The sequence below is a fragment of the Hippopotamus amphibius genome, chromosome 1 (genome assembly GCF_030028045.1).
Source record: "Hippopotamus amphibius kiboko isolate mHipAmp2 chromosome 1, mHipAmp2.hap2, whole genome shotgun sequence".
Lineage (NCBI taxonomy): Eukaryota > Metazoa > Chordata > Mammalia > Artiodactyla > Hippopotamidae > Hippopotamus > Hippopotamus amphibius.
This window is the reverse complement of record NC_080186.1, coordinates 104,826,711-104,898,799: the sequence shown is the minus strand read 5'-3', so window position 1 is coordinate 104,898,799 and position 72,089 is coordinate 104,826,711. Positions and strand designations below refer to the sequence as shown.

At 43.1% G+C, this 72,089-nt stretch overlaps 1 protein-coding gene across 4 annotated transcripts; it reads left to right on the top strand.

The window, feature by feature from the left end:
• The first annotated feature begins 41,705 nt into the window (after window positions 1-41,705).
• On the top strand, window positions 41,706-71,248 carry ZNF697 (zinc finger protein 697). Of its 4 annotated transcripts, none has more exons than XM_057720758.1 (3): window positions 41,706-41,855; window positions 64,609-64,889; window positions 69,820-71,248. In XM_057720758.1, the coding sequence occupies exons 2-3, from the start codon at window positions 64,646-64,648 to the stop codon at window positions 71,229-71,231; spliced, it is 1,656 nt and encodes a 551-aa protein (XP_057576741.1). In that variant the 5' UTR covers window positions 41,706-41,855; window positions 64,609-64,645; the 3' UTR covers window positions 71,232-71,248. The 4 variants fall into 4 exon arrangements, with proteins under 4 accessions (XP_057576741.1, XP_057576745.1, XP_057576742.1 ...); XM_057720759.1 differs by lacking the exon at window positions 41,706-41,855 and adding an exon at window positions 61,761-61,900; XM_057720761.1 differs by lacking the exon at window positions 41,706-41,855 and adding an exon at window positions 63,861-63,939.
• The last annotated feature ends 841 nt before the right edge of the window (window positions 71,249-72,089 follow it).

The following is a 72,089-nucleotide window of genomic DNA, read 5'->3' as shown; positions in this document are numbered from 1 at the left end:
TTTATATAAAAACCAAACAAACATAAACCCTATGTAGTCCTAGTTAAGCCTAAAGTGAGACAGGATGGATAGGACCAGAGAACTCTCCTCACTTTTCCCCTTTCCTCAAGTATCTATTTCCTGGAGTGATTAGCTGATTAAGGGTGCCTGAGGCCAGAGATGAAAGAGACAGGAAATGAAGGGCAAGATGCTGACCACACACACTGTATAACTGAGTAATTACAACATATCAGGCATTTGTAGGGTCCTAGCTTTTGTGGATTTCACTTCTAGTGGAAATGACAAGCATTAATCAAATAATCACACAAATTTGGTGGGGACATAAACATTCAGTCCATAGTACCCTCCAAAACCTTAGCATCCCCCCCGAAAAACCTGGGCTCCAATGTGAGGTTTCTTCAACATATACTTCAAGCCCAAGAGTCCATACTTCTACAGCTCCATGCACAGCAGATTTCAGAATCAAATACACATGGATAAGATGAGTTACAAATTCAAAGTCTCAATTTATGCAGTTAAGGTTGACTGCACTGCAAGGCATTAATCTTTCTTTATTCCAGGCCCTTCTAACTTTATTATTCTTCCAGAGAGCAAGCTCCCCATTTCTTGCTTCAATAGCATGGAAAAATTAGCCCTAGACTAGCATTGTTTTGGTCTTGCCTAACAAAGCTTAAAAGAAATACCTGAAAAGAGCAACCCGTTCCCAATTAACTTAACCACATCCCAGAACAACTTAAGAAAGTATACAGAAATACAATAATAGCCAGCATGCAAGAAGGGAAAATTTGCAATGTATAGCATTCAATAAAAATCACCAGGCAAAGAAACAGGAACATGTTACTCATAATGAGGAGAAAAATCAGTCAATGGCAACAACCCAGAACTTGACACAGATGATAGAATTAACAGGCAAGGACATAAAGAGAAGTATGATAACCATATTCCTTATATTCAAAAAACTAAAGGAAACACTGAACATGTGAAGTATAGACATGGATAATATAAATGAGAGTCAAATCAAATTTCTACAGTGTTTGAGATGGAAAGCCTCAGGATGGAAATAACTGCAGATTAGACATTATAGAAGAAAAGATTGGTAAATTTGAAGACATATCAATATAAACTGCCCCAAATGAAATACTACATAGAATAACATGACTGGGAAAAAATTAACAGTGAGTAGTTGGAAAACCTCAGGTGGCCTAATATAAATGTTACTGGAGTCCCCAAAGGGAAGGGGAGGGATCAGGAGGAGAAAAAAAATTTTGAAGTAACAATGGCCAAAAATTTTTCCAACTTTTATGAAACTATAAATCAACACGTTCAGACACTCATTGAACCTCAAGCATAAAATATATGAAGAATATTACACCAACTCTCACAAAATTAAGTTAAAAAAATGACAAAGAGAAAATCTTAAAATCAGGCAGAAAGGGAAAAAGACATGATGTTACATACAGAGGAACAGAGGTAAGAATTATGGCAGATTTTTTCGTTAATGCAAGCCAGGAGAAAGTAAAACAACATCTTTGAAGTACTGAAAGGGGGAGAAAAATCTACCCACCTAGAATTCTAAGGCCAGCAAAAACATCTTTCAGAAAGGAAGACAACATTTTCAGACATACAAAAGTTGAAAAATTAATCATCAGCAGACTTTCCCTATAAGAAGTATAAAAGGAAGTCCTTCAGGCAGAAGGAAAATGACACCATCTGGATCCACACAAAGAAAACGCTAATTATGTGGGTAAATACAATGATGCAGCATAACTTGCCCAAAGTCAGGGAGTGGCAGAGCAGGGACCTGAGTGCAGGTCTTTTGACATCGAGATCAATCTATACCCACCACACCATGATGCTGCGCACGATACCGTGCCATTTATTTAATTAACAAACACTGCGTAAACACCTATTCTGTATAAAGTGCTATGCAAGATTGGCAATGTGGAGAAATCCAAGAGGAAATAAAATACATGCTCTCCTCCCAAAGGACTTTCCATTCTACCTGGGGAATCAGACATGGAAAGGGAGGGTCTAAGTTTAGGGAAAGGCATGGAAAGTTCTGAGAATGACCCGAGAATGGAGCTCCATCATCAAAATTGTAAATCAGAGCACTTGTATCTTCGGTCCTCTTTTAATGGTCCACTTTAATAGATGATTTAAAATCAAGGCCACTTCACCCATTAGGCGTTACAGGCTCAGGGCTTAGGAAATATGATGGTCCTCAAACAGTTCTTGTTGATAGTTCAAACTGAGTCTGACATTACAAGACTTAAATGAAAGCATAACCCCTATTCTTTTGTTTGACAGGCATTTATTAAGGGCTTTGTTATGAGCTGTAGTAGATGTTGAGGATACAAAAACTGTATCATAAGGCACTATGTTGGGATTATCAGTATCATTTCGTACCAGGAAAATAGAATGGATCATGTGTTTGGTGGTTAGCTCCGAGGAGGACTACATCACTGGAGGCTAGCATTTCTGGAAGGCTTCATGGAATTGCTGTGCTGGCCTTTAAGAAGGAATAGGATAGCATAGGACAGGCAGTGAAGATGGGTGAGCCTTTCCAGAGGGTTCTAAGCACAGGCATGGAAGCAGCAATGGGCATAGGAGAGTGGTGGGGGAGAAGGGGGAGGAACCTGGCCTGGCTATAGCAGGCATTATTGTTGAAGAAGAAAAGAGATTAGTTTGGAAAGGTAGGTTATAGAAAAACTTTTTATATCATGCAGAGTTTTAAATTTAGAGATTAACACAGGACTCAGGCTGTTAATAGAGGGGAGAAAAAATGACAAGCTAACTGTAAATTCTAGAATCAAGCCCATGATTACATCTTCATTAGCAACTTGCTCAACTATCTGTATAACCAGTTACTAGGCAATGTATAGTATGAGGGTGAGTCAAAACTTATCCACACTCAGGTTATATTAAAACTTCTGTTGGCAGCACTGTCTTAGCACTTTCCCTTCAAGGCTACTGTCTCCCCAGTCACTGCTGTGCAGGTGTGAATGTGTCACATCAGTTCATTTGTAACTGCGGTGTGAGCAAAAATGGATGCCCCACTTGTGATTTGCATGAAAGAAGAGCAGTGTGCAGTGATTCGCTTTTTGTGGTCTGAGGGTGTATCTGGTGCCGTTATTTATCAAAGGCTTTGTGCGCAGTATGGAGAAAGTGTTTTGTCGCGAAGAAGTGTGTGTGAATGGATTGAGAAGTTCAAGGAAGGTATCACAAGTATTAGCCATCAAGAAGGAGCCAGAGCCCATCCAGGTCCACGTCTGATAACAACATTGAGGGTACATGTGAAATGATTCTGTTGAATAGATGAGTGACAGTGGATTATGTAGCAAACAATCCACATAGAGCATCCTCCCTATAGTCTTGATCTTGCTCCATCAGACTTTCACCTGTTTGGTCCCCTGAAAGCAGCCCTATGAGGATGAAGATTCACTTCTGATGAAGTGAAGACAGTGGTGCATTCGTGTCTCACAGCTCAGCCTAAAACATTTTTTAACAAGGGAATGCAGGCATATGTGTATAAAAACAGATGATTGAACTTGGTGTACCCCCCCCCAAAAAAAATAAATAAATTAATTAATTTTAAAAAAAAAAGCTTGTTGACAGATGAACAAAGTGTATTGAAAAGCAAGGAGATTATGTCAAAAAATGATGTATTTGTCTTTTCTAAAAGTTAATTAAAATAAATTCTGCAGCCAGAGTGTGGATAATTTTTGACTCACCTTTGTATATACAGATAAACAGTATGTTTCTGTGTTCCCCAGAAGGCAAACTCTTGGGAAATTAGACAGGCAGATACAGTATAAATTGGCACTCCAATAATCAGAAGCTGTCCCAGTGACCCATATTGAGTTAAAGACCTGAGCTAATAGATATTCAGTTTGGTCGTATAGTGGCTATAGGATCTTTGATAAATCACTTCTTTGTGTAGCTTATTGTCCTCGTGTGAAAAACAGAGTTGTTGTGAACATATCCTGGAAAAAAACCGTTGTGTAAATGCTTTGAAAATACACATCCTAAACAACTGTTACCTGTTATTACTGTTCAGTGATGAGAAATAAGAGCCACTATTGTTTTGGATAAGTTTGATTAAAAAAAGGCAAATGTGGTCAAAGATGAGCATTATTTTCTGATTTTCTGTTATTCTAGAGCCATTTCCCTAAACCTGTTTTTCTTGAAGCCATTTTACATATTGATCGTTTTTTTTACTCCTATGTCTCTTATTGCTTTGCCCATCTGTGCAAGGTTATAGAAAGTACCTCAGTCACAAGTCAAACAAAAAGGAGTTGACGCATATGATGTGAAAATTGATTTATTCATTTATGTATTTGTTTATTCACATTTATGGTTCAATTAAAATATGCCAGGAACTGTGTAAATGAAAAAGGTGCTACATCCTTAAGCAGCTCACAGTGTGTGGGCCACACAGTCAGGTAAATCAGCAACACTATCACCGAGCAGTGTGGAAAGTGCTGATGAGGGTGTTCTCACATACTCTGAGAGATCAAATGGGTTGTCTGAGCTGTGGGGCTGGCCTGAGGAAGCGCCCAATACCAGGGACACTAAGCTGAACAATGAAAGATTGCTGGAGCAATCTGTCCAGTAAATAAGTTACACCTTGTGCAGAGGGAAACTGTAAGTAGGTCAGTAATATCAGAGTGTGGGATGTGAGGGTGTAGTGATGAGTAATGACACAAGAGAACGAACATTGGCCAAGTCAGGAAGAGCCGTGCAATCAAAGAGTGTGTATGTTATCAACAAAGAGATAGGGCAGCACTGAAGGGATAGAGAGTGTGTTCAGGTGGGGTTTTATCTGGAACATACATACATGCACATATATATATATGTGTGTGTGTATATATATATGCATCTTTGAATACATTTGCCTTTTTTTTAATCAAACGTATCCAAAACAATAGTGGCTCTTATTTCTCATCACTGAACAGTAATAACAAGTAACAGTTGTTTAGGATGTGCATTTTCAAAGCATTTACACAACCATTTTTTCCAGGACACGTTCACAACAACTTTGTTTTTCACATGAGGACAGTGAGCTACACAGGGAAATGATATATCAAAGATCCTATAGCCACTATGGATGAGAGATTCTAGGTGTGGAGGTGTTGACAGCATTCAGTTACATTGGTTTGGCCAAAAATTTCATTTGGGTTTTTCATAAGATGTCACAGAAAAACCCGAATGAAATTTTTGGCCAAGCCAGTAAAATACTGTGGAGCCTTTGATCCTAATTGTATTGTCTGGTCTTTTTACTCTCTTCTTGGACCTCCTACTGAATGTCTTTGGACCTTTCCAATGTCTATCATCTTTGTAACATGAGAGTAGAGTGAAGAAAAAGATAAATTAAACGTGAACATTTTACGTTACTAAGCCTGTGAACGAGTGAAGTAGCTTTACCACCGGAATCCAAATGACTTATGTGGTGGGGGTGGATAAAATAGGATGATGTATATGAAAGCAGTTTGTGAGCAACAGTGACCGCCAAATACTAGCTATTATTATTATTATATGTATTTTGTGTCTACATGCTTTGGATAGAGAGATGATAACATAGGCAGCATTTCCAATCCGTTTGGACAATCAAAGGGCTATTACAGGTAAACCTGGCAAAACCGTGTAGTGAGGCAGGAAATTCACTGAAAGATCAGAAACATAGTTCTGTGAACTGCTCTGGCATGAAATGCTGTGCATAGTGATGAGTTTGGTGCAGAAACATAGCAGAGAGCAAAGGAACAGCCCGTAAACTGGAATCTTACCCAAACCCTTGAGGGTCAACAGACATCTACAAATAATTATCCAGAGAGTGGAAAAACTGGCTTGTTGAAGTTTGGGGATATTAATAATGCTCTGTTTCTCCAGTGATTGTTTCCCTCAGGGGAACTGGGAGTGCTTGGCAAGCATCCTCATTATTCACAACTTTGTTCCTGCTGTGGCTGGCAAGATCGGGACTCATCATTCAACATACCATGGTTGGTACAGCAGTAGCAATGAAAGGCCCAAGGAGTTTTCCTCAGGCCACCCCAGGAAGTTAGGTCCATTCAATAATTAAGAAACACTTACAGAAAGTCTGTATTTGCCCGGCACATTATAAGTGCTCAATAAACCGTCTCACATTCTAGCATACAGTAAGTACTGCATAACTACTTATTGTGGAAGGGATCTAGAATCAGACTTACCATGCTCCTGAGCCAGCACTTCTGCTACCATGTGTGCCTTCTAAGTCTACCACAGCAGATACTGCTAGCTAACCATCAATTCTATTCTTCTCTGGGGCACACTACATTATGGGCACATACATACACCACATTTCCAGCCTTCTTAGAGCTAGCTCTTATCACATGATTGAATTCTAGGAACAGACTGTAAACAGACTTGATGAAAACCAGTTCCAGTCCTGGCCCTTACAACCTCCTTCAGAGTTTCTGCTTCCCATAATGAGAGTAAGATGCTACAGGACCAATCCCCCCAACAGAAGCAACGATCAAATCTGAACATAATGCAAACAGCAGCTGTCTACTTGCATTGGAAAGTACTAGATAATGAGTAGTATACTCTTTGCTTGTATCCAGAATATATAAAGAACTCTTACAACTCAATAATAGGAAGACAACCTGATTTTTTTAATGAGCAAAAGATTTGAACAGATACTTCACAAAATAAAATATGCAAATAGCCAATAAGCACATGAAAAGATGCTCAACATCACTAGTCGTTAGGACCACACAAGTGAAAACCCAGATTCTATTACATACATGCTAGAATGGCTGAAATTAAGAACAGTGAGAGCTCCAAGTATCAATGAGGACTGGATCAACTAGAACACTCAGACATTACTGGTGAGAATGCAAGATGGTACAGTCATTTTAGTAAACAGTATAAAATTAATCATATACATACCATATGGCCCAATCAAACTCCTAGGTATTTACACAAGAGAAATTACACAAGAGAAATGAAAATATATGTACACACACAAGACATATATGCAAATCATAGCAGAAATATTCATAATAAGTAAAACCTGGAACTCATTCAAATGTCCATCAACTGGTGAATGGATCAACAAATTGTGGTATATCCATACAATGAAGTACTCCTCAGCAATAGAAAGAAATGAACTACTAATACAATCATCAACATGAATTACACTAAGCAAAGAACAACGAACACGTGACACAAAAAAACACATATTGTATTTCATTTAGTACGTGGAATTCAAGAACAGGCAGAACTTACCTATACTGACGGAAAGTTGCTTGGGGCTAAGGGTTGGGAGAAGGGATAAGATATGAAAAGCCATCAGGAACTTTTCAAGATGTTGGAAATGTGTATATTGTTATTGTCACAGTGGACATACAACTGTACACAATTACCAAAAGTTCATCCAACTATACCATTAAAATGGATGAATTTTATTTTATGAAACCCTTACTTGAACTTCTCTTTCCTATTCATCTGTAGGCTGACGGTGGTACCAGAGAGGTCTTGGAAGCCCTGCACTGACAATGGGAGAGCCCCCATCACCCTGGCCCCCTAGTGAATGTGTGGGACAGAACACTCATCAACGTTGCTGACCAAGAACCTCCACACTGGATGGTTATATGAGTGAGAAATAAATGGTTACAGTGTTAGGTCCCTGAAATTTGGGGAGTTACAGAAACTGCAATTTCCTTAAGTAATCTATCCCCAAAGTAAAACACACAGTCAAGACCACTTAAATTGTTCCTGCTTAATTCACAATATTTAAATTAGAGGAAAATTAATGATAATCTAAATGTCCAAAATAAGGAAAAAAATAGGTAATTATGATATATTCATCTTATGTAATATTTATCATATAACCAATTACATAAAAATTATGAGAACTATATAGTAATCTGGATACACACTCAAATTGAGAAATGAAAAAGGTAAAGCTCAAAATTGTGTCGAGGCTGTTGTATGAGGAGGCCCAGACTCCTTAACTTGTGTTGGCCCAAGGCTTTAAACATATTTAAGCCTGTCTGAGGAGACCCACCTGGCATATGTTTGTACATGGGACTGAGGAAGCTATTAAGTAAAACTCTGTCGTAAGGAGAAGAGAAGCAAGTCATGGAAGCTCAGCCCAGTATAGAATAAGCAAAAGAGAAAAGGTGATGATTAGAAAACAATCTGTCATTTAGTTTGCCGTCCTTCAAACTCCAGACTCACAGGTGCTCAAGGAAGAATGGACTGCAAGAAAAAGCTTGTAAAATCCACAAGTGCAGGGACTTCCCTGATAGTGCAATGGTTAAGAATCCGCCTGCCAATACAAGGGGCACCGGTTCGATCCCTGCTCCAGGAAGATCCCACATGCCGTGGAACAACTAAGCCCATGTGCCATAATTACTGAGCCTGAGTGCTGCAATTACTGAAGCCCACACACCTAGAGCCTGTAACAAGAGAAGCCACTGCAGTGAGGAGCCCACACACCACAATGAAGAGCAGCCCCTGCTCACCGCAACTAGAGAAAGCCTGTATGCAGCAACAAAGACCCAAAGCAACCAATAAATAAATAAATAAATTTATTAAAAACAAAAAAACCACAAGTGCAGTTTCACTAAAATCTCCACGTTTGTATTGCTCTCTAGCCTGTGTCCCTGATTCTATCGCTGTGGGTTTGTTGATGGAGTAGAAGCAAGCTAACCAAGGAGCTGAACTGGCCCTCACTGGCTGTGGAAGAAGGATGGAAGAGGGAGGAAGTGGGGCAGTTTCTGAGGTTTCAATGGCAGCATCAGCAACAGGAGAACTTTCTAAAGGGAGACACTAAAAAGCAGGGGGAAATTGGAGATGGCACACCACAGCTGGGAGGATTAGTTCCCAAAGACTCAAGAACAAGGCAGGAGGGGACTTCCTAGATGGCGCAGTGGTAAAGAATCCGCCTGCCAAGGCAGGGGACACGGGTTCGAGCCCTGCCCTGGGAAGATTCCACGTGCCACGGAGCAACTAAGCCTGTGTGCCACAACTATTGAGCCTATGTTCTAAATCCCATGAGCCACAACTACTGAGCCCATGTGCCACAACTATTGAAGCCCACACACCTAGGGCCCATGCTCCACAACAAGAGAAGCCACCACAATGAGGAGACTGTACACCACAACGAAGAGTAGCCCCCGCTCTCAGCAACTAGAGAAAGCCCGTGTGCAGCAACGAAGACCCAACACAGCCAATAAATAAATAAATTAAATAAATAAATAAATGTATAAAAAAAAGAACAAGTCAGGAGGGATTTGAGGACTGGAATTTCCACAGAATGAGTTGGGGTAGAACCAGAGAAATATTATCTGATTATTGTTAGAGTGACCTGATGTTCACACCCAGGTTGGTCTCACGTGTAGACATACAATTTGTCGGTGTGGGCTTCTGTTTACATGTCTGTGTGTTTTTCATTCTTTGTAAAAAGAATAGGCAAACGAATAAAGTATGAAACGGAACATATAAATTAAAACATAGTAAAACAGTAGTTTTATACATAATTTTTACTTTTGTTTTGATTCTGTTCCTGTTATTGTTTTAATAGAAACTGATAATTACATATGTAAATATAACTATTTGTATAAAATTATATTTTCATATATATGTCTCGGGTCTATATTGAATCCTGTTTCTTTGAAAGACCAACAGACAAGGTCATTCACTAGCTTTAACACGTGGTGCTTGATTGGAATTAGTTTCATTAATTTGATAGCATAATAGGCTTCTTAATAAATGAAAACAGAAGTTTGAAAAAGACCGCACCCTGGGGAAAAGATCACAACGCAGAGGCTTGATCCAGTTCAGATGCACAAGACACAACATGCTGCAGAGGTGTGTAACAGAGAGAAGCATGGGCGACAGCTGTATCTGAGTGGAGTGGGATGGGGGGGGTGGGGGAGGGTGGGGGTGGGGTTGCTCTAGAAGATATTTTAACTAAAGAGAAGCACTTTGCTCTTTTCGCTAAAGAGAAGCTCACTGTCCTGAAACTTCAAAGAAAGAGCACCTGACCTGTGGGTCATACTGAGCTAGGAATATCAATTGACCTCATTTCAAAACTAGCCATGCATCGATGTGGACAGAGGTCAGAACCACAATGGGTCAGAAGAGTGGAAAGAAGCCTAGAGCTCCTCTAGTTGGTGAGTCACTCACTGTTGGCCACAAACACACGTGCTTTTTGGCCCGTTGAGTGTTTCAAAAGTTATTTGAGCCAATATTGGAAAATTAAGTGATTTCACATACTAATCAAGATTTCCATTCCTTTTGAAAACTCCGAAAACATTGCAATACTGATCTTGGGTACCCACTGGTCACACTCAGAACCGGTCCCCTTTAGAAGGGAAGTGCTTGCCAGTTCCCCGGGGGCCCACTCGGGAGGCTGGGAATTGTATTATTGGGGCACTGAGTGTGGCAGAGCTGAAACGGCAGGGACTAGTTAAATCACACACCAGAGCACCTGTGTACCTCGTGGAGGCTCACCCCAGAGAGGGCCTGGGTCCGTCACCATCAAACATTGCCTAGGCTCCAGGGGAATCATATTGGCTCCCTGTGTGTCCCCCGGGAGTCTGTTTGGGATTGCAGGAAGATCTTTGGCCTGGAGTTGGTTTTACTCCTTAGTTGCAGGCGTTGCACTCACCCTTCACAACCAGGACAGCTTATTCCTGGCTCCTTCTCCCAACACCAGATCAGGTGGGACGTCCATATCCATTCCCAGCTTATAATGGATCAATATGTACTCTTTCAACAAACAATTTCTGGTGGCTTATAATCTGTCAATTGCACAAGGTGCTGAGGCACTGACCGCTAGCCATAGCCCTACCCAGAGGGCCTTAAAATGTAGACAGTGATATACTGTGACTGAAATGTGCACGAGGTAGGTGAGGACATTTCTGACTTGGTGATAGAAATCTGCCCACCAGAGGACGCTCAAGAGATGCCAGTTTAACAAAACTACCAGGGGCGGGGAGAGAAGCAAAGTTTACCCCTTGGAAGGCAAATAGCACCATGACTTCCATTTCACATGTACTTTGATGTTCTATCATGCCTCTAACTGTTACATTTCGCAACTCCCAGGACTCAGGATATGACGTTTGGACAGGGAGGAACTCCAGCTGCCGCACCACCCCCTGCCCTGCCAACCCCAATCTCCTGAAGGCAGAGCACTTCCAAGTGAGACCAGGAAAGAACAAGCCATCCTTGAGGTGTGCTCAGGGGAGGAAATTCCTCCCTGGATGGAGGCCTGATGCTCACCTGAGTTCACTCCCCGGCTCGGTGGAGTCCTTTGGGAACAAGCCACGCCTCTCCTCGCTGGGCTTGCCCTCTCCCTATCTGCTCATCGGCTGGCGAATTTGATTCAATACATTGATTTTTTTTAAATGTGTCATCTCTTCCAACTATGTACAGCTTTTCAAAATGTCTTTTCGGATTATAATACGCTTATCAAAAGAAATGCAAACACAGGGCTTCCTAGGTGGCGCAGTGGTTAAGAATCCGCCTGCCAGTGCAGAGGTCATGGGTTCGATCCCAGCTCCAGGAAGATCCCACATGCCGCGGAGCAACTAAGCCCGTGTGCCCAAAAAAAAAAAAAAAAAAAAAAAAAAAAGAAATGCAAACAGAGAAATTAATGACTTAGAAAGGGTGTAATTCCTCCATAATTCAACTCTTGGAAATACCCACTGATAAAAGTTTGGCATATATTCGTCTAGAACAGGGTTTCTTAACCTCGACACTAGTGGTATTTGGGGCCAGAAAATTCTTTGTTTGGAAAACTGCCCTGGGCAGTATACAGTGTTTAGCCTCAGTAGTAACCCCACCACCATCACTCTGTCGTGACAACCAAAAATGTACCGAGTGCCAAGCAGTTTCATACTACACATGCTTTTCTGCAACTTGCTTTTTTCTTTTTTCTAACTTAATAACCCATCTTGGCTATCTTTTCCATTTCAGAACATCTGGATCTATTACATCTTTTATTGTATCATGATTTATTGAAACTGATATCTTCTGTTAATGATCTTTTGGATCGTCTTTAATTTTCTTCCTATTAAAAATGTAGCTGGGTGAAAAATACTAGTTAAAACCAAAACTGTCTGTAGCCACTTTTTTTTTTTTTTTTCTTTTTTGGCTGCGCAGCTTGTGGGATCTATCTTAGTTCCCCAACCAGGGATTGAACTCATGCCCCCTGCAGTGGAAGCACAGAGTCCTAACCACTAGCCCACCAGGGAAGTCCCCACTTCTGCCTTTTAAGGAAAGAGGAAAGTTATATTTCATATCAAAGGGAAAGCAAACATCTATACTGTTTCCCTTTTCCTTATAAGAAAGAGAGGAAGTCTGAAATAGAAAAATCTCTACCTATTTTCTGTGTTGCTAGAGCTTGAGGCCAAACTAATGGGCCTTTGAGTAGTCCGGCCGGTTACTGAAGCTTTAGATAGGCTGGGGACTGGAGAAGTTATAGAAAGAAAAACTGCTCTGAATAACAAAGGGAGGCATTTCCCGTGTACCTAAGTAGCCCAAGGGGGAGGCAAGCCCTGGAAACACAGCCTGATAAGACGTGAGCAAAGTCCAGAGGTGAAGAGAGGAGGCCAACTGACCATCAGGACAGGAGTCCATGGGGAAATACAGCCAGTGAGAAATTCCTCGTGGGAGAATGTCCAAAGGACTTTTATGTCTGAGCATATCTAACATTAATTTTTGAATGAGTCCATTTGTGTGGCTGTAAAAACCCCTTTTGTCATCTCAAATCTGTAAAAGTTGCTACACATCCAAATGCCTCAGGAGGTGTTTTGTTGCTGTGCTATGTCTTGTTTTAAGAAGATGGAAAATCAGAGAAAGGGGACTGAATGCCATGTGTAGGTTTGTTCAGATAAAAAGATGAGACTAGCTGTGAGGCGTGAGACCCAAGGGGGTCAAGGATTCAGACAGAGCCAGAACTCTGAGTGAGACAGAAGTAACTACAAGAAAATAAAACAGCCAGAACTCACCAAAATCATGGAGAGGGCAGTGAAAAACCTGCAGGGTTAGATTCTCATGTCAATTTCACTTAAATCTCAAGGCATACAGTGACTGCTGGCAACTGACTTACACAACCAGGATTCCAATGACATCCTTGTACAGACACCTTTAAGTTTTTGTGCGACATTTTTTTGCTTATCCCACAAACATTTATTGAATTCCTACCATTCTCTGGAGGGAGCGTTAAGCAATAGTCAATGGTCTTAGATCCCTAAAGGTGAAGTTTGCCTTCTCTTAGTTAAATTGCTGGGTCAAAGGACATGACAATTTCAAAATTCTGAAAGATATTTCAAAATGTTCTTTCCCATCCAGAAATGCGACTCTTCCAGGCTTTGCTTATATTTGCTAATGGCTTAATATGTGTCCTCATACTTAAATCTTATCTCTCAAAAGTGTATACCAATGTGAATCTCTAAATCTATTTTCCCCCCAAATATCTGACTGGTTTTTTGGAGGCACAATTTATTCAGTAGTTCTACCTTCCACCATTGAGTTGTGATGTTTCCCTTGCGGTATTTTATCTTCTGTGTGATAGGTCACAATACTAAGCTTCCTGTCCACTCTGCCAATGCACAAGCTACAAACGCTTGCGTAGCAGTTGAGGGGCACGCTTTAGTAGCATGTTTGAAAAGTGAATAAAAATCCATATAAAACAAATAGCTGTTTCTGAGCTATTCCTTCTGTTTCATTGATTTGCCTATCTTTTCTTATGTCAGAACCACAATTTTGTTTTCATTATTATAGCTTCATGAATACTTTAATGTCTGGGGAGGCAAGTACTCTGTCTTCTGTTTTAAAAATTCTTAGTGATACTTAGCTGTATATTCTTTCAGTTGAAGCTAAGAAGAATTTTATTAAATTCAAAAAACCCGCAAGTATTATGCTAAAACTATCACCCAGCTGGGGAAGTTTAAAATCTTTACAATAGTCAGTCTTTCCATCCTGGTATGTCTCTTCAGATGCAGGAAGGGTCTGCAATTGTACCCTATATAACAAGTTAACCTGCAACAGTTTTATGGATGTTGGCAGGAGACACGTGATACCCAGGTCAGAGACAAAGGGCTTTATTTTGCACAGCATTCACGGTCACCAGAGTATCAACATTTATCATCCGTTTCCTGATCCCTGGTTCCCATTGGGCAATGTGAAGAAGGCCAGGTACCACCTGCATATGCAGAGAGTTGCATTACAGAAGAACCTTGAGCTTAAGGAAATCACATTTTTACAAAGGACCTTTTTCCTGAAGGAAGATAGTATCTCTATTACACTGGACAGTAAATAACCCTGTCCTTTGCTCTGGATGGAGATGCTGTCTCTAGCTTCCAAGGCTATTCACTATAAACAGCCTGGAAAGGATAGTCAGGAACAAGGGCTGCCAGTGCTACCGCTCACAAGTTGTGCAGAAATGGGAGAGACCTTGAGAAATTGTCTCCCAACACTCTCAGCCTATGATAGTCCAATAATGATAATAAAAATAACTATAACAATGAGAGCAATGATAATGAAGAATGAGGCTTGGTTCCTTCTAGCTTTGCTTCATACCAACTTTGTGACCCGGGGCAAGTTAATTTGCTTCCCTAAGCCCCAGTTCCCTTTCCAGAAAATGGGGATAAGGATAGTATATACCTCATAAGTGTTGTTGTGAAGTTTCATTTATTAATGGCTAAAGGGACTTCTCTGGTGGTGCCGTGGTTAAGAATCCACCTGCCAGTGCAGGGGACACGGGTTCCAGCTCTGGTCTGGCAAGACCTCACATGCCACAGAACAACTAAGCCCGTGCACCACAACTACTGAGCCTGCGCTCTAGAGCTCGTAAGCCACAACTATCGAGCCAGTGTGCCGCAACTACTGAAGCCCGCGTGCCTCGAGCCCATGTTCCACAACAAGAGAAGCCTCCACAATGAGGAGCCCGCGCACCACAATGAAGAGTAGCCCTGCTTGCCACATCTAGAGAAAGCCCATGCGCAGCAATGAATACCCAAAGCAGCCAATAAATAAATAAATAAATAAATAAATAAATAAATATTAATGACTAAAGGGTTTTTAAAAGACTAAATTAGTTTGTGAGTGAAATGCATTCTGCGCAGTGTCTACCACAAACCGTGTGCTCATGTAATTATCATTACTGTTATCAAAGGAAGATACTGAATTATATTGACCTTGGGTTTGGCCATTGTATTTCCTGTTCTTATTAATTTTTTCAGTTTATCTCTTTGAGTTGTCTACTGGATATTATCATTTGTAAAATAGGAATTATTTGTGTTCTTTCTAAAAGCTGCTCTTTTTCTTTTTGTGATGTATCTTAATGTATATTAACCGGAACCTTTAAAATGATAACAATATTAGAGATAGTAGATATACTAGAGATAGTAGATATACAGTGAGATGACTTTCAATGATTCACTATTAAATACTGTTTCTCTTGCTCTGAAGTATATGTTCTTTATCTTTTTTTTTATTTTTTATTCATTTTTATTTTTTTTGTTTTTTAAGCTCTTTATTGGAATATAATTGCTTTACACTTTTGTACCAGTTTTTGAGGTACACCAAAGTGAATCAGCTGTATTTATACATATACCCCCATATCCCCTCCCTCCCGTGACTCCCTCCCACCGATTCTTTATCATTTTTAAGGAAGCGTTCTTGTATGAGTGATTTTTTTTAACAGACTTAAGTTTTTCAAAGAAGTTTCAGATTCACAGCAGAATTGAGCAGAAAGTACAGAGAGTTCCCATACACCTCTTACCCCTACCCATGTATGTACCGCCTCCCCCACCCTCCACCCCATATCAACACCCCACACCAGAGTGCTGGATGTGTTATTGACACAATGGCTGGACCAACATTGATACATCATTATCACCCAGAGTCCATAGTTTACAATAGGTTCACTCTTTCTTTTTTTAATGTTTTTTTATTGTGGTAAAAGTCACATAATATAAAACATACTATTTTCACCATATGTAACTGTACAGTTCATTAACACTAAGTACATTCACATTGTTGTGCAACTCTCACCATCATCCATCTCCCCAATTTTTCATCTTCCTAAACTGAAACTCTGTCTTCTTTCCTCCTTTAAATACTAAGTCCCCATTCCCCCCTGCCCCTCCCCCCACCGCAACACCCCCCCCCCCCATCTACCATGTACTTTCTGACTCTATGAATTTGATTATTCTAGGTACCTCGTATAAGTGAAATCAAACGGTATTTGTCTGCACCCAAGAATATGAATGACTAGTTTTTTAAAGGCTTTATCAGGAATAGATATTTTATCAATTGCCACTTTAGTATCAACTGAATTGGTATGGTTTTCTTTTTTGACCTACTGTTGACATTAATAGACTTTTTAATAGTGCATTGTCCTTGCATCCTTGATATAAAACTGCCCTTTCATCATGATTTTCTGATTAATGTTACTGTCACATTTGATTACTCGGTATTTTTGGTCAAGATTTTCATATGCGTGTTCATAAATGGGTTGAACTGTAATTTTCTATTGTGATCTGTCTTGTGAGACCATGCAAAAGCCTTCCAAACACTCTGAGCCATTCTCTCCTCAATTTAATCCTCTTTATATTTAATAAAATCTGTTTTTGACAATTAGTTTGCCCCTTTCAGTTTGCAAAGAATATGCTCTCTCAGCTTTTCTCATGATTCTAACAAACATTTTAAAAAAGAATTAATACAAATTATTTGCAAATTCTTCCAAAAAATAAAAGAGGAGGGAGTACTTTCCAACTTATTCTCTGAAGTTTGTATTACCCTGGTCCTCAAAGCAAAGACAACATTAAAAACAAACAAACAAAAAAACACAGACCAATATCCTTTATGAGTATAGACACAAAATTCCTCAACAAAATATTAACAAGCAGAATCCAGCAACATGTGAAAAGAATTATACACCATGACCAAGTGGCATTTATCCCTAGAATGCACAATTGATTTAACATGTAAAAATTAATTAATACAATACACTACATGAATAGACCAAAATACAAAAACCAGATGATCATTTTAATAGATGCAGAAAGATTTCATAGAATCCAATACCCTTTCATGATGAAAATACTCAACAAGTAGGAATAGTAGGGAACTTCCTCAGCCTGATAAAGAGGGTCTATGAAAGACCCACAGGTAACATCATACTTAATGGTGAAGACTGAATGATCTCTCCCTAAGATCAGCAGTACTGCAGTGCTAACCAGGGAAATTTGGCAAAAAATGAATAAAATGCATCCATAATGAAAAGGAAGAAGTAAAACTATTTCTATTTGAAGATGACATGATCTTGCATAAAGAAAATACTAAGGACTGTACTAAAAAAAAACTATTAGCATTAATAAGCAAGTTGCAGGATTTAAGACATATACAAATTAATTATCTTTCAATACACTTTATGAAAGATCTGCAAAAAATAGGAAAACAGTTCTATTTACAACAGCACCAAAATGAATAAGATTATAAAATAAAACCAGGAATCAATTTAGCAAAAGAAATGTAAATTTTGTTCTCTGAAAACTACAAAATATTGTTGAAAGAACTTAAGACCTAATAAATGGAAAGATTTCCCATGTTCATGAATAAGAGGACTTGATATTGTTAAGATGGCAATTGATAAGCCTCCCTACATTGATAAGCCAGTTCAACACAATACTTAAAAATCCCAGCTGGCTTTGAGCAAAACTTGACAAATGAATCCCCAAATTCATATGCAAATGCAAGGCACCCAGAATAGCCAAAACAATATTGAAAAAGAAGAAAAAACTTGAAAGATTCATGCTTCCTGATTTCAAAACTTAGGAAAAGACACAGTAATCAAGATAATTCAATGGAGAAAGAATAGTCTTTTCAAGAAAATGATGCTGGGGCAACTGGATATCTACCTGTAAAAGAATGAAATTGGACCCTTCCTCACCTCATTCATAAAATTAACTAAAAAATGGACCATGGATCTAAATTTAAGAACAAAAATTATAAAACTCTTAGAAAAAAAAATGAGGATAAGTTTGTGACCTTGGTTTAGGCAGAGACTTCTTAAATATGATACTCAAAGCACAAGCAACAAAAGAAGAAAATAGATTATACTTCTTCAAATTAAACACTTTTGTACATCAAGAACACCATGAAGAAAACAAAAAGGCAGTTTACGTAATGTAAGATACTATTTGCAAATCATAAAGCTTATTAGAGATTGTATCCAAAATATTAAAAAAAACACTCATAACTCAACAATAAAAACAACCCATTTTTTTTTAAGAGTGAAGGATTTGAATAAACATTCCTCCCAGGAAGACATACAAATGGCCAATAAGTACATAAAAATACACTTAACATCATTAATCATTAGGGAAATGCAAATCAAAACCACAAGAAGATACTACTTCACACCCACTAGAACGGGTAGTAAAAAAGAAAGGTTAATATCAAGTATTGGTCAGGATATGGAGAAATTGGAACTTTCATACATTGCTGATGAGAATGTAAAATGGTACAGCTGCTTTGGAAAAGAGTTTGTCAGTTCCTCTAAAAGTAAACAGAGTTAACATATGACCCAGAAATTCCACTCCTGGGTATATAGCTAAGAGAAATAAAAACATATGTCCACAACAAAAACTTGTACACACATGCTCATAGCACCATAATTCATAGTAACCCAGAAATGAAACAACCCAAATGTTCATCAACTGGTCAATGGATAAATAGGGTATGGTATAGCCATACAATGAATATAATTTGGCCACAAGAAGGAATGAAATACAGACACATGCTACAATGTGGATGTACCTTGAAACACTATGCTACGTGAAAGAAATCAGTCACAAAATATCACATATTATATGATTCCATTTATATGAAATGCCCAGAATAGGCAAATCTACAGAGACAAGAAGTAGATTGGTGGTGGCCTAGGACTGGGGGGAAGGGAGGGGAGGGGTAAAGGGCGGAATGGGAATTGACTGCTAATGGGTACGGGTTTCCTTTCAAAGTGATGAAGTGTTATAAAATTGGTTATGGTAATGGTTACACACCTTTGTGGATATACTAAAAAAACACTGAATTGCACACTTTAAAGGGGTGAATTTTATGATGTATGAATTATATCTCCACAACCCTCCTTAAAAAAAGATTCCAACATTCATCTTTTTCTTTTGTCCTATTTTGGAATATAGATTTATAAAATTGTCTCAACTATTTTAAGCTTGTTGCTGTGAACAATATATATTCACAAATATAATTCGTGTGCTGTATGGTTACTGACTTGATGTTAATCTGGATTATTTTTAGAATTCAGTCTCCAGGCTCAAAATTGTGCTGGCATCAATTTGTCATTGATGGCAACTTCAAGATAGACTCTATATACATCTCTATTATCTCAATGCGTATCACAGTGCTAGACATACAGTAAGTGATTGATTTAAGTAAGTAAGGGGCTGACTTTACATTTATGGTCACTGTATGTGGGATTGAAGAAAGGGATGGGAGAGAAACAAGATGGCAAAGTGAAAAGACAAAGATAATTGTGAATTAAAAAACAAAGTGTGCTGCCCTTCCCCTACACATACCTGCACACCGAAGCAACTCATATGCACAGAGATAATTCGTTCTGCTCTCAACTTTTTCTTTAATCTTCCCTTACTCTCCTGAAAAGAGACAGCTGGTATCTCCTGCAAGATGCTAAGCTCTAAGTTAGGCTTCTGTAACACCCATCCCTAAAATCTTAATATTTAAAAACGATACAGATTCACGTTTTTTGTATGCCACATGTCCATCAAAGGGTGGCTGTGGCTCAGCTCACACTGGATGCAGGTCGATGGGGGACCAGAGCAGCCTGGAAGGGTCTACAACCTTCACATGTGTATTTCCACCAACAGAGTGGTGTGGTGAGAAGCAGAGGTGGTGGATCTGCCCCAGGTGCTGAAACGAAGTCCTGCGAGAGAGAACACGTACGCAGGCCTGTGACTGGTGCTAATCCAGATAAATGACTGGCATCATGAGGGCACAGCAAAAAGTCCAGGGTGTCTCCAGAGGAGGAGAAGAGAGTTCCCAGGAGCCTAAGAGCAGGCACTGGTCAGGGATTCATATAAGTTGCTGGCACTAGCAAGGTGTATAACTTAACATAGGAATGCACGTCCTGTTTCCAAGCACCTACCCCTACACCCTAGGTTAAGTGTAACATTGTCCCAGTGGACCCTCAGCAGTGCGGAAGGCAGCTTCGAATGCTTCCAGATTTTCCTGCCTGATCAAGATTCCACCCTGTAAATTACCCTATAATAAATTGATCCATTGGTTATCTGGAGCTACTGCCTCGTTTTTTGGTCTCAAGACGCATTCTCAGTCCGGTGGGCACTTTTGTTCCCTCCATTCTCCAACAGGAGGTCTGACAGCAGGAAGCATCATCTTGCCACCCCCAGCACCAGGTAGGTACTTAACAAATGTTTTGAGAGAATAAACAGTCCCTGCCCTCCAGCGGCTTACAGTCTGGTTGGGGAACCAGGCTAATCTGTGAAACTAAGAGCTGTTAAGAGGCAGTCCTTTGGAGAAAAACTGGGTAATGTGTCCCTGGTTCCTTCCTTGCAGCCAAACCCAAAGCTTCCTACAAGGCTTTTTGATACCTAAGTGATTTGGAGGAAAATGCTAATAACAATGTGATTCTTAAGAGTTTTCAGGCGACCTCTTTCCTGTTTCATTTCATGTGCTCCCTCCTTACCATGGTCATGCTTGGTTTCTTAACTGTGCTTGTTACCAGCACTGGAAAAACAAAGCCCGTTTTGCACAAATGCATAAATCTGGTTTCAGTTTAAAAACAAAAAAACATTATTTTTCGGCCCCATTCCCTCTCAATCTTTTCAATGTTCTAATATACCAGCCCAAGTATGCTAATACTTTGGAGACAGCTAAGTCAATGATTAACGTACAGGCAAAAATAGTTCTGCAGAATTCAAGCTCTTCAGGCCAAAGGAGATAACAGAGAAAAACAATCATGCACATTTTATATATTGATCGATCTCTAGAGCAGAAATGCATGAGATCCTCATGCCATACTGGACTTGTTTCATTGTCTGAGATTTGGTCCTCACAGATTCTTTCCACTGAAATTAACACAGCTGCCCCTAGAAAAACACTCCATGAGAAAACCTTCCCTCTCATGATCAATTATAAGAAAAGCCTTGCAGTTCCCCTACTAAACACTGGCAGCAGGTCTCTGGAAATAATCTTCTCTGTTCTGCGATGTGTAGATTCAATGAAAGGTCCGTATGTTTATGGTGTAGTAGTTAGACATCTTAAAAGGCAGGGTACACTGGAGTAGAAAGGATATAACACTGAGTCTTATTGTAGATGTCTTATTAAGGACTGGCTCAGGAGGGAAAGGAAAATTTCTTATGTGGCCATCCTTCCATCTGCTTTTTTAAACAATTTACTTTGTTTTATTTTAATTTTGCTTTTGCATTTAGATGTAAAAGATCCTGAAGCCTCAAAAACAAAGAAATGTTTTTTCTACAAGCCAAATCTTTTACAGACATATTCAATTTCCTTAGAAAGAGAAAATCAGTTGGATCTTTATATTGAGGATGTCATCTGGCCAAATTCAAGAAAAACTTTAAACTGGGAGGCTCACTTCAGGGAATCTGCCAGATCTGAAAATAAAACTAAAAGCTTTATGTATATGTTGTACTGGCCAGAAAGGCCAAAATGAAAGAAAAAAATGGTGTTCCAGAGGGGAAAAAAGCAACTGGAACTCTCAAACATTGTTTGGAGAGTCTAAATAGCATGACCAATTGCCAGTATCTTCAAAAACTGAGCATACATGTGCCCTATGACCCAGCAAGCCACACTTAGGCATACACCCAGCAGAAACACATCATATGTTTACCAAAACATGTGTAGTAGAAAGTCCATGGCAGCACTCTCCAGAAGATCCCCAAATAACACAAATGCCCAACAACAGTAGAATGGATAAACAGTGGTATATTCATAATGGAATCCTCTACAGCAAAGACAACAAATAAACCACAACCTCACTAAGAACACGGATGAACCTCATGAACACAATGTTGAGTGAACGAAGGCAGACAAGAGTTGTGTGTGTTTCCATTTATACAAAGTCCAAGAACCGGCAAAACGAAGTACAGTGTTACAAGCCAGGATAGCGGTTACCCTTGGGAGCGGGTGGTTACTAAGAGGGGGCGAAGGGTGGGCCTCTGGGGTGGTATTAACCTTCTGTTTCTTAATCTGGATTTGGGGTACACAGGTGTGTTCTCTTCGGAAAAGTTCATTCAGCTGTACATCTGATTAGTGATTACTGTGTTTTTCTGTAAGAACTTGTACTTCAATGAAAAGTTTACTTTAGAAAGAAGTCTAGGGCTTCCTAGGTGGCGTAGTGGTTAAGAATCCGCCTGCCAATGCAGGGGACAAGGGTTCAATCCCTGCTCCAGGAAGATCCCTCATTCCATGGAGCAACTAAGCCCGTGCGCCACAACTATTGAGCCTGCGCTCTAGAGCTCATGAGCCACAACTACTGAGCCCATGTGCTGCAACTACTGAAGCCCATGCACCTAGAGCCTGTGCTCCGCAACAAGAGAAGCCATGGCAATGAGGAGCCCGCACACCACAATGAAGAGTAGCCTCCACTCACCGCAACAAAAAGAAAGCCTGTGCACAGCAAAAAAGACCCAACACAGCCAATAAAGTAAATAAATAAATAAATAAATAAATAAATAAATAAATAAATAAATAAATAAATTTATTTAAAAAAAAAAAGAAGTTTAATGATGCAAGCAACCTAAATGTCCACTGACAGAGGAGTGGATAAAGAAGATGTGGAACATGTATATATACATATACATATACAATGGAATATTACTCAGCCATAAAAAAGAACAAAATAATTTCATTTGCAGCAACATGGATGGACCTAGAGATTGTCATACAGAGTGAAGTAAGTCAGACAGAGAAAGACAAATATATGATATTGGTTATACATGGAATCTCAAAAAATTGTACAAATGAACCTATTTACAAAACTGAAATAGTCACAGATGTAGAAAACAAATTTATAGTTACCGGGGGGAAAAGGGGGAAGGGATAAACTGGGAGATTGGGATTGACATAAATACAGTACTATATATAAGATAGATAACTAATAAGGACCTACCATATAGCACAGGGAACTCTTCTCAATACTCTGTATGACCTATATAGGAAAAGAATCTGAAAAAGAGTGGTTACATGTATATGTATAACTGAATCACTTCACTATACACCTGAAACTAACACAACATTGTAAATCAACTATACTCCCCAAAAAAATTTTTTTAAAGAAGTTTAATGTAATTATAGTCTGTATGCCCTGAACTTTACTAGGCAGTTTTATATAATTATAGCCCAGAGTCATGTTTATAATAATCATCATTTTAATCTCGATTCTACATGCCCACAACTGCTGACTAGCAGGAAAGCTTTTGTTTTTTCACTTTTTTATTTCTCCAACTATTTCTGAGAATTCTCAGAAATGTGTAACTTTCGTGGAATCATCAGCTTTGGTGGTCTCGTCCTCTGAGACTTCCAGAAGGTAGACCACCACCTCACATATAATCAGAGCCCCTGCTAACCCCCCCTCTGTTGTTCACTGTCACTTTGTTCATCTCTGAGACCTGGTCTTGCCACTGCTGTCCTTCTCTAGACACCTGAGTCTCTCCCAGTCTCCTGTGCTCTATTCTCTCTGGCCAGTACATCCACATGCCCAGCTCTTCTGGGAGGACCACTACGGCTGTGCTCTGTGAGCCCTTAGAAAGATAATTCTAGCATTTCTACTACAGCCCTACCCTCCCAGGGCTCACAGGTACCCTGGGAATGATGGGGGACTGGGTGGAGGGGTAGAAATAATGATACCTAGAGCGGCTGCTCCTTCTAACTCCAGCTGCTCCTTCTAACTCAGGTGGTCCCATTCTAGACATACTTCTTTATTCCTGGTCATTTGCTCTCTCGAGAGTCCCTACTCTCCTGCCTCCCTTGGGGTTCTCTAGTTCACAGGGTACCCTGTATATTTCTGAACCCCAATTACAAACAAGGTTCTAGTTCTTTCCAACCAACAGGGTGACCAACTCATTCTACTTTGCTTAGGATTTTCCCCAGTTTGAGCACTGAAATCCCATGTCCCCAAAGCCTCCTTAGTCCCAGGCAAGCCAGGATGATTGGTTACCCCACCAATCTGGCTTATGGGCCCCAGAATGGCCTCACTAGGGTGAGCTGGACATCTGTTTAATTTCCCCCAAATCTTCTATGGCAGCTGGGAAGCTACTGCGCTCAGCACACACACAGGACCCGTAGGGGGCAGTATTGCTTATCTTTACATGACATCTATTGGCTAGACCTTGAGAAGAAAATTCAGAAATTGAGAATTTGAACAAATAAAGAGACAGACAAAACAACAACAACAACAACAACAAAACAAAGAGAAAAACTTGGCCCCACCATTGATTGAAAAGGCAGGCCCAATTCTTCTTGGCCAACAATGAAATATGTCTAGCTTATTCTTAGAGAGCTGAAGAGTCTGCTGTTTCCAGACCAGTCACTTGCATAAAGGCAATACTCACAGGGAAGTGAGCCAGGTGACCGGAACGATCACAGATCATCACCAGAGACGTTTGCAGGGGACAGCCTGAGCATCCTGGAAACCCACCACAGGAGGTCCTGGGAGGCTCAGTTCTTTAGAACGAGTGTCACCCAAGGAGAGAAAATTCTCATTCTAATGGCCTGGAGCTTGAAGTAAACAAGAGGTTGACTTGGCTAAAGTACATTCAATTGGGAGATTCATTGTCATCAGACAAAGCTGTCGAATAATAAAATACTAACATCCCATTGTTCTCAGATGACACATGTGAACAGAGTTGATTTTAGGTAGTGGTCCTTAAACACATTCAGATGAAGAACAGTCTGAAGTCAAAGTACTCCAGCAAAAACAGACAAGAAACACCCCCTCCAAAAAGAAAAAACAAACTCTCCCTCCCCTGCCCCCATAAAATACTAAAGGAACACATACTAAATGTTTACCAAGGAATACTTTTGTTCTGATACTAGATATTAGCATAAGTGAGAGAAATAATTATCAATGGAATTAAGAACATTTTTCCCACTAAGTCAATTTTTTTCTTGGAAAATGCCATGATTTGGTTCAAAGTCCATTCAAAAAACCTTCCTACCATAAAGAAGACAAGAAGACAACCCTCAGAATGGGAGAAAATACTTGCCAACGAGGCAACGGACAAAGGATTAATCTCCAAAATATACAAGCAGCTCATGCAGCTTAATACCAAAAAAGCAAATAACCCAATCCACAAATGGGCGGACCTAAATAGACATTTCTCCAAAGAAGACATGCAGATGACTAACAAACACATGAAAAGATGTTCAACATCACTAATCATTAGAGAAATGCAAGTCAAAGCCACAATGAGGTATTACCTCACACTGGTCAGAATGGTCATCATCAAAAAATCTAGAAACAATAAATATTGGAGAGGGTGTGGAGAAAAGGGAACTCTCCTGCACTGTTGGTGGGAATGTAAGTTGGTACAGCCACTAAGGAAAACAGTTTGGAGGTTCCTTAAAAAGCTAAAAATGGACCTACCATATGACCCAGTAAGCCCACTACTGGGCATATACCCAGAGAAAACCATAATCCAAAAAGAAACATGTACCATAATGTTCATTGCAGCACTATTTACAATAGCCAGGACATGGACACAACCTAAATACCCATCAACAGATGAATGAATAAAGAAGATGTGGCACATATATACAATGGAATATTACTCAGCCATGAAAAGGAATGAAATAGAGCTATATGTAATGAGGTGAATAGACCTAGAGACTGCCATGCAGAGCGAAGTAAGCCACGAAGAGAAAAACAAATACTGTATGCTAACTCATATATACAGAATCTAAAAAAATGGTACTGATGAACCAAGTGACAGGGAAAGAATAAGGATGCAGATGCAGAGAATGGACTGGAGGACACGAGGTTGGGGTGGCAGGGGGCAAAGGGGAAGCTGGGAGGAAGTGAGAGAGTAGCATAGACATATATACACTACCAGCTGTAAAATAGATAGCTAGTGGGAAGTTGCTGTATAACAAAGGGAGATCAACTCGATGATGGGTGATGCCTTAGAGCGCCAGGACAGGGAGGGTGGGAAGGAGTCACAGGAGGGAGGGGATATGGGGATATATGTATAAATACAGCTGATTCACTATGGTGTACCTCAAAAACTGGTACAAGAGTGTAAAGCAATTATATTCCAATAAAGAGCTTACAAAAAAACCCCTTCCTGTTTATGGAGTAAGTAGGAGGTGAATTTGAGAACCACTGCTCTAAGAAACAAGTAAGACCTATTAGGATTTGTACTTTGGCTTGCTACAGATCTGTTTTCTTAAGTTAAACATTTCCTACTACAATCTTTCTTTTGCTCTTCATTTACCTTGCAAATCCTGTTATTCAAATAGGTCAAAGATGTCCAATTTCTTGAGCTTTTTCTGTATGGAATGAGAGCTGGTTTCTCCTTCTTTAACATGATCTAACTTACTTCTTACGGCGGGTTTCCAGTTTTTCTCCAGGTGGCTACCAGAGGGCTCCAGGGTGGTTGTATATTCTCAGCAATGCATTGGCTTGGTCCCATAGTCAACAAACCTCACTCAGCAACTAAGGAAGTGAATTATTGGCGAGAGGGGAGGGGGATGACAAGCCTGTTACAAATGAGTGTCCTGTGACCCCAAGTAGCGGCTTTGGGAAGAACCATTAGGTCTTCCCTGTTAGGTACTTTGGCTTACCAACTGGAAGACTGCTTTGCCTAGAGCCTGTCAAGCTCAGTTACAACCCTTTTGCAGTGGGAGCGGTTTCAGTGAGATGGGCTGATGGTTTTAAACTGTAGATCACTTTGTTCTGCTGTTGGCAACAGGTAAAACTCAGAGGGTGGGCAAAGTCTCCCACTGGTTAAGACTTAACCACTTTTTCCCCCTCCAATATCCAGCCTGCTCTCTCTCTATTGGTTTACATCATGAAGGGTGACCTTGGCTAAGTCCTTAACCACTTTTTCAATTCCCTCAGGAGCAAGATCATTCCACAACACAGTTGTTGATTAAATGAAGTCACATGCAGGAGGCTTGTAAAAAGTACACTGCTGGTGAGGTATATTCATCTCGGTTGTAATCCTTTTTGGAGAATGAAAGAGAGAGAATTCAACTGAGTTCTGTAAGTCTCCATTAGGGGGCGCCCTTTTCATTCCAAATTCCCTCTGCAGTTCTATTCCACATTCAGCAGGTGGACTTCCAATGCTTTTTTCCTAGCCTTAGGTGGCAAGGAAAGGGAGGGTACTGTCCCATGCCCTCTCAGCCTAGAAAATGGACATGGTTCTCCTTCATAATTATAAGCAGGAAGACTCTCTTTTCTTTATCCCTTTAGTAAACGATTGATTTTGAAGCCCATTTTTATGGGATAATATTACGGCCCGCATGGCAGAAAAACAAGTGGTAAAGAATATACGCAAAAGTATCAACTATATCAGAGTGTGGACATGAGGTACAAGCCACTTTGGAGGGAGGCAAAAGGAATGGTTATTTAAAGCCTATTTTGTGCTACGTGTTTTACAGATATTACTTCACTTAATCCTCTATAACAGGGGTTAGAAAACTATGACCCAAAGGTCGTATTCGGCTGGATGGCTGTTTCTGTAAGTAACGTGCTCTTGGAACACGGCCGTGCTCATTTGTTTACAAGTTGTCTGTGTGCCTTCACTGTACAATGGCAGCAACCGTAAGGGCCCATTGGGTCTAAGATATTTACAGTCTGTCTCATTACCGAAAAGGTGTGCTGACTCCTGCTTTATAATCAGGTGAGGTGGAAGTTACTGATGAACAAACAGCAACTCAGAAAAATTCAGTAACTAACCAAATCCACACTCTAGTAAATGACAGAGTTAGACTTTGACTCAAATTGATCTTCTGTCCAAAGCCCTTGGTCTCTCTGCTGTTCCCGCATAGCAGCCTCCCCAGGTGATCAAGTGCCTCCACAGGCCTGGTGTTTCACACACCGTGGGTCTTATTTCTTATCATGATTTCAGACTACTTTGTGTTCTTTTCAAGGATCTGCACAATCTAATTTCAGCTTGCCTTTCCCGCCTAGTCTCCTACTCCTCCCTCCGTGAGCCTAGCTCGGGTGACCTGGTGGCTTCACTGTTTCCAAACACACCTTTTGCTTCCTTGCTTCATGTCTCCATTTCGTAACTCCACTACCTCCGGATAAATACCCTCCCTCACTCTTCAGATCCTGCCCCATCCTCCAGGAATCCTGCCTGGATCATCTACTCGGAAGTGATCTTTCCCTCTCCCAATGTGGAGCGTTCTCCTTCCCGTTGATTTAGTGGTTATGATATGCTGCCTTGGATACCATTTTATAGGCCTGTCTTATCTTCTAAAGGAGGTTGTAAATATCCTGAGAGTGAGAACTGTATACACTCCACCCCCTGTTAGACAGTATCATCCACATAGAGACCATATAATGGCAGGACCATGAACATTCTTCCATAGAGATAAACTCCGTTCACCCTTCCACACGACTTGGCATGTCACTAAAAGCACAATATTGGCATCTGGATATGAGGTGTAATGTGATAAAATAAAGAAAACTAGGGACAGGAAATAAGCAGCTTACCCTTATTTTTTAATCTAGGACTACAGGACGAGATGCCCCTTCAGGTGCCTTTCCTATGACAGCACAGGGAGTAGCAGCATGAGATCTGGAGTCAGACTGGGGTTTAAAATCTGACTCTGTTACTCACCGGCTCTGTGACCTTGGGCAAATTACTGAGCCTCTCTGAGCTTCGGTGTCCTCACATTTACAGCAGAGGAAGGAGTGATGCCTAACTGGTTTGTTGTGGTGAGTAAATGAGGAGGTACACTTAAAGCTCTTAGCACAGTCTCTGCACCTAGGAAGCTCTTAATAATTACCAGCCATTATCTTTCCAAAGCTCTGTCCCTAAATAGGCACCAGATCCCGGCGTTTAGGACTGATTGGACCCTGTCCACCTTACTGCTGTGCATTAGCCATCCGTCCTGACTATGCCAGTGGACACCGCTACAAAGGGGCCCACTGAAATGTGCAGGGTCACCAAGGAAGGAGATGGTGAATACCCGGCCCCCAGCAGCTGAACTTGAATAGAGACATGGGAAGCAGGAAAACAGACATGGCATCTCCTCCCCTCCTCTCCAAACACCATTTATAGCAGGCACGGGGTTCCAAACCGGAGACAGCATTGGGAAAGAGCCCTATGTGCTAGTCTGCTAATGTAGTGCCTCAGGGTCTCTTGGGTAAAGGAACTCTCTTTGGTTACAATAGGTTCCTTCATCCACCACTCCAAGAGAATCCAGGTACTCGTTTTTTGCTCTGTTGTTACCTTGGAGCTGCAGCTGAGCCCCACCCAGCTCTTCCTTTCTTCCCTACACTTTCTCAGCTGTTTGTCAGTTCCAGGATATGCTTAAGTTTTCAGGTTTAAAAACAGACTCTCCTATAGGATAAGGAATTGGAGCTGATGTAAGCAGTGTACAGATGGAGACGCTCCTGGTATTAACCGTGGGCACTGAATCCAGTCTGAGTCACTGAACTCGGGCTTTACAGCTCCCGGCTCTTTCCCTTTCTACTTGGTGAGCCAACTTTTCAGTATGGTCCTTGAAAACACCTGGTGTTTTCTGGTGACCCTGAGATTTTATCTCTGCTTCTGGTTAAAACTGCATTCCTTGTAACCATCTGAACTCTTGGAATAATTATTCCCCTGGATTCTGTGCCTTCAAAACACTTCACATAATATTTATCTCTAGAGACCCCAGCCTGGGACAGATGCCTTGTTCTGATTTTCACATGGAGTAAACCCAAATCTCACAACAGATGTAGCTAAGCGCATATTCCTGATTAACCACCTGGCCTGCATTCCACACCCCTCCAAAAAATGGTCTTGACATAAGATGCAATAATAACTCTCCATAGCTCTTCCATTTATTTTATTTTATTTTATTTTTATTTTTCATTTTTTTTAATGTTCTCTTCCATTTGTTTTTAATGAGTACACAGGTTGACTAGTTCCTCTTTCAGTTGACTTTTGAAGCTGTTAAACTGGTTTCTTTATACCAACAGCCAAAACAAATGGCCATGAATACAATCTCACAGGGAAAAAAAATGTGCATTATTTTCTCTTCCAAGTTAAATCACTTTAATTCTGGACAGACCATGGTCCAGGCAGAAGAACATGCTAGTACGATCCGAGCACATAAGACGCAACCATCCTGGGACAGAATTTCCCTTTGCATGGGCCTGACTGGAGGTAAACGTTTCATGGGCTGGCATGGGTAATCTCTATAAATAACTAACAGTGTTAATTATTAAAGCAACCATTGCAGAGCCCTGTTGGCAATGCATGAAGTGTTTCTGGAAGCGGCCAGAAGAAACAAGCTCATGCAGTATAGGAGAGGGAAACAAAGTTAGCAAAAGAAGGGAATGTATTTGAAATCCTGGATGAGGAAGGATTTCTGGCTGAGAGTAGTTGGGAATTAAGCCAGGAGCTCAGTGCAGCTGGAGTACCGACTATAGGATCAAAAAAAAAAAAAAAATCGACTTTGGGGATCAAGGCCAGGAAGAGGCTTAGTGAGTTTGTGGAGGAGGACAGCCCTCAGCACCCAGGCACCCAGGGCCGGGCAATGCTTAGCTCTGTGCTGGGAAAACTGGAGCCCTGCATCTACTCTGGGGTGTGGCCCACCTCTGGGAAGTTCCTGGTGCACTAGGGATGAGAGAATTGCCATTGCGGAGAAGTTCTCCTGAACACCAACCAGGGTTCTTGACCTTCCCCAAACAATAGAAATTGATTAGAGGCCAGACAAGAAATTCCCGCAAGGCTTTGCTGGGGCCCCTGCTGCAGCAGCTGGGGGTGGTGGGCGGGGGAAGCGAGAACAAGTAACAGTTTCCCTCACTTGCTCCTGGGAGGGCGAAAGTGTGTGTCCAGTGGGTTGGGCCAGAGGGTTGGCTTAGGTGGTTTGCCCACCGCTTTGGTGATGTTGGGTGTGGGGGGCCATGCTTAGTACCCTGCTTTTGCTCCCAGTTCTTCAGAGGCGGCAGTTGGGTTTTTTTTGGTCTTTTTGTATCTTGATGTCCATAGTTTGCCCCAACTGTCCATGCATGCAATTATTTTTAGTCCTTTATAGTTTCTTTGTATTTTTTTTCTCAAGGAGATGTTTGTCCGGGTGCAAGCACTGTGGCAAAGGGTCCCAGACCCCGGGTCCCAACCTGTCTCACCCTGTTGTGTAGAAGAGAAGGAGGAGGCGACACTCCTCCTGGGATTGTGAACCTACTCTGTGCACACTGCGGCCAGAGCACACAGTAGGGCAGGCGGGCAGAGGATAAATATGAAGCGGGGTTCCTCCTCCAAGAAGCACTGAGTTTAGCTGGGGAGACAGACCAGTGATTTTGCACAAAACATCTTGTGAACCAATGAAAAATAGTACAAAATAAAACACAAGTGTGTTGTGGCATAGTCCATCAGCACTCCAGACGTTCACAGGGTGGGAAATATGATCGTGAAAGGAGCAAGGAATTTAGAGTTACCAAAAACTCTGCAGGATGAAAGGATGGCGCCTCAGCCAATGAATCGAGGCCCCAGGGGGCAGATCCAGACCCTGGATAATGTGGTGTCCCTTTCAATTAATATTATTTAATAGAGAGGGGTGACAAAAGATGATGGTTATTTCCATTAGTGAAAATCCAATCTCTCATTATGTTAAAATAAGGGATTTATTATTTGCACCAAGTATAGGAGAATATTTTACTTATTTGGAATTGTCTTTTGTTTCACAGTTTTCCCAGCATTCAGAACTGGAAAGCATTAGTCACTCCCCCTCACCATAAGCAGAGAGAACTTACTTTGATATAGTTACACAGTCTTGTTCAAGATATGGATGTGGTTCTAAAACAAAATATTTTTCTTAAATCACTGGAAGAGTCTCAAGACCACTCATGGTATGTGAAAAATGACTTTTATTTTTAATCTAAATATTTAATTATTTAATACCATAATAGGAAAAAAATGTATTCATGCATTACTTGTATAACCTATAATGTGAATATATGTTTCTTTTCCATTACTTATTCATTGGCTTCACATCAATAAAACATTTACCACATTTCTACAGTTTTTGTTTTCTCTTCATTATTCCTTTCTGACCAGATGACTTCATGGGAGGTATATTAAAGGAATTAAAATGTATATATATACATATTTTTTTTTCCCTGCAGGATGTCACACACTGTTTGGTTTCAGAATTCAGCTGCCAGTTTTAGGTCCTCTTGGAATTGGGGCAGGACTCTGATTACACCAAGAAATATGCATGTGTGGATCACAGAAAATCTCAGCTAAGATAAATCTGCAGCCCTGGGAATGTTTTTACATTTCTATCCAAGGAAACTTCCTTCTTAAGTGGGAATAGAACCAGTTTACATTTCATCACTTGTGTTGGGAGTGTTGGTAGAAACCTGAGTCAAACGGCACAGAATCTCGGGTTTATTCCCAGGATGTTTGAGTGTCTCTGTGGATTGAGATCTGGGCAGCTGACCCTGGCTTTCTGGCTCTTACTCTGTAACCGTGCTCATGTCACTGAAACTCTAACATTTATTTTCCTCATCTCCATGGGGATATTAATGTCTACAGAGTCTACCTCCTAGGGTCCCTTGAAGCTCAACCGAGATAATAAACGTGAAAATATTTCTGTAAACCGGACAATGTTGACCATAGGTAGGCTGTTACCTTCTGAGACAGGGAGAATTGTTAGATTGGTATAGAAGGGCTCCAATGGGAATTCTGACTTACAGCACTCCTCGACTTGATGGCAAACACTTCTCTTGAACGCATGGCTCAGAATATACAAGGAAGTGAGGTGTCCCTGGAAAGAGTAATGGCTTGGAAATGGGACCCTAGGTCAAGTCCCCAGCACCCCACTGCACTGAGGTATATGAATTTGGGTGAATCACTATCTTCCTTGTTTCTTCTTCTGTAAGCTTAGATGTTTGGACAAAACATCTTATATGTTCTGTAAGTATGAAAACCATGCTTTCAGACTTTCTAAGACACAGGATTTGCTGAAATATGCCAAGTGCAGGCACAAGGCTCTGTCATCCTCACTGAGGTGTCCTCTGGTGTCATACACTAGGCCTGACATATGGTAGGTACTCAATAAATAAATGTTGAATATAAGAATGACCGTTCAGTCATAGCAGTAACTGACTTGTGGGATAATTTTATACCTATTTTAATGCAATTTTATTCTGTTCAACAAAGATGAATGATTAAATACGTAACTCCATGTAATTAATAAGGTAATTAGTAAGAAATGCTTTTCTAAGACTTATTACCTAAATGAATCCACAAATCCAAAAAATGATTGTGATTTTGCTTTGAGGAAAAAAGGTCATCATGCCTTAAAAGGGATCTAATATTTAAGCTCAGGATTTTCTGGAACTTAGTTCCATTGCCTTGTCTATGTGATTTCTTCCAGCCCTGAAATGTGACATAACACAAAGTTTAGTTCTCTTCCTCCCAACCCTCACGCCCACCCCCTCATCCTGTCCTCATTTTATCTTTCCAGGATACTCTGCAGTAAATGCTAAGTCATTTCTAGGCTCAGAATCTTTGCACTTCAGATTCCTTTAACCCTCCCTCTGTCACCTAGCTAATTCCTACTCCTCCTTCCAGGCTCAGCTTGAAACTTTCCCAGAAAATGTTTCCTGGCTCCTAAGACTGGGTTAGTAGCACCTTGGATGCTACTCTGATGCAGCTTGTCTGCACCATGTTATTTATCACATTAGATTGTCATCAGGCCATTAAGGTGAAAGGGATGAGAGCACAGACACTGGAGCTTCACTACTGGGGTTCCAAGCCCACTAGCAGGGTGAATTGGGCAAGGGTGCCTTTTACAACCTGCCTCATAGGGTTATTGAGCATATTAAATGATTGAAGGATTCATATATGGAAGCATATAGAACAAGGCTTGGTACATAGTACCCCATAATGTTAGCTGACTCTGGTGTTAAATGTTATTATCTCTTTGGTCAACTTGAGGTCACAAGCTCCTTGAGGGTAGCAAGCACGTTTTATTCCTTGTTGCTCCCTAACACTGTAAATGTCCCGTAAATATTTGTTGAATAAATGGATTTATCTTTTCTGCTTCACGGGAACCATATTGGTGGACCCTGTTACCTGATAAACCTAGTGATTGATGGAGCCGGAACGCTTCTAAGAAAAGAGATGACGAGTGGGTGGCAGGTACCAGTCAAGTCTGCTGGATGCTAAAGCTATCTTATTCAGAACAGCATAAAGTTTTGGTAACACCATTTAAAAAGCTGTGACTAGTGGTAAATTACAAGAAAATCAGCATGCCAACGGAAGTGATAATTGATGCTGTTGAGTGTAGAGACAGTAAAAGAAAACAAAGTGGTTTAACTCCACTCCCTCCTTCTGCCTATAAAGACTGAACCATTTACTTTTCAATCTGTCTGACTACCCCAGTGCTGCACCCACAGTCTACACCCCTTACTCAGCATAGCTCACAACGTCATTCAGGTCCTGGGCCCATGCCTACTTCTCTAGCCTCAATCGTTGTCACTCTGCATGAATGTCCTGCCCCACTCCCTACGCTACAGCATCTCCCTCACCTAATGCCCAGCTCCTCTCTCAGAAAACCTACTTCTATACTTCAAGACTCAGCTCTGGTGTCACCACCAAGAGGGCAATCTCTGACAATCCCAATATTTCCTGTGTCCCGATTGCTTGCGATGTGAGCTCAGTCACAGAGTCATCTCCTCACGTAGTAGCATTCTTCCACCAGATTGCTATCAGGACATTCAACTTTCATTTTGGCATCCCTGGTACCAAGCACTGTGCATGGAAGGAAGCAAACATACGCTAACACAATGTGTCCAACTACTGAATGAATGGATGTGTGGATGAAGGGATGGATAGAAGGAACTTCACCGCTCTCCCCTTCACACTCTCACTGTGAATGTTCTTATTCTTTCTTCTTGCCCCATGAGGCCTTAAATTCAGCCTCTGAGACCTACTTCTGAACAACCTTGGGTACATGTAGCCTCTTAGAACCTCATTTTCCCTATTTGTGAAACAGAGATGATTTGTGAATACTAAACAAATAGATGGTTCATGGTTTATAATAAGTTCCATGTAGATAATCATATCATGCAAATAACAGTTATGTTTCCTCATTTTTAATGTTTATACCTTTGATTTTCTCCTCTCGTTGGATTGGCATAGATTTTCAGTACCAAGTGGACGAGTAGCATGATACTGGGCATTCTTATCTTGCTTCTAACCTTAGAGAGAGAGCATCTAAAGTTTCTCCACTGAGTCAGATACAGACTTATTTTAAAAGGTTAGTGAACTAAATATCTTTCTAATCTTTGGAGTACAGAGGTGAGTGAAGTCTATACCTTGACCCGTATTACCTATTTTTGCTGTGGCTCCCACTTTATTTTTCCTCCCTCCCCATCCTTCAGGGATAAAGGGTTCCAGGCTATATGGAGCTCAGCAAAACAAACAAACAAAAACCCACAGTCTTGTGCTCCTGCTCAGGGGGACGTGTGTAGGAGGCAGGCTATTTCAGCGCCAGACCCCAGTCCAGGTATTCCTGGTGAAAATGTCCTCTTCCTTCCACTGCCTTTGATCAGATAGGAAATACTGTCACTTTCCCCTCCCCCAAACTCTCCTCTAGGGAATAAGATAGTCAATATCTGAACACATTAGACATTAATGAAATATTCCTTTTTACACATTATATTTTAATAGAAAGTTTATTTTTAAAAAGTGTATCCAATGGAGTTGGAGGGCATTATTATGCTAAGTGAAATAAGTCAGAGAGAGAAAGACAAATGCTGTATGATATCATTTATATGTAGAATCTAAAAAACACAACAAACTAGTGTATATAACAAAAAAGAAACACTCACAGACATAGAGAACAAACTGGTGGTTACCAGTGGGGAGAGGGAAGGGGGAGGGGCAGGAGAGAGGTAGGGGATTAAGAGGTACAAACTATCAGGTATAAAATAAGCTGTAAGAATATATTGTACAACGTCTCGGGAATATGGCCAATATTTTACAATAACTATAAATGGCGTGTAACCTTTAAAAATTGCAAATCACTATATTGTACACCTGTAGCTTATGTAATATTGTACATAAACTATATTTCAATTTTTAAAAAGTGTATCCACGGGAGGTTGGCCACAAGTGAACACTGATACTCCTCTCAGGTGCTTAAAAAATATTTCTTTATTAAATATACTCAACAAATATCTTTTCTGCTATAAAAGCTGAGCACTGTGCTAGGTTCTTTGGACAAAACTACGAATAGAACTTACTCTCATGGAGTTTGCATGATAGTTGCAGGGGAGAAATGAAAGGGGGAAAAAAGAATAAAGTGTTTCAAATATGAAGAAAATGAAAGACTAACAGAGAAAAGGGGGAGACTATTTTAGGTAGAGCAGCCAGAGAAGGTCTCTATAAGGAAGCGACATTTAGGCTTAGGGTGGGAAGGAGCTCCCCTCAGAAAGGTTGGGACTGGAGTTAGAGGGCTGACTCTGAGCAGAAGAGGAGAAAAGTCCCTGATGTGGGAATAGGAGTTTTAGGACTTAAGAGGAAGCAGCTACATGCCGCCAGGAAACAAAACAAAACATAAGACCACAAAACCATATGTTACCTACTAACAAGGGCATCAGGCTAAACAATAACTGTAAGGTTGAAAAATATATATTTTTTAAGCAAAAGAAGCAGTACAAGGAGGAAAACATGGCTGAGATCTCCCAACAGTCAGGCACTGACTGATGGATGTGTCCAGGTCATTTCAATCCTAGAAGGTAGTCAGTCTGCCAGACAAGCCTGAATGATGGGATTAGAGAGCTGGCGCTGGCTGGCAACAACCGGAGTGCTGCTAAGAAGAACACTGCATTGCTAGCTGTCGCGCAGGTGAGTCTATCCCTGTCCTATTCCCTCCTCCCTCTTTCCTGAGGATTTTCCCCACGGGAAACACTGAAAAACATTCAGAATCTCCTAGTTTAGTCAGAGTTATTTCTCTTGAAATAGGCAGAAATCCAATTCAATTAGATAAATAAACAAATCACATTATGATGGGGGGTGGATTTAGTCGTTCATGTAACAAAAGAACAGGGATAGATTAAGAAGGGCTGAATCGAAGACCTCAGATAAACTCTTTCTCACTTTCTCCCTCTCTCTGCTCTTCTTTTCTCTGTTTTGACTCCATGTTCAGGCTACCCCCTCCAGCAGCTTCAGTTTGTGTCGTCGTTCCAACCAGCAATTCCAACGGAGAAAGCGGGCTTCTTTCACCTTACTGCCGGGTCACGTGCGCATGCCTGACCCCGCCCCCATCACTGGTCTGTGGGCCGCGGGAGGTGCTGACTGGCAGGCCTGGGTTAGAGACCTAGCCCTGGAACTGGAGGATGAAGAGGTAGAGATCAGTTTCACTATCTCCGCTTTCACTCTCGAGAAAGATTCTTATTGATTATTTTCCTATGTGACCACAACCGCGATGGGAACTGGGGAGAGTTCCCCATTTGGGGACTACACTGCTTTAGGCTCTCTCTTGCTAACGTAGTCCAGTGGTTTGGAATCCTTCGTACTCTAGACACTGGCCTGGAGCGGGGGGGGGGGGGGGGGGGGGAAGGGGGTTCTGTCTTTTAAGGAAAGACCTTAGGGCTGATTCACTTTCCAGTCTTCAGCTTAATGACTGCCATCTTGATCTCTGCCTAGGGGCAATTTGAATCAATTCAGTGGGGGTGAAAAAAACTAACAGATTGGCCTCTTGATGCAAGGCTGTGTCCTAGTGGATCGCTCTTTTAATTAGGGTGACCTGCTTTCGAGCTGTCACTCCAGCGTAATTATTAATAGCACCCCTACTCACACTCAGAATTGTCCCACTTTGGATGATACAGTATATATGGTCACCCTACTTAAAATGGGGTTAATTCTTCCCTGCCTCAGACAGGCGTGGCACAGTAGCAGGAGTCGGATGCAGACCCTGGAAACAGTCCTTCCATTATAAGAGTTTTTGTTTGTTTGTTTTTGTTTTACCTTCATGCCTTTGCTGTCACTCTGGAAGGAGCAGAGCATTTCATTTTTTCCAAACTGGCATGGGTCAATAGATCTGATTCTTGACCATTTGAGTTTGCCAGCTAGAGGCAGAAAGAGCATTTTTCAGCCAGGCTGTAATTTTTTCCTCACTGCTTCTACACAGTCACAATTTCAACATCAGCATGTCTCTTTCTTAAGAACATTTATGAAAACTACAAGTAGCCCAAACCTTTGAAAATCCTGTCATGTGTCAATCAAGACCTCTAAAACTCTACACTTGAAATGCTGGGGTCTGAGCCCTTTAACTCAGTTTCCTGGCTTCCATATTACAAGTATTTCCAGTTCTCTAGCATGGTACAGAGGGATCCTTTCTACTCTCACCCTTTCTCAGTTTAGCCAATTGCACATTTAAGAATCTGCACTCCTATATCCCATGACCAGCTGCATTGAACTCTCTTGGCTGCAAGAGATAGAACTTAACTAAAACCAACTTAAGCCCAAAGGGAATGTTTTGGCTCATGTAACTAACAAGTCTAGGGTTATCTTGGCTTCAGGCATGATCAACAATAGGGTAAGGATTTGCTTGTGATTATGTTCTCTCTCTTTCCACTCCCCCTCACCCCCCCACACCTCTTTCCTCAGCTCTGCTTCTTCTGTTAGCTTATCCCTTGTACAGCAGTGGAATAGATTCATTGGCAGGTGTGGATCTTGTACCTACCACGATCTGCTACTCTCTAAACCACAAAGACTAAGAGCTGGGAAGGTGGTTATTTTCCCAAAGATGCTATTACCGAAAAAGAGGGAGATGAATGCTCGTGAGTGTAAGGAGAATAATAGATGTCCATCTTATCCTTGAAAGCTTAAAAAATGTAGGCTCAATTCCCCTTTGGAAAGGTGAGGATGAAAACAGTTATCTAGTCTAACTCAAAGTAAAGTTAAAAAAAGGGGGGGGGGTAAAATATTTGCTTACTTTAATAATAAAATAAAACCCATAGTCTTAAAAGTTTAGACTTTTCTGAAGTTGCTGTGTGCTTTTGCAACCTGTCGTCAAATCGGAAAACTTGACATCCATCCTCTAACAGCTGGGAGCCCTTCTTTCCCTCCTTTTGTCTGCCTGCCTATTACCTTCCCTGAGGACAAGAAGGGTGGGAGAGCGCCCATGACGAGGGAGAAAGGAATGTAATTTCTGTCTGGTCTCAGACTCTGCATATCTTTGCTGAGAATGTGCAGTTTATTCATTTCAAGCTCAACATCGTCAGCAATGATCCGTAACAGGAATTAGTTAATTCAACAAGTATTTGTTGAATGCCTAATCGCATATCCTTTCGCTCATCTCTGTCCTCACCCTCTGCCTGTCTCCTAGACCTTTCCAATCAGCATTTAAACATCCCCAAGGGGCTCTCATCTTGAAAACCAAATAAAACCCCCACAAACGGAGAAACCTCCTTAGACCCTACTTCCTTCCCAGCTACACCCACCCCCTTCACAAGCAAATTTCACACACTAAGTGTCCCGATATATTATCTGCATTTTCCCTTCTCCTGTTCCCTCCTCTGGCCACTCCTGTCCTACTCTTGCCCTCACTGGAACAAAAGAGTTTATGGACAGAGCACCACTTTCTGGGAACACAGACATGTCTGGGAACACAGACATGTTTGTTAAATACCGTGTGGTAATTGTCTGTGTGATGTTAACTGGAGAATGAGCTTCTTGAGCATAAAACATAGCTTGTAGTTACATTATTGATAGTTACTCAGCAGATATCTTACTGTTGAATGTTATTTGTCTACTACTAGTAAGTGTTGAATAAATCTTTGGTAAAGTAACGAATTAACTTGGGTTGGCAAAATAAAAGGAGGGGCAGCTTTGGTATGGGATGGAGGTAGTGAAGTTCTAGGTATCGTGAGCTGAAGTTAGAAATGTAAGAGGAGGAGAGTGTACCGTATTACAAGCAAAGCAGAAGATAGCTTCAACCAAGGCCTGGTAGACAGTGTTAAATGCTACAGGAAAGTTCATTTTTTTTCAAGCTGAACACTAGGAAAGGTCACTAGATCTGCCAAACTACCATTATCAATTATCTTTTTTTGGGGGGTGGGCGGGTGGGCATGCTTTCACTGTAATGTTACCAGACTGCAAACCATTAAGGAGCGGTAATTTGTAGGGTCTGGAAAATTCAAGCATCACAGCACACGCAACAGGAACTTTTGGGAGGAAGGTGATCATATCTGTGTGCTTCTCATCAATTCCACATCTTAAATTAATCCAGCCCATTTTATGCCTGTGGTTAAGGACCTCCAAAGAAAGAGAACTATCGCAGAAAAGCAAAGTAGATCCACTTTTCTTAAATATAAATTAAACCCCTCATCCAAATGTTCTAATTCATGTGCCTTTGAAATGTGAGAGGCCAAGTGGATATGACAGGTAATTATAAACTTCTACCTTGTTACTTTCAAACACATTTTAGAAGATTCTAGAAATCTTCCTGAGGTCCCATCTCCATTCACTACACTCTGATCGCTCTCCTTGTGAGAGAACACAACTTTTAGTCATGGAGTCTCTATGTGGCCCTTCCCTGATTTTCCCACGAGGGTCCTGGGAATTAGACAGGAATTTGTGGAGGATGTTACAGACCCTTGATAGTCTGGTCGCCTACTCCTCCTTCCCTAACCCCCTCCCCCACCCCCACGCGCTAGCTATACAGCCGGCCACCACATCTGTTCTGTAGGACCCAGGAAACTGAATCCTAAAGGTGAAATGAAAAGATAAGCAGAAAATCCAGCACGTTCCTCATTCAGCAGCACACGGGTTTTTACGTGTCTTCTAGTTAATTCATGTAATTTGTTTTCAATCTCTTAAACTACTTTTCTTGAAAAGATGCCTGGGACAAGGCCAACATGGGAGGGAGGAATGTCATCGGGTCAGATCTGGGAACAATCAGCTCTTTTGGTTTTAAGGATGGATCGCCAAGATCTTAAGGAACCTGAATTCCTGGTGAGCAGTCAAGTTCTTTAATCCGCCCGCAGCAGAATTCCGGTGGCTTAACACAGAAAAGGAAAAAGAAAAAGAAAATCTATTTTAAAAAGCGCAGCTGACCTAAAGCGAACCCATCCCCAACTTCCTCATTTCTAAAGAAAGGGCCTCCCCCACCGCAGTCCCCCCGCACACTGCGACAGCTCAGCGGCAGGACCCCGGTTAGGCACCCCGGCGCAGAGACCCGCTCGCTCCGGAGCCGCTGGCTCGGCGCGCTCGGCGGGGCGGGGCCCAGGGTCCGATCCACCCGCCGCTCCCTTCCCGCGAGCGCTTAGGGAAGGAGGCAGCGCCTCTCCTCCAGGCCCGGGGTCCTAGTCTGGCCGGAGCTGCCTCCCGGGCGCTCGCTGCTGTGGTGGCAGGAAGTCCCCGGGAACTACAAATCGAGGCATGCTGGGAACATTCCCCTGCTCCTCCCAGGAAATGTCCTTTGTCCAGCCCTACAGGAAGCCCCAGCGAGGAGTCAGCCGGGCAACCAGCCAGTCTGCCAGCCAGCCCGCGGGCGCTGCAGCCGCCGCCGCCGCCGCAGCACAAGGGCAGACGCGCCGCGGCGCGGGGCTCGGGCCGGGGCGCGCGGTGCCCTCGCTCCTGGCCGCGCCCGCCGCCGCGCAGGTAGGAGCGTGGCTGTGGCTGGGCTCCCACGCCACCTGGGGATGGGGCTGATCGGGACCCGACCCGACCGCTGCAGGGATGGGGCGTGCGCCCGAGAGCGGGTGGCGGAACCGCTGGGCGAACTTGTACCGTTGTCCGCTCCCCCAGGGGCGCAGAGAGCCCCGGGGCCCCCGGCGCAGCGGGGGTGCTCTTGCTGCCCCCAAGCTCGAAGAGAGCTCCCTTCGGGGTCTGTGGCGAGGGGCGGGGAGAGGAGGCTGAGACGCGAGGGAGGAGGCAGCGCTTGGAGAGGCAGTCAGACCGTCCCGCCGACCACCGAAGGGGGCATCCGAGACCCTCGGAAAAACGAAGCCCAGGGAGGAGCTTGGGAAGCAAGGAGAAGGTGAAGGGCTTTGTGTGCAGCTGCGGACGGAGACCGATTGCGCTCCCCTCGCCTTGTCTGTCCGCGCCCCCAGCCCCACTCGGGTCTATGGGAGCTCGGGGTGGGAGACTCCGAGGGGCGCCAGCGGGTCATCTTAGGTCCCTGTGAAATGTGTTCTCCCTTTTCCTCTCCGCTCCATTCTAGCCTGACTCAGAGCAGCGGCTTGGGCAGCCATCAGACTGGACAAATGGCACAATAAGGATGAGTGGGTAGGTGGGCAGCGGTTCGCCGTCCTAGGGGTGGTCGCCGTTCAGCTCTGGTAGGCTTCCCAACCCCAAATGTCCATGTCTGCCGGTGTGGCGAAGCTGATACCTTCACCCAGGGAGAATGCCGAGGCTGAGGACTGGGAGTGGAGGCGCGGGGTGAAGTGCGTGTTGGGAAGAGAGGGCGAGTAAGAGGTTGAGGGGGGACCCAGCGGCAACAGGGCCGTGGAGTTTACCTTATGGCTAGTGTACCTTCTGGCCAACGCTTCGAGAAGGAGAAGCAGATGACCACTTCCTCTGGGACTTTCCACGATTTTCCTTTTTCCTAACCGCCCCCACTTCCACCCCAAATAGTGAATCACCCATCCATTGCTACGTGGGCATTAGGCTGGATTCAGTCTGGTGATGTTGTATCCTTGCTCTCATAGCTGGCCTATTTGTCTTTTACCTGTAGGGTGACACGAATACTCTGCACCTCCTGTGGCAGTATCCTCCTCCCATGGGACTAAGGGTGTGGTAAAGGCAGTTGGATAATGGCTAGCAAGTTAATAGTCTTCGAGGAGCTGTGATGGATGGGAGAGTGGGCTCCTTTGAGCACATCCCCAGCGTTACTGCTGTGTAACTGAACTCCCTCACCTCAGTCACCTCTGTGTCTCCTTTTTCCCTTCCCCTCTTTATTTTACTGCTCTACTCAAGTGTTTACCTTCTTCTCTTAACAAGCCAACATAGCGATATTCTTTAAAGTGGAATACATTTTAAGAGCCAGATGAACATTTAAAGATGCCATTTGGGTGGTGAGGCAGGAGTACCCAAGGCTCATGATGATGTGGTAGGCACAGAGCCCTGCATCCCATATGAATAGCTTGTAGGGGAAAACAAAACCTTTTCCACTGGCTTCTCTAGAAGAGATGAAGCATCTTGACTGAGATGAGAACGGAGTGGGGAAAACTCCAGTTGTTGAGGCTGAGGACATGAGAGTGGCGAAATGAAGAGAAACGGCTCTGTGAGTTCAGAAGATGATTTCTAGTTGGAACATATTGGCTGTGTGTGTGTGTGTGTGTGTTGGAAGTGGAGGTTGTCCTTGGGGGAAATTTGATGTTACAAGTTTAGCTGGGCCCCAAAGAGAATATGATGGCACCATAGTGAACAAAAGTCATACATGGGACGTCAGGCTGCCTTTTACTTTACAGAAAGGAAAACATACATGGCCTTCAAAAACAGCTGGGATTAAGAGACTGAGTGGAAAGAAATCAGACAGAACAAGCGGTGATGTAGCTGAATTGGCCTGGGAGGGGTGACCTCGCTGAAGGTTGGATGACTAAGGCTGATGGGGTTACATCATATTTCCTCTCCCTCCCCCAAAAGCTCTTTCGGTGTCCTCAGAATTTACATATTTGCCCAATTTCTAATGTATGTTAAGGCAAGGAGAAAGGGTTAAAGCTGGTTAAAGATGATAAATTAAGACAAGAAAGACCTTGCTTGGTCATGTAGAGTGAAAAAAAAAAAACCAAACAAACTGCAATGTCATTAAGAGGTCTGGAGCCTGAACCTATGTTAATGCTACTTGGGCTTTTCCTTTGATCTAAGATCCTACTTCTTTTTTCTTTTTCTTCATTTCCCCTCCTCTTAGTACATACTATGTAGTGTTAATGTAATCAGAATGGTAACTCCTAAGTTTGGCATTCAAAACCCTTAACAATTCAATGCTTACCTACCTCTGTTCTCCACTGAATCTGGGCCACCTCATATTACCTATCCATTCTTGCAGCAAATAGCTTCCTATTCCAAGATGCAACAGACATTCTTCCACCCATGTGTCTCCATCAAGTTGAACTCCATGCCTGTTGGGTTCCCTGTACTGCCCTGATTATTTTCTCCAAATCCTAGCCCAGCTGATGCACAAGTCTTGTAGAAGTCTTCCTAGACCTCCCAGGCACAATGAATTCATCTCCATGGTACTTTGCATCCTTTGGGTGACACCCATCTCTGGTCTGCCATGTGATAGTTAGATGTTTTCTTCCTCCCCTTCAAAATGGCTCCCCCCTGAGGGCAATGGCTCTCTACCCTGTACTTTATACCTAGCAAGTGCACAAAGATGTTAATTGAAAGACATGAAGAAATGAATGAAAGAACTGAAAGAATGCATACATCTCAATTTATCTCTGTCTTTTTCTGTAGAGGAAGAAGCCTTTCTCATAGACCTGTGAGGATTCATTGCAGTTTTGACTCAAAAGCATCTAGAGTTTTTCTTTTTGTTCTTGCATTAGGAGGCCCTAAATATATCTATCACAGTTTCTAATACAAAGACACTCATTAAAAGTGTGTTGAATAGGTTCTTTGCCAGCCTAAATTTTCAAACTCTGTAGGCAGAGTATGGAATGGATTAATCCCAAGGGGATAACCAATGACTTTTATCATGTTCCTAGACTGAAGAAGGTAACGGTTTCTTCTCAATTGTGAAGGTGCAGTGTGCTTTCTAGCAAGGAGCAGTTACAAGGTCATCCTGCTATTTGCAACTAAGCCACTGACTCCCGTCATGTTGTTTTGATTTTTATAGCCCCCAAAGTCTTCTAGGATTAAAATGCGGCATGTAGGCGGGCAAGACAGATCAGGCTTTCAAACATTCCTTAAAGACTTTGCAGTTTTGCAGTCGTTCATTTACCTCTAACTGGAATTTTTTTTATTCTTTTTCACCTGATGACAAGAGTTACTATTTTTCTACGTATCAAGTATTGAACTAGAGAATTTCTATGCATTGCCTTATTCTGATGGTTGACATATTATTATCTCTGTTCTAGAAAGGAGGAAACTGGGGCTCAGAGAGAACTTAAGAATCTTGCTTAGAGTCCCAGATTCTGGAGATAGACTGGAATTTAGGTCTGTTGACTCTTGAGCCTGTTCAGAATGGGTGGGTCTTTGTTTTCCCTGGGAGAAAACTGCTGGATCTCTTCCTTCTTCCTCTAAGGTCCTTCATTTTCCAGATTTCCTTCCCGGAATATTGTTGGGCTTCTAAATGCATCCTAATGGGTCTCGTGTGAGAGGCTCTGGTTTTTCATAAATTCATTATTTTTATGCCCTCATAATCCCATTTGGAAAGACCAGGTTCAGAATCTGTAACAAGACCTTTGGGCACAGAACTGTTTACCTGGAATTCTTTTCCCTTTTCTCTCAGCCTATCTGAATTCTTTCTGTTCTCCCTCCAGGCCAAGTCTCACCCCTCCTGGGTAGCCTTTCTTGACCACTCCAGGCCACATTCCGCCCCTCCTCTAACCTTTCTCGTTGTCTGAAGTACCTGAGGCTCAGTGTCTTCTGATGGATGTGCAGTTGAATGAGCCCCCACCGTGTGCTGGAATATTTGCATATTCTCTGCACACGGCGGGGACTGCATGTCCAGAACACAGCCCAGCATATGGTGGGCTTTCAGGAACTGTGAGTTGATGATGAATTGGTAATGACTCAAAATGCAAAAATGGAGGCATGAAACATCATTTGCATGTTTGCCAGATTTGTAGGAGAGGGATCAGAGGATCATTTTCTTAGTTAATTTTCATCCTTTCCGTATGACTGCCCCCAAAAGTAAGCACCCTCAAGAAATATGTGAGAGCAGATCTGTGGACTGTGGAGTTGTACCCAGCTTGATCAGTGCTAAATGATGATGGTATTTTATTGATGTTGGATAGCATGGGTGGGGCCATTGCTTCAGTACCTTCCCCCTTGCTGTCATGCACACCTTCTACCATATCTCCTAGGAAAGGCCTCTTTGCCGCACATCAGAGAAAATTGGAGGGGTTTCTCTGCTTCTGCAGATATGGAAGGAAAAAAAAAAGGCTGGGATGAGGAAGGAAGATAGCTCCTTCTGTTTTTTTTTTTTTTTTAAATGAATTCATTTATTTATTTATTGGCTGCGATGGGTCTTTGTTGCTGCATGTGGGCTTTCTTCAGTTGCTGTGAGTGGGGGTACTCTTGCTTGGGGTACTCGGGCTTCTCATGGCAGTGGCTTCTCTTGTTGCAGATCACGGACTCTAGTTGCTCAGGCTTTAGTAGTTGCAGCACGTGGGCTCCGTAGTTGTGGTCCAAGGGCTCTAGAGCGCAGACTCAGTAGTTGTGGTGCATGGGCTTAGTTGCTCCACGGCATGTGGGATCTTCCCAGACCAGGGATCGAACCTGTGTCCCCTGCATTGGCAGGTGGATTCTTAACCACTGCACCACCAGGGAAGTCCTGTTCCTTCTGTTTTTACCTCTGAGAAGAGTAGCATGATTTGTGTAGGGTATGGAATTGGGCTTTATTGCATCATGTATTAATGGGGATGCTAAAAAGATCAGCAGCCTCTCCTCTTTGGGTGAAGAGGCTTTTACTTGCCACAAGATTGAACCCACCTCCTGAGGCTGACTAAGCCCTCTCTTTCCCTGACCTCAAGGCCCTACAGCGCTTTGGAAGCCTCGGTAAGAATGCAGTGTGCAAGGCTTGTTATAAGCACATTAGTCATTTTAAATGAGGATAGGACAGTTCTTGGGGTCCCTGCACTTGTTCAGCAAGTCACGCACAGTGCATCCAGGGGCTAGCAACAGTGTTCCAGCCGGGTGTGCGCTGGGCCACCTGCAATTCTCTAGTTTCCCCTTCCTGCAGAGGGTCAAGTCTGGGTCAAGTGCACGCAGCTCTCATTTACTAAAATGTGTATAGTTAAGCAGAAAGGGCCTACATTCATTCAGAGAGGCATTTTAGATATATTTCCTTCTGAGAACTTTGTCACAATCTTACCCAAACTTACAAAACAGGAACCATTCTTTCTGGGTTTTATCAATAAGAGACGCATCGCTTTGGTCTCAGGGTCCTGCCTGTTCACGGGGTTCGCTCATCTTCGATGCTTGAACACGCTTAGATAGGGCACTCTGGGGAGAACACCTTTCCAGTTATTGACCTTTTTTCCCCACACTTAGGAACGTCGGTGAATTTCAACAAATCACTTTTTAAAAAAACAATCCCTCTAGCCGGTACTGACAGTGATTTCTGGTAGCAGTAGGTGGTTTTGAAAGCAATGGGTTTTAAAAATGATGTCATTAGAATGTCATCTCCACAAGGCAGAACTCAGCATAACGGGTAGCACATGGTAAGTGTTCAAAAAAATGTGTTGAATGAATGGATGTGTTATATTTGGAAACATTTCACTTTGATTCGTTCCTAATATAATGGCACTGCCAGTTTTTTATAATGAGGTGTGGCAAAGGGTGTATGCGTATAGGTGATATAAGCTGCAGAAAGGATCTTTTATGTGTACATATATAATTTTTTAAAAATGGACTTTATTTTTTAGAGCAGTTTTAGGCTCACAGCAATACTGAGCAGAAAGTACAGAGCGTTCCCTTAAGCTCCCTGCTGCACCCCTCCCCCGCCACGCACAGCCTCCGCAACTGTGAACATCCCACACCAGAGTGGTATGTTTGTTAAAATCGACAAACCTCTATGGACACATCGTTATTACCCAAAGTCCATAGTTTACTTTACCATTCACTGTTGCTGTTGTACATTATATAAATTTGGACAAACGTATAATGACATGTATCCACCATTGTAGCATCCTACAGAATAGTTTCACTGCCCTAAGAATCCTCAGCGCTCCGCCTAATCACCCCTCCCTCCCTTCTGACCCCTGGCAACCACTGCTCTCGTTCCTGTCTCCATAGTTTCACCTTTTCTTGGATATCATATAGTTTGAATCATACAATATGTAGCCTTTTCAGATTGGCTTCTTTGACAGTAATATGCATTCAAGTTTCCTCTGTGTTTTTTCATGACTTGATAGCTCATTTCTTTTTAGCTCTGAATAACATTGTTTCTACCTACCATGATTTATCCACTTACCTACTGAAGGACATCTCAGTTGCTTCTCAGTTTTGGCAGTTAGGAATAAAGCTGTAAACTTCCATGTGCATGTTTTTGTGTGGAGACGTGTTCAACTTATTTGCATAAATTGCCAGGCATATAACTGCTGGATTTTATGGCATGCGTATGCTTAGTTTTGTAAGAAACTGCCAAACCATCTTTTAAAGTGATTGTATCATTTCTCATTCTTATCAATAGTGAACGAGAGTTTCCTGTTCCTCTGCATCCTGACCAGCATTTGGTGTTTTCAGTGTTTTGGATGTTTTGCTGTTCTAACATGTGTGTAGTGGTATCTCATTGTTTTAATTTGCAGTTTCCTAATGACATGTGATGTTGAGCGTCTTTGCATTTCTTATTTGTCGTCTCTGTATCTTTGGTGAGGTGTAGGTTTAGATCTTTTGCCCATTTTAAAATCAGGTTGTTCATTTTCTTATTGTTGAGTTTCAGAGTTCTTTGTGTATTTTGGATAACAGTCCTTTATCAGATACCTCTTTTGAAAATAGTTTCTCCCAGCCTGTGGCTTATCTTCTCATTCTCTTGATATATATATACATGTATATATATATAGATATATATAGATATATATATAAATGAACTTTTCCTATCCTTTTCTTTTGGGAAAGTATGAGTGTACTAGATCTATTTTAATATAAAACCAATTTACCCCAGAAATGAGGGACCAAAATGTGAAATAAACTTGAAGAAGCGCTCCCCTACTTTTTAAAAAATAAGGTAAATGTCAATTATATTTAACCAGACTGTGGCCCCAGCCTCAACTAGCTTGGGGGCAGTTATTATAGGAACTCCTTTGTTTCTCTTTCCCCACTCCCTCATAGGTACTTGTGTTTGTTGACTGAATTAGTGGCTTGGTAAATAATTCTGGTCACCTACTTACTATGTGGCATGAACCCTTTTAAAAAAACTTAGCCTACGTGTGTCTCATAGCTTAATTATGGACCCTGAGGAAAAGGGTTTTCTAGGCTGATGATTATAAATGAGAAATCAAGACATGCATTCCCTTCCTGTCAGAGCAAGAAAACAAAACAGAACACAAAGCCCTTGAAAACTGCTAGAGAATAAACTTTGGTCTGAGTAGACACTCTAACAATAATCACAAACTTCTCCTGTATTTGATCGTACTCCCTGCTGCCCTCTCTTCCCAAGCAACTTCTTATTTAGTCTCCAGCTACTTTGTAAAAGTTGGATGTTGGTCTTTTTTCATCCACAATAAATTTCTGCTGTGGGGTTGTCCTGTCCGACTAGGAGAGCCCAGGACCATTTCCCACCACAAATCCAGACACAGCTCTGGGCCACCTCTGTTCTTCGCACAGCTGAGTTGAGTGTTACAGCCTTGGAGAGGAGGCAGGACACGCACAGGACTATTTGATGCCAACGAGGGGTGCTGACATTTGGCCATGGGATGCAGGATTCTTTTTTGAGAATGTTCTGTCTAACTTCTGAAGCTAATCACCACTTTCTATCACACCTACCTATTTAGCAGGATAATTAAGCGTGCTTGGCTCCTGGTGCTGACAGGTTATTGGATCCAGTTAGGAGAGCTAGGTTGTTTCCAGGGCTCTGCCTTACCTGATGTGATCTTGGCCAGATTATTAGGTTTCCTGATCGTGTTAGTTCTTCATTTTGAGACTGAAGGAGAGAAATAATTATCCCTGACTTTATCCATTTAAAGAACTATTTGACAATTTGGGATCAGCAGATGTAAACTAGTATATATGGGATGAATAAACAGCAAGGTCCTACTGTATAGCACAGGGAGCTATAGTCAGGATCTTGTAATAAACCATAGTGGAAAAGTATATGAAAAAGAATATATATATATGTGTAACTGAGTCACTGTGCTGTCTAGCAGAGATTAACACAACACTGTAAGTCAACTACACTTGAATAAAATAAATTTAAGAAAAATAAAGAACTATTTGAGGGCTCATTTTGTGGGGAATTATGGAAGTGCATAAAGCAGTGTGTTCCCACCGGGACTTACAGTTGGGAGGTGGTAGGGAGGGAGAGAGAGTAAACAATAAGGTACAAATTATTAAAACTATGACTGTATTTTAAAAACTAACATTAGGCAGAATGAGATAAGGAAAAGTACCATAAAGAACCACACAAAGTGAAATAATAATAATTCTTTCTGGGCCCTTAACACTAATCCGATAAGGTAGATACAATTGTTTTCCCTATCATATGGATGAAAAAGCCCAGGCTCAAAGAGGTCGAGCAACGCACAGAGCTAGAGACTGGATTCACACAGGTGGTCTGGCTCCAGAATCTGAGCTTTTAACCACTACGGGTATTGCTTCCCTCCAGGAAAGGAGAGACTGCGTCAAACTGTTTCTTGAGAAAGAACAGCAAGGCAAGAGACGAGAAACATAGGGTGCCTTCTGGGAGGCTGAGAGCATCCCTTTTTGGCTGAGGTTAGCAGGCAGAAGTCAGGGAGGGGTTAGAGAGCTTTGGGCTGCATTGTCCAGGGCTTGGAATTTGTGCTTCTTGGAACACAATGGCAGAGACAGAGGTCTCTGAGCAGGAGGTTAAATGAAGGGGCAACTATGTTTTAAAGCTGGATCCAGCAGTGATATGTAGGTCCATGTAACTGCTAAAGAGTGTTTACTGCAGTGATAATGGAAAATTGAGAGAAGTAAAAGGAAGGACTTGGCAGCTGCTTTGATTGAAAGGGGTGAGAGAGGGGTCAAACTTGACTCCAGGGTTTTGAACCTCCTGAGTAAGAACAGAGAGGCGTTAACAGAAACAGGCGCTGTTTGGAGGAGCTGATTTGTGATGAAGATTTGCGAGGAAAACTAATGTTTTTCAATATGACTTTACAAATGGAATTTCACTTAGTGTTTTCAACAACCTTTCAAGGTAACTTGTTTTTCCCATTGTATAGATGAGGAAACTAAGACTCAAATTGGTGAATAACTGTCCTAGGAGCATCCAGTATATAACTGGCAAACTTCTGTTTGAAACCAGGTCTGTTGATGCCTTAACATGTGCTTTCCCCTCATTTGGTCTGCCTTCTGTCCTGTGTCCCATGTAACATATAGGGCAGCACTTCAGGATAGAAGGGGTGTTAAATCTCCTCAGTTGTGATGCTTAGTGCGTCATTAGAAACGTGGACCTGGAGTACAGGTCAGGGGTTGGGTGGGGGGGTGGGTTTTCACATTCATGGTATCTACAGACAGAGCAGGTATTTCTTGAAAACTAGGGGAAGGGACAAAACGATTGAGAGGAGAGGGAGAAGAAAATGTAAACCAAAACCTGGAAAGTTGACCTGTTTTAGGAGATAAGAAGAGCAGGGCAGGAAGGTATTGTGAGTAGAGAGAGACTAGGACAGTGCAATATTTTGGATGCTAAGGAAGGAGAGAATTTCAAGCACAGCATCTGAATGGGATTTCTATAGTCATTTATCGAGTCCCAATTATATATGCCCAGCACTTTACAGTGTTGATGGTGAGATCAAAGGAGAGAGACTGACTACTGGATTGGAAGATGGAAAATTATAGCTGATATTGATGTGAGCCAGACTAAATGCTAGCAGTGACTACGAGCTACTGAGATGGGTCACACCTGGGAAACCCATGGTTCACAAGGAAACTGATGTGTGTGGTGATGATGTAAGAATTTATCAGGGCTCACTGACATCAGCCCTCCTTTTCCTGATAGCCTATAAGACACGCTGGCCAAAAAAATGGCACTGCAGAAGGAAATGTAAATATTGTTTGATAATTAGCTTTAGGCATTTAAAAAATGAAAAAGAAAAGTACCTGCAGAAGAAAAAGTCTCCTTTCAATGAGAGAGTTTCACAGTTTAAATTTTTTTAAAAGTCTTTAAAAATTATTTTTAAAATGACATAGTAGGGCTTCCCTGGTGGCACAGTGGTTAAGAATCCGCCTGCCAATGCAGGGAGCATGGGTTCGATCCCTGGGCTGAGGAGATCCCACATGTTGCAGAGCAGCTAAGCCCATGTGCCACAACTACTGAGTCCATGCACTGCAACTACTGAAGCCTGTGTGCCTAGAGCCTGTGCTCACAACAAGAGAAGCCACCACAATGAGAAGCCCACGCACCACAGTGAAGACCCAATGCAGCCAAAAATAAAATAAATAAAAAAATAATAAAATAAATCTTAAAAAAAATGACATAGTACTAATTGTTCAGGTTGATGCTGCATAGACTTTTTCTCTCCAACTGTCTCTTTTATGATGACTTCTTTTTCAAATGCTGTACCAAGCACATGGAATTATCAAATGTTTACCATAACACTCCATTAAATCAATGTTAATTCAAAACGACTGCTTTTTTCTGGCCAACGAGATGTCTGTTTTTCTCTAAGAAAGACGGTAGATAATCCAAAACCTGCTAATTCAGAGATTATTTCTGAAGATCACATGAAGTTAAGTTTGAGGAATATCTTTTACGTTTTTTAAAGGAAAAAATATTTAAAATCAAAATAGGGGAAAAAGGTAAGGGTCCAGTAGAGAACAAGAAAAAAAGGAAGGAAGAAGGTAGCATCAATGAAGTGCTATCCGCAAAGCCAGAGCACTAAACCCATGAAGAGGACAGAGATGGTTGGGAGAGTCTGGTGCAGGGGAGATTGTACTTAAAAGGAATCAGGTAACATGAGTGGTAGTCCCAGTTCTGCCACCGATCACTACCTTTGTGAATTCAAACAAGGCACTTGTCTTCTCTTGTCCTCATTTTCCTTATCTGTAAAATGAAGGATCCTTTAAAGAAATTTTCGACAGAAAAATTGTGAGAGTCTCTCATTATCTGTGGATGGAGTCTCTTCATTTAGCTTGTGGTTGGCTTGTTCCTGCCACCTGGCCCACTTCTGCACCACCTCCCACACAGAGAATGCAAAGCTATTCAAACAAGCAAAAAGATATGGTAGAGAAGAGGATGAATCTGAGAAACTGTGTTTGTAGTCATGGGCCATGTTGGATGAGCATGGGTGGGTGGTACTCTTCCTTAATTGTCTCTTAGTGTGACTGGGGAGTTTGTGTTACTCCCAGAGTCCTCTTCTTCATCTGGGTATTTCCATGTTATTCTGTATTTGCAGGCAGGATGACTGCTGACACTCTTGAATGAGTTGGTGACTTTGGCCAGATTTTAATTCATTTTCTTTTGAGACGAGAAGGATTAACTAAGCGTTTTGTGTCCTGGGTAGGTTATGGCTTGATTAATGTGCTTTGATTCATTGCCCAAATAAGCAGCTGATGGGAGCCATAAACCCCGGGTCAAACTTGTATAAATTAGCTACATCCCAGAGAGGCAGTGTGTTAGAGGCTTGAAGAGCAACATCCTCTCAGTGCACCTGCCACATAACACAAGTGATTAGGAAATTGAGAAGCAGATGAACTACTGATGCCGGAGCCCAAGTTGCCAGCCTGAGTGTTTCAGCCAAGCAACATGGGCTATGTTGGGTTGAGTATAAAGGGGATGGGGGGACTTCCCTGGCAGTCCAGTGGTCACGACTCCATGCTTCCACGGCAGGGGGCATGGGTTTGATCCCTGGTTGGGGAACTAAGATCCCACTTGAGTGAACACAATAAAAATACCAAGCATTAAAAAAAAAAAAGGTATGTAACTAGATATGCGAAGGAGATTTAAAATTTTTTTTTGCAAAAGGGGGGATTGGAGCAAAAAGTTGAGATGCCAGTGATTTAGGCTGCTGTCTGTCCTCAACTGGTGTACTCATGGGTAATTCACTTAACCTTTCTGGGTCTCTGTTGCCTGACTCACCTGTAAGATAGGGTGCTAGACTAAATCAGCAAACTGGAGCAGGCAGGTTGCATTTGCCAGGTCCCTCATTCTGCTCCGTCCCCTTTGAAACTTACTGCTGTTTTTGTCTGTGCTGCCGCCTGATTTGGGGTTTACTGTTACTATCTTTTTTTCCCCACCGGCCCATCGAAAGATCTCGTAGCGTGTAGTGGGGAAATTGCTCTTACTCACCTTGCCCAAAACCGCTCTGGATGATTTCTGAAACGATAGGAATGTATTATGAATCCTCTGTAATAGTGCTTTATAGCAGGGGTTTTGTTTAGTTTTTTTGTGCCGTGAATCCTTTCAGAGCCCAAGGGAAAGCTGTGGGCCTTCTCATCAGAAGAGGTATCACATAAGGTATCAGGGAGTTCATGGACTCTGAAGGCCCTCAGGCTAAGAACCCAGGCCTAAGAAAAATATCATTATTCTGCTTACAAGCTTGTATAGGACTGCTGCTCTTTCCAGGAAATGCCAGGAACTGAGGCAAAGGACGTAAGGAACCCAAGCAGCCTGAGCCCGACGACTGACTTAGGATCTGTGGTGTTCAAGCTGTGAGTGGGCCCTGGACACTCCGACCTCCTTCTTGAGACAGACGCCTCACTGCCTGGATGAAAGCTGTCTCCTGTCACTGCTTCCGTGCATAGACTTACCATGTACCTTTGCCTAAAATGGAAACTATCTGCAAGCTTTTGGTTTCCAACATAAAGTGGGAACATGATATCTTCTAGCTGTTCTCTTTGTAATGTGTGAGTATATTTGGATGGCATCCCTAGTGTTTACCTGAGAAGGACACTAAAAGTTCTCAGTTTGGGCTAATAAAGTAATTTCTGTTCCTGCCAGGGTTCATCTCATGGAGATCACATTTTCATAAATCACTAGTGTGTTAGTTCCTTTTCATCTACACACATTTTTTTATCCCCTTAGACCATCATTCTGGAGTTGGCCAATTATCAATGGACAATCTGTCAGACCCTCACATCATTTTGTCAGCTTGATTTTCCTGGGGATAAAGCATTCCTCTTACAGAGGCATCATGATCAGGGCCCCCAGCCAGGTTTATTTCCTCTCCCTCTATTTTTTTTTTTTTTTTGGCCATGCCACACAGCTTGTGGGATTTTTAGTTCCCCAACCAGGGATTGAACCTGGACCCTGGGCAGTGAGAGCACAGAGTCCTAACCACTGGGCCACCAGGAAATTCCCTCCCCTCCTTCTTGAGTGTAGAGTTGCTGAACTAATGGTAGAAATAAACAAGCGCTGACTGTGGCAGAATCCTTCTTTGAGTCCTTGGGAAATATGCAAGTAGATGAAAGCGGAAATAGTTTTCTGATTCTATTTTGTATATAACAGCTGTCCCTCTGTCTCATAAAAAGAAAACAAGAGACTCAAATGCATGAAACTTAAATTTCTTTCATCTCTTTTCCCCACTGCCTCTCCCCTCAATACCCGTGAGCTCTATTCAATATTAAGCATTGTAATCACTCCTGATTTGGTATACTTTGTAAAAAGCAGACCAATCCTTTTGTGGAAGTCACTGACATTTTATTATGGTCTGCTCAGAATGTAAATGAATATAATCAACCTTAAATTTCAGAAAAAATGATTTATGTTTTCTATTTTTAGACTTTTATTAATAAGTTTTCTAGCAAATACAAAAGTAAAGTCCTATATACCACCACCCAGCTTCAGCAGTGATCAGTATATACCCATCTTGTTTCACTTACATCCCTACTTCTCCCCCTCTGTCCTGGAATTTCAGACTTATCATTTCATATGAAGCAAATTCCAGACATAGCATTTCACCTGTAAATATTTTCTAATGTATTTCTTAAAAACACAAGAGTAATTCCTCAATATCAAATATCTAATCTTTATTCACAAGTCCACAATTGTCTTATAATTTGTTTTTGTAGTTTGTTTATTTCAGTTGGGATTCAAATAAGGTCTATACGTTGAGGTTGGTTGATACATCTCAAGTGTTTTGACTTGTACATTTCCCTTTTTTGTTTCTTGCCATTTTTGCTATCGTTTTTGAAGAAACTGGATTTTGTCTCATATTTTCCTATAATCTTGGCTTTGCTGATACTGTTATTTTTAAGGAAATAAGAGTAACACAAATGCATAATTTTGTAAAACATGTACTTAAGTGTATGTAAATGTTTCACTTTATGCTGAGAACAATCTAGCTACAGAGTTTAAAATTTCATCAGACAGGAACATTGAAGCATCAGGTGACATCTCTCCATTTTTATTCTCACTTTCTCATTGTTGGAAGACACTTTAGTGGATTATATGCAGAGGAGTCACTTACCCACTGCTGAAATGAACTGGGCTGGAACACGCCAGCCATTCTTCATCAACGACACCAAACAGTTATTTTAGGCAGAGAATTGGAAGAGCCGTTTTTCTTGTCAGATTTGCAGTGGGAAACTCAGGTGATTGAATGTATGCCTCGAACCCTTTGGTCCCAACATTTCTCTCTCCCTGTTCACTGTGAGGAACATTCTCTTGAGAGCTCTTCATTCCAGTGGAAATATGATCACAGAATCATCTGGGTTGGAAAAGACTTCCTGAGGTCACCTGACCCACTCTGGTAGCCTTAACGAGGGATTCCAACATCAGCTCTCCCAGAACAAAGCTGTTTGTTAACTCCCATATCCCACACACACCCCCTGTGCCTTCTGTTTTCTCTTTTGCCTTCAGTGAAAGATTATTTTTTTTCTTTTTTTTTTCTTTTTTTGTCTTTATTTTCAGTGAAAGATTATTAAATTGCATCTCTTTCTGGTGGGGGGGGGATGTGCCTGTACACACATATGTGTCTGTAGATCTTTAATTAAGATTAATTTTGATTCTTCCCTGCTGTCTTCTACAGTGCATACACCCTGCGATCCCATCCCACTCTCTACACATAGTAATGGTTTTATGTAAATTTCTACGTAGGATGGGATTATTGTAGACTGTGTTTTTTTTAACTACGGTGTACGTGATGGTTAGTTTTATGTGTCACCTTGGCTGGGACAGTGGGTACACAGATATTTGGTCAAACATTCTTCTGGGTGTTTCTGTGACCCAGTGTTTGGATGAGATTAACATTTAAATGGGTAAACTTAAAAATCAGAAAGCAGATTGACCTCCGTAATGTGAGTAGGCCTCATCCAATCAGTTGAAGGCCTACATACAACAAAAGGACTGATTCCCCTGAGCACGGAGGAGTTCTCCAGCAAACAGCCTTCAGGCTGGAACTGCAGCACGAGTTCTCCTGAGTCTCCAGTCTGCGGGCCCACCATGTGGATTTTGAGCCTGCCACCCTCCGTCATCACACTAGCCAATTCCTTATAATACGTCTCTTTCTCTATACACATCCTATTGGTTGTTTCTCTGGAGAACCCTGACAGATAGTGGCGGGGGCGGGGGGGGGAGGAAGATAAGTACATGCCCCAAATTTATTTGGCTGTCTGTTTCTGAAGTGATGTTTTATATTAAAGAGACGAAAAGATCACTGGAGAAGCCATCGGAAAATTGAGACTCTGGCCATAACTTTTCTAGCAAACTGCCTTTCAGTCTCTGATCTGGTCACTTTCCCTCTCTGAGCCTCAAGTTCCTATCTGTGGAAGAAGCTTCAGCAAAGGGATTCCCAAGTATATGATTCCACCAGGTACAGACATTGAACATTTGAGCCAGCTACTGAGGAGTTATCTGAAAATAATTTTTCTGAGAACTGTCCAGGTGCTAGATAAGAAAAGACACCGAGGCTGTACACAGGTAGTGGTGGTAGACGGTGGAAGCAAAGCAGGGAAAAAAATCTTGAACAGAAGGATTCTCTGTGCATCAGGTAGAATATTCTATTTTAGTTGAAGGTAAAAGCTGCACGAGTAAATGCCTACATGAAAACCTTTAGCTTCTGTGCCTTCTCATCTGAGGGCAGATGGTCTAACTTTGAAGGCGCTTAGAATCTGTCTCTGCGTTACAATAATTCTTATTTTGTGCAGGAGGTGTGGGGTGGTGGCGGAGACTTGGCAGCTGTGACAAGCTGAGGCCCTCTGGCCAAACTCAGGGGCCCCAGCCCGACCAACAGACAGGAAATGCCTGACCCCAAGGACGTATGTGCTATTCTTGACCATGAAGATTGGAAAGAATCTCAGACTGGCCCTGGCCAATGGGGTTGTAAGTGGATTTCTCTGTTGCCTTGGTTTTGAGCCTTTCTCTTTTTTCAAAATGAGCTTCCCTCTCCCGGTAAAAAAGCAGTCACCACAAGGAGGAAACCATATTATTTTAGCTTCTCCTGTCTGGAGCGTGGTCAATACTTAGCTGCAGTAATCTTTTGGCCCTGTCTGAAATTACTGCGCACCTCACACAGCAGTCTGCCACTTGGGAGGTTGGCATTTGGGGTTGGACAGTCTGGGTGTGTGACTGGGAAGTCAGCTGCCCCCTGGGATGCGGACACCTTCAGCCTGCTCGCTGGAGGCATCCCCAGCCAGGATGGCCGGTGGAGTTCTTAGCCCTTTGCGTTCTTTCTGACCACAGGCTCACCCATGAGGAGGCAGGACTCTGATGGCCGTATCCTCCAAGAGGCTGGTTGACTGTTTACCCAGTTGGTGCTTGAAGACTGACAAATGATTAACCCCCCGGAATCCCCGGTTAGACCCCAGTTATGGTCATGAGTTCAGCCTTTGGAGCCGCAGACTTAAATTGTTTTTGCAGCATTCTACCCAGCCTGGCGTCCCTGCCGGACTCTGCAGTGGAAACCGTCCCTGGGGAGAGAGTGGCTCGCAGGGGGCGTGGGAAGTGGAGGGAGGAAGCGCGGAGGGCTGCGGGGGAGGCGGGAGTCTGAGCCGCCCGAGGTAAGGAAGGGACCCGCCAGAGCAGAGGGGACAGGAAAGGAGCTGCAGATTGGAGGAGGCCGAGTGGGAGCCGCTCCTGGCCGGCCGCCTGGCCGCTTCCTTTCCCTGACAGGACAGCCCCGCCGGCCTGGCGCCCGGCCACCTGGCAGTGGCCTTGGCACATGATTCCCCGTCCCGTCTGGGAGGGGGCGGGGAGCCCTCTGCTCTCAGGCGGCGGCTCCCCGGGCTTGGCCATCCCGCCTGCCCAGGGGCTGCAGGTGGGCCCGTTCCTCTCCAGGGGGGACGCCCTGGCCAGCTGTCCCCTTACCCGGGGAGGCAGGCAATGCCATGGCAAGGAGCCAAGAGACGCTGGGGAGTGACATGACAATACCTAGGAGCTATGTCACCTGGAGCTCAAATGGATGAGCCTCAGTTCTCTTCACGTGGAAAACAGGCAGGGTCACCCTCCGTGCTCACCCCACTGAATTACTGGAGTCAAATGAGAGGGGTGGGCTCAAGTGCAGGGTCAGCTGCATTGGTTGTCCCAGTGGGCGTCGTCACGCAGCAGGGGGCTGCGAGCACCGCCCTCCAGCACTCCCATCCCCACCAGCAGGTGACCTGACACTCCGGTCCTGTGCACAGTGCCCCAGAGAAGGAGGGCCAGGGGCTCATCTGTCAGGAAGGTGGGGGAGAGGTGGGGGAGAGGTGCGTGCCTGTCGCCCTCAACCTCTTGGCAGGAAGCGAGGTTGAATGCAGAACGTGGTGGGGCTTTTGCCGTTGGAAAGGAATGGGTTTTGCCTTTCTATAGGTCCAGAGGGCACCGTTGGGAGAAGATGCCAATAAAGTCAGGCAGGTTGAGTTCTAATTCCGGCTCTGCTGCCGGCTTCACTTCCTCTTCCCCCACCTCATTCCCTGCCTCCCTGCTTCTTTCCAACACACTTTATCACACTTACTTCCGCTCTAGCAATATCTTCAGACTGATCTGATTCATCTTTCACACAGAGTTGAGTTTGTCTAGAAGGCACTTGAGCCTGGTGACTTTATTTATAGAGTTAGAAACATTACGCTTCTTTGAGTTGGGGGGTGGTATGCAATAGGAAGAAAGGAACATGAAAATATTGCAAGTTCTAAAAACTGGAATTTGAGCGGTCTCGGCAAAGTTAGCTGATCCCACCCTGAAGTGATCTGCACTGTAGAGAAGAGTTTTGTGGTGGTGGTGCTGGTGGGTGCTTGGGGAGTTAACAGCTTGCTGTGGGAGTCAAGTAAACAAGCTGGGGTTGAGCATGTCTAATGAAACCGACCTTGATGCCTCCCTGGATTCAGGCTCCTGCTGGTCACATGACTGGGAGAAGAGGACCCGGGCACATTCACACCCAACCTCCGCGTTGAACAGAAGCCCAGAGGGGCAAGTATTAACTGAAAGTCACATAGCACAGTGTCTGTGGTGGCCCAGACCAGGGCTCTCCCTCGTTACTGCTAGTTCAGGGATTAGAACCAGATGCAGAATGGATCTTATTTGCCTGAATGCTCCCACTATTACCTGTTTGGTTTTTTCCCCCTTTTAAACTTGGACTCCTTCTAACTGGGGGAGAAGAGCTTCCTTATAGATGGTTGAAGTCAGGATTTGTTGGAGCACGCATACTTCAGACGTGTACTTTCCGTATGCAGGATGGGTTATCCGCATCTCCACACCAACATGGAACAGAACCTTTTCCCCTCTCCCCAGGTCCACTAAGCAACCAGCCCCTGCCTGGTTCTTGTCTGCACATGGTGGGCTATTCATTAATCGAGCCTTTAGTGGCCAGGCCAGAGGAAGTTCTGCTTGTACTTGCCAAAGGCCATTCTCAGTGAACATAGCTGTGAAAAGGTGACCTCCAACTTGAGAAGTGTGTGTGGGGGGTGTGTGTGTGTTTTAATCAAGTCATTGCCGTAAGTTTCATAATACTGTAACTACCATTTATTGTGTCTCTACACTGTGCCAGCTGCTTTTACACTAATTTTCTATGGTAGGTGGCAACATGCTTGCTTTTAGGATGCAGACTCTGAGGTTCAGCAAGGTTGAGTCACTTGCACAAGGTGAAGTAGCTGATAAAGAACCGGATTTGAACCCAGGGCAATTTAGCCACAAATCTATCACAATGCCCTGCCAAATACTAATTAGCCAACCCTGGCCCTCTCCGGAAAAACGTGTTGCTAGTTCTCATTTTGAGAATGAATGGGAAAGGAGCTGGAACAAAATGTGCCTAGACAGCTAGTGACTGACACTTCGGTTGCACCGGTGTCTAGATAACAATTCTGAAAATTAAGTTTTCTAGATTGAGCTGAGCACAACTTCTGTCCTTCTGTTCCTTTTTGCTGCTTTTGAATAATTGTAGGCTTTCCTTTAATATATTTTATCACGTTGAAAACCTTGACCTTTTTTTGCTGATAATAATACATCTTTATTGTAGAAAATACAGATGTTCACAAAAAGGAAAAGTTATCCCAAACAACACATCAGCTTCTGGTTAAGAATGTGGGTCCTGGAGCTGGACTGCAGGGACTTGGTCCCTGCTCTGCCACTTACAATTTGTATGACCTTGAGCTAATCGCTTGACTTAGGTGCCTAGTTCCTTGCCTCTGAAGTTGAAAATCATACCCTGCTTCATTGGGTTGCTGTTAATATTAAATGATGCAAAGCCCCTAGAAGTGACCAAGAGATATTTAACATTTTGATAAATAATCTTCTGGTTTTCCTCTCTCAACCTGTGTGGACATGTGTAACTATATATGCTAGTGTGCGTATACTAATAAACAAATGAGATTATTTTTAAACCGGCTAGTTTTCATCTAATAATATATTGTGACTGCCTTTCCTTACCTCTAAATAGCCTCCTCGGTTACTTGATAGCTGCCTAGAACCCTGTGATGTGATGGCGTGAGTGGAGCTGAATCCATATTGTGGGGTATGCAGATTTCCATTTGGCACTAACATAATGCATTTTAAAACAAATTTGAGTAGGTGCTGCACCATGAATGTATCTCTCTAGGAGACAGGAGCTTCCCACTCTTTCCAGAACACACCTAATGCTCCCTCCCCTGGTGTGAATAAGGATCTGGACCTGCTCCCTTCGGGAACTCAGAGCCTCCTTAATCCTGAGCGTGGCAGCACTGTGAACTTCATGCACCAGCCCTAAGTGGAGAACTCAGACTCTGCCTCTCCCCACCTCTCCCCACTTAAATCTAAAAAAAAAAAAAAAAAAAAAAAGGTTTATTTATTTAATGTCTCTGGTATGAACTATCTCTTGGTTCCCAAGAAATCACAAATCAGAAAGTCCGCTTCTTCCTTTTTTGCTGTGTCCGAGGTGCTTTCTAAGAAGGCGCTCTGTCCTTCTTAAAAGGGCTTAGGGGTAAAACCCTAAGCTTTCCTGCTTCCCAGGGTAAATCCCACCCTTTATGGTGGAGAGCTGCAGTCACTTCTGTACCATTCTGGGTACCATACCTTCCCATTTTAGTTTTATGAGCTTCTGGTGACATATTTATCTGATTCGTTTACTTTATTGATATAAAATTCTTCTTGCTGATCTTAGATTGGCAGAAACCATTGATTAGGTCTGCTTTAAGCACCACCCCCCCACCTCTCCACTGCTTTTAGCCACTAGCAAACCAATAGGTCACATGCTTGAAAACCTTACTCTTACCTCCCTACCCTCCATCTTTGGGGTGTATTATATATATGCTGACTCAAGGGATGTACTTGTCTATAGAGTCTGAGCTCCAGGAGGCAAGAGAGTGATGGGTAGAAGTGACTTGGGGTCAATAGTCCCTTGTGGGATAGACCTCTTAAAAGGTTTATGGCTTAAAAGGGATTTTCTCCTACATCCTAATCCTGAGTGTTTGGGACCTGGGATTTTAAACAGTTATACATTCTAACGGGACTCAGCTGTGTTCCCAGACACTGCTGACTGACCATCTTCAATCCAACCATCTTCCTGTGATGTTTAAGAGACAGGTTTGATGTTTCCCTCTAATCTAGGGAGTATATCATCAGCTCTCAGAAAGGATATAAAGTGCTATTCAGGGCCATGAATCTGCCAGAATTATGGAGGGGCTGGTGTGTCTTTGAAGTGTGCTGGAATGGCATCAGGGCTTAGAAAGGGGAATACTATGTGAATTCCACATTTGGACTACTCAGAGTATCAAGTCCACATCACAGTATTTTCCAAAGTGCTTTTTAATGTTTCCTTCTGACATCCTCCCTGTGTGAAAGGTTAAGTAGTATTATCCTCCTTGCATTATGAGAACACTGAAACAATGAGAGGTTAATTGACTTGCCTTGGGCTCCAGAGGAAGGCTGGCCGCACCGGAATGGCTGCTGTCCGTAACTCCTGCTTTCCACGCCGAAAGAGTCGCAGAGCTGGGGCTGCCTCTGGGAAGCCCTCTCAGCGCAGGCAGGCAGGAAAAGCCGAGGTAGGGACACCTTGCTCGGCCATATTCTTGCAAGTCCTGTTTGGGGACTGCCGAGGCAGAGAGAGAGCTGGACACTTCAAAGTCAGTCCAAGATCCTTGACCTATAAACTGCTTTGCTGCCTTGAGCTAAGCTGTAAGAGTGATAGATGGCCCAAGTCAATTTTTTTTGGCTCAACTGCTCAGTCTTGGCAGGGCGTCCTATACATTTGAAACGTCAACCTGACATCTACAAAAGGTTTAGGAATCTGATGTCATCTTCTCCCTAGTACTCACATATTGACCTGTTCTGTAGAGCGGTTACCAATTGTGCCAGGGAATGTTCCTGTTAAGGGCTGTCTACAATTAAAGTATATAATAAGGCAAAAATATAATCAGGCTATAGAGATGGCTTCTAATACCGAGGGTTCCTGCATCTCTTCCACCCACCCCCAACAGACCTACTAAAGCTTGCATTACTCAGCTCATTGCTCACAGGAAAGTAGGAGATCCTCACTGCAGTGGCAGGGTGCTGCTGCCGTTGGTGACACGGTCTTAGGTAAGAAATTAGTGTACCGATGCTTCTGTTATTCTCGTGTCTTGAAAGTACTTTTCCTCTGGTTCCTTAGAGGCCCCCTCATAGTTAGCTAAAATCCTCACAAAATTGCTGTGGGTTTGAGGAGGGCAAGGTACCCGACTACCCCCCACCCCCACCCCCCGGTCCCCAGCTTTACTGAGGTATAATTGACAAATAAAAATTGTATATATTTAGAGGAGGGCAAGCTTTAACAAGGGTAAGGAACTCATGGAACTTTGAGGCAGCACAATTTGTTTAATCCCTGCTTTACTGCTTACAAGTTAGCCTTCGGCTAGTGGGGTCCTCTTTTTGAGCTTTAAGTTTTCTCAGCTGTAAAATGGGAATAGCACTGTTACCGCATCATTAAAGCTACAGAGCCATGTTAATAGAATAATCCACTTCATAGATGGAATTGTAGTCCACTGAGAGTTGACATGTGGCCTAACGAGTTGCCACTGTTCCTCTGCCACCCAGACCAGCCTCCTTTTTGCTCAAAGTGCGAGGTGGAGCAGAGATCTGCCAGCTGGGGCTTGGAACTCAATGCATTTTATTGGACTGTGCCATTGCTTTTGATGGAAATCAAAGCCAGACCTGGTGAGGGGATGAGGCCAGACTCACGTGACCTTTATCTGTGTGTTTTGTCTGGAGCAGGGATCCCTGGTCACCTCCCTTGTCCTGTTCTTCCTGGATGGAACAAGAAGATAATCAGGGCCTGTGTGAAGCCCAGGACTCAGAACGCAAGGGGATGGGCTCTTATTTTGAGAACTCTGAAGACAGGGAAGGGGACCCAGAAGAAAGAGGAATGGGCTCTAACCCACATGACGCAGACAAGAGAGAAGGCCACCCAGAGCAAGAGATGGGCTCCAACCCAAAGGATGACACTCTAAGAGGGGCCTCAGAGGAGAGGGAACTAGTGTCTGACATCTGCACAGGTGAGAAAGCCGGGCAGTTTCGGTGGAAGTTGCCCCATTCACATTTTTTTTTCTTTTTAAAAAGAATGTTACTGAGATAAAATTGCATAACAATAAACTGCATATATTTAAAGTGTACCATTTGACATTTTTTTCTTATTAGTCATCTGTTTTATACATATTAATGTATATATGGCAATCACAGTCTCCAAATTCATCCCACGCCTCCCCCCTCCCCCCCTTCACCCCTTGGTGTCCATACGTCCGTTTTCCACATCTGTGTCTCTATTTCTGCCTTGCAAGCCGGTTGATCTGTACCATTTTTCCAGATTCTGCATATATGTGTTAATATACGATGTTTTTCTCTTTCTGACTCACTTCATTCTGTATGACAGTCTCTAGGTCCATCCATGTCTCTACAAATGACCCAATTTTGTTCCTTTTTACAGCTGAGTAATATTCCATTGTATACATGTACCCCATCTTTATCCATTTGTCTGTCAATGGACATTTAGGTTGCTTCCATGACCTGGCTATTCTAAATAGTGCTGCAATGAACATTATGGTGCATGTGTCTTTTTGAATTATGGTGTTCTCTGGCTATATGCCCAGTGGTGGGATTGCTGGGTCATATGGTAATTTTATTTTTAGTTTTTTAAGGAACCTCCATACTGTTCTCCATAGTGGCTGTATCAGTTTCCATTCCCACCAACAGTGCAAGAGCGTTCCCTTTTTTCCACACCCTCTCCAGCATTTACTGTTCGTAGATTTTCTGATGATGCCCATTCTAACCAGTGTGAAGTGATATCTCAATTGTAGTTTTGATTTGCATTTTCTCTAATAATTAGTGATGTTGATCAGCTTTTCATGTGCCTCATGGCCATCTGTATATCTTCTCCAGAGAAATGCCTGTGTAGGTCTTCCACCCATTTTTTGATTGGGTTGTTTTGTTTTTTTCATGTTGAGCTGCATGAACTGTTTGTATATTTTGGAGATTAATCCTTTGTCTGTTGATTCGTTTGCAGATATTTTCTCCCATTCTGAGGGTTATCTTTTCATCTTGTTTATGGCTTCCTTTGCTGTGCAAAAGCTTTTAAGTTTCATTAGGTCCCATTTGTTTATTTTTGTTTTTTTTTTTCATTACGCTAGGAGGTGGGTCAAAAAAGATCATGCTGTGATTTATGTCAAAGAGTGCTCTTCCTATGTTTCCCTCTAGGAGTTTTATAGTGTCTGTCCTTAACATTTAGGCCTTTAATCCATTTTGAGTTTATTTTTTTGTATGGTGTTAGGGAGTGTCCTAATTTCATTCTTTTTTTTCTCTTATTTATTTATTTATTTATTTAACAATAAACTGCATATATTTAGAGTGTACAATTTGGTATCCCAATCTCCCAGTTCATTCCCCCCCAACCCTCCCTGCTTTCCCCACTTGGTGTCCATATGTTTGTTCTCTACATCTGTGTCTCTATTTCTGCCTTGCACACCAGTTGCTTTGTACCATTTTTCTATAGTCCACATATATGTATTAAGATACAATATTTGTTTTTCTCTTTCTGACTCACTTCACTCTGTATGACAGTCTCTAGGTCCATCCATCTTTCTACAAATGTCCCAGTTTCATTGCTTTTTACAGCTGAGTAATATTCCATTGTATATATGTACCACATCTTTATCCATTCATCTGTTGATGGACATTTAGGTTGCTTCCATGACCTGGCTATTCTAAATAGTGCTGCAGTGAACACTGGGGTGCATGTGTCTTTTTGAATTATGGTGTTCTCTGGGTATATGCGCAGTAGTGGGATTGCTGGGTCATATGGTAGTTCTGTTTTTAGTTTTTCAAGGAACCTCCAAACTGTTCTCCATAGTGGCTTTATCAATTTCCATTCCCACCAACAGTGCAAGAGCATCCCCTTTTCTCCACACCCTCTCCAGCATTTACTGTTTGTAGATTTTCTGATGATGCCCATTCTAACCAGTGTGAGGTGATACCTCGTTTGTAGTTTTGATTTGCATTTCTCTAATAATTAGTGATGTTGATCAGCTTTTCATGTGCCTCTTGGCCATCTGTATGTCTTCTCCAGAGAAATGCCTATTTAGGTCTTCTGCCCATTTTTTGATTGGGTTGTTTGTTTTTTTGATATTGAGCTGGATTAACTGTTTATATATTTTGGAGATTAATCCTTTGTTGATTCGTTTGCAAATATTTTCTTACATTCTGAGGGCTGTCTTTTTGTCTTGCTTATAGTTTCCTTTGCTGGGCAGAAGCTTTGAAGTTTCATTAGGTCCCACTTATTTATTTTTGTTTTTATTTCCATTATTCTAGGGGGTGGATCAAAAAAGATTTTGCTGTTATTTACATTTACATCGAAGAGTGCTCTTCCTATGTTTCCCTCTGGGAGTTTTATAGTGTCTGGCCTTACCTTTAGGCCTTTAATCCATTTTGAGGTTATTTTTGTGTATGGTGTTAGGGACTGTCCTAATTTCATTCTTTTACATGTAGCTGTCCAGTTTTCCCAGCACCACTTATTGAAGAGACTGTCTTTCCTCCATTGTATATCCTTGCTTCCTTTGTCATAGATTAGTTGACCCTAGGTGCATGGGTTTATCTCTGGGGTTTCTCTCCTGTTCCATTGATCTATATTTCTGTTTTTGTGCCAGTACCATATTATCTTGATTACTGTAGCTTTGTAGTATAGTCTGAAGTCAGGGAGCCTGATTCCTCCAGCTTTTCTTTTTTTTCCCCTCAAGATTGCTTTGGCTCTCGGGGGTCTTTTGTGTCTCCATACAAATTTTAGGATTTTTTGTTCTATCTCTGTAAAAAATGCCACAGGCAATTTGATAGGGATTGCATTGAATCTGTAGATTGCTTTGGGTAGTATAGTCATTTTCACAATATTGATTCTTCCAATCCAAGAACATGGTATATCTCTCTATCTGTTTGTGTCATCTTTGATTTCTTTCATCAGTGTCTTATAGTTTTCTGAATACAGGTCTTTTACTTCTTTAGGTAGGTTTATTCCTAGGTATTCTATTCTTTTTGTTGCAATAGTGAATGGGATTGTTTCCTTAATTTCTCTTTCTGCTCTTTCACTGTTAGTGTATAGAAATGCAAGAGATTTCTGTGTGTTAATTTTGTATCCTACAACTTTACCAAATTCATTGATTAGCTCAAGTAGTTTTCTGGTGGTATCTCTAGGATTTTCTATGTATAGTATCATGTCATCTGTGAACAGTGACAGTTTTACTTCTTCTTTTCCAATTTGGATTCCTTTTATTTCTTTTTCTTCTCTGATTGCTGTGGCGAGGACTTCCAAAGCTATGTTGAATAATAGTGGTGAGAGTGGACATGCTTGTCTTGCTCCTGATCTTAGAGGGAATGCTTCCAGTTTTCACCATTGAGAATGATGGTTGCTGTGGGTTTGTCATATATGGACTTTATTATGTTGAGGTAGGTTCCATCTCTGCCTACGTTCTGGAGAGTTTGTATAAGAAATGGGTGTTGAATTTTGTCAAAAGCTTTTTCTGCATCTATTGATATGATCATATGGTTTTTATTCTTCGATTTGTTAATATGGTGTATCACATTGATTGTTTTGCATATATTAAAGAATCCTTGCATCCCTAAGATAAATCCCACTTGATCATGATGTGTGATCCTTTTAATGTGTTGTTGGATTCTGTTTGCTAGTATTTTGTTGAGGATTTTTGCATCTTATTCATCAGTGAAATTGGTCTGTAATTTTATTTTTTTGTAGTATCTTTGTCTGGTTTTGGTATCGGGGTGGTATCTGGTGTGCACTTTACACAAGAGGGAACATAGGTAATATGAGGACCTACCTCCTAGGGCTGTTGGAGAGTTAGATGAGTTGCTTAGCACAGTGCTGAGCAAACAGTATCCAGATGTTTACAGTTATCATCCCTGCTGATAAACAAACTCAGTGGTAAGGGACGCACCCAGGTTCACATGGCTAATGCCCAAAGTGCCAAAGGCCTCTAGCTAAATCTCTTGCTGTTCCTGCTCTGGACAGAATAAATGCTGGGCCTCCCTCCACTTCCTTGGTTCCATTTTTGGGCTTTCGTTTCTTTATCCTGCTCTGTGCATGCCCTGGGGACAGAAATGAGATGAAATACCTCATAGTCAAGGCTGTGAGGTTACATTCCTTCCCCAGGACATCTCCCAGACCCCCTGCTGCCCTCCCCTGCAGTGCACAGAGCATGTGGTCTTTCATAGGTCAGTAGCTTTCCAGCGTGCCCTCTGTTTGAGGATAAGCAGCCAGAGGCAGACAGGTGTGTGCTCTGGATCAGCCACTAAGCTGCACTCACCTTCCCTTTTTCCATACCCCCCACCCCCTTACATAGTAAGGTCCTTAGGTTGGGATGTGTTTGGTTTGTGGTTCCACCTTAAGCTGTTGCAGACTGACCAATCATATTAAAAACTCAGTCCAGTACCTAGTTAGGCTAAGTGGTCTTCTCTTGTGGTTGGCTGAAGTGGCCTTGTCTCTTGAGGCTAGAGCCTTGAAAGGCATTGGTGGCTCTTAGAGTGGGTACATCTCCAAGATCCCAGAGAGTCCCACCTGGCCCAGACTTGACCATCTCAAGTCAACTGTCAGGCCTTCAGGTGGTCCTGCTGAGCAGAGCCTCAGGTCCAGTGGGTGGGGCCTGGACCCAGAGACAGCTGCCTGGAGAACTGGAGGGCCACGGGGACAGTTGAGTGAGCTTTCGCCAGGTTTCCGAGCTCACTGCCCTTTAGGCCTTCCCCAGGAGTCACCAGGTGGGAAGGAGGCTGGAATTGGGGGTGGAGGGGGCAGGGACCTTGGAGAGAGAGTTTGAGAGTCCCCCGGGGTGGGGATTACCCCGTGGCCCACACTCCTATTGAGGCGGGCTTCCTCTGGGTTTACCTCTTGAGCCCCAAGTATAGTCACCCCCACTGCTGCCTTTTCTGTTGTAGAGGGACTGCTGAGCGAGGAAGAAGGGGTTGCTCTCCCTGAGGAAGAGGATGACCAATCTGGAGTAGCTGAGATGGCGATGTTTCCAGGGCTGTCTGAGTCCGACAGCACTTCCCGGAGCCCCCAGGAAGAGGAGGAGGAGGAGAGCGCTGGGGAGAACCGGCTAGAGGAGGAACAGCCGCCCCCTGCCGCCATGCTTCCCTGGAGGCGGCACCTCTCCTTGGGGAGTCGGCCCCGGGGCGACAAGCCTGCCCACCGCCGCTTCCGCCGACTCCACCACCCCATGGCCATGGACCTCGGGGAGCTCGACAGCCTGATGGCCAGCATCATGGACGCGCCCACCATCTGCCCCGACTGCGGGGAGAGCTTCAGCCCGGGCGCCGCCTTCCTGCAGCACCAGCGCATCCACCGCCTGGCAGAGGCCGCCGCGGCCGCCAGCCTGGAGCCCTTTGGCTTCGCGGGCGAGTGCGGCGCGGTGGTGGGGATGATGGGTGTGGGCGTGGCCGGTGGCTTCGGGGCGGGGCCCGCGCTGGCCCGGCCCCCACGCGAGAAGCCCTTCCGCTGCGGGGAGTGCGGCAAGGGCTTCAGCCGCAACACCTACCTGACCAACCACCTGCGGCTGCACTCGGGCGAGCGGCCCAACCTGTGCGCCGACTGCGGCAAGAGCTTCAGCTGGCGCGCCGACCTGCTCAAGCACCGGCGGCTGCACACTGGCGAGAAGCCCTACCCGTGCCCCGAGTGCGGCGAGGCCTTCAGCCTCAGCTCGCACCTGCTGAGCCACCGGCGTGCGCACGCGGCGGCCAGCGGCGCGGGGCCGGCGGCGCTGCGGCCTTTCGCCTGTGGGGAGTGCGGCAAGGGCTTCGTGCGCCGTTCGCACCTGGCCAACCACCAGCGCATCCACACGGGCGAGAAGCCGCACGGCTGCGGCGAGTGCGGCAAGCGCTTCAGCTGGCGCTCGGACCTGGTGAAGCACCAGCGCGTGCACACGGGCGAGAAGCCCTACATGTGCTCCGAGTGCGGCGAGACCTTCAGCGTCAGCTCGCACCTCTTCACGCACAAGCGCACGCACTCGGGCGAGCGGCCCTACGTGTGCCGCGAGTGCGGCAAGGGCTTCGGGCGCAACTCGCACCTGGTGAACCACCTGCGCGTGCACACGGGCGAGAAGCCCTTCCGCTGCGGCCAGTGCGAGAAGCGCTTCAGCGACTTCTCCACGCTCACGCAGCACCAGCGCACGCACACGGGCGAGAAGCCCTACACGTGCATCGAGTGCGGCAAGAGCTTCATCCAGAGCTCGCACCTGATCCGCCACCGCCGCATCCACACCGGCAACAAGCCGCACAAGTGCACCGGCTGCGGCAAGGGCTTCCGCTACAAGACGCACCTCGCGCAGCACCAGAAGCTGCACCTGTGTTAGGGCTGGGCCCGACGGAGGATGCCCTCTGGGGGCGGGGGGTGGGGTGGGGGGGCACGTGGGGACTAGATGTCCTGGGGACAGACCCTATAGAGAGAACTGGGGAAGGGGCAGGAGGGACAATCTGAGAATGACTGGGGAGCCTTTAGGTGTTAGGGGTCCTGAAGGGGAGGGTTGACTAAGAATTGTTCTTTCGGGCGGGGGGGGGGGGGGTGCTGTGTTTTGCCTGCCTCCTCCCTAACGCAGAAATGTTTGGGAGATGTGCTTGAATGTGGTGACTCCATCAGATACACGCTGTAGAGAGTGAAGATCGTGGAGGAGCAGGTACTTTGAGGAACTTGAGGAAGGGGAATTAGCGGGGTGGGGGAGGGTACAGGATGGCAGGCAATAGAGTAGGTTGGGCTGCGATGGCCCATGGGAAGCGGGGAGGGGGTGTGGTTGGAGTGAGGGTTATGGGGTAAAATGAAAGGCAGGTATGAGTACTTCTATTCCGGCTTCGCCAGGTGTTAAGCCACTATTTGCCCTGTCCCCCCGCGTAAGCTATAGTCCCACGACAAGTAGAGGAACTTTGTCGGTCCTACAGGAGTCGATATTTTGTGTACTCTTCCTTTCCTTTCTCTGAGCCACAGTTAGCTGCTATTTTGAGGCGCCCAGGGCAAACTGGGCAGAAAAGCTATACACCCTCACCTGCAGGGTGGAATCTCTGAGGTTTAGAAATTCATTCATAACTGGTTTTCAGATCTGGGAAATCATGGTCCTGCTCCTGGTTTTTTGCTACTTCCTTTAAAATATTCTAGCTTCATGCTGGGTCAAGGTGATCTATGCAGATGACCAGACCCCTGCCCTTGGTGTCAGGTGTGT

Excerpts from the sequence above, each read along its gene's own strand:
- ZNF697 (XM_057720758.1), top strand. The coding sequence starts at position 64,646 with ATGGAACAAGAAGATAATCAGGGCCTGTGTGAAGCCCAGGACTCAGAA. Across the intron at positions 64,890-69,819 it reads AGTGTCTGACATCTGCACAG|AGGGACTGCTGAGCGAGGAA; the intron begins GTGAGAAAGCCG and ends TTTCTGTTGTAG.